Raw genomic sequence first — 70,479 nt, forward strand, 5'->3', positions numbered from 1 at the left:
ATTGGTCTATGTAATTTAACATATAAACACAAGAAAGGGAAACATGATTATCTCAAAATACATAAACAAATATGCAATTAAACTAAATATTCATATGAATTATATGTTTAAGAATGTTTCACAAGAAAGAAATAAGAAAACTTCAATTGAAAGGAATTTATCAGATCTACAGCAAATCTGATATTTAATAATAAAATATTAGTTCTCAAAGTAATGAAATAAGGACATTTATTATAAATCATTATTATTAACTATGGGACTGAAATATTAAAATGTCCTGATAAATAAGGAAATATGAAATTAAAAGGGTTATATTTTTCATTATTTTAGATGTTATGAACATCTGCATAGAAAGCCTCAAAAATATCAATGGATATTTCTACTAGAATGCATAAGATAGTTAAGATCAATGGATTCAAGCAAAACTATAAAAATCCTGTTTCTGAGTTATAAACAATTAGAAAATTTATATGTAATATTAAGTTGACACTGTGCCACTAAATATTGAGATATTTCATAAAATCTCAGTATTTAAAACAGTATGATATTGGGATAAAAGATAATAGAATAAAGTGTAAGATTCATCAACAAATCCATGTGCATATAACAATGTAAGTGTAGGAAATAGGCATCATAGAGAAAAGATGGTTTATGCAATAAAAATACTGTGACGACTATTTTGAAATAAGGAAAGAAATGCAATGAGTCTGTTATTTTTTGTATTTTGGGTTTTTTTGGGGGGTCCGGTCGTGGGGCCTGAACTCTGGGCCTGGGCGCTGTCCCTCAGCTCTTCAGCTCAAGGCTAGCGCTCTACCACTTGGAGGCTGTTATTATACACTGTATACAGAACTAAATTTCAGATATATTAAGGGCCAAAATATAAAACACATGACTAAAGTAAGAAAATACAAGTTGATTCATCAAGATCTCATGTCAAAAGAACACAGAAAGTAACAGTTAAGGGATATTTCAAATACTTAAAAAGAGTTCAGTGTAAAGTAAACATATAGTTCTATGTTGATAGGGAAAATGGCCTTCCTACTAATCAGGAAAGTATAGAATTCAACTTTGATTCTGTCAAATAGAAGTAAATTTCAGTCATTTAATACTAAGAGTTGGAATGCTATGAGGGTAATAAACACTTATGTAATGCTGGTATGTCTATAAATTAATGCAAGATCTCAAAGAGCCATATAGCAGTGATTCAGTCTTACTCTCACCTGGAAACAGAGGGCAGGATAATTCAATGAGGATGGATTTACAAAGAGACTTTAAGATGTGAGCCAAGGAGCTGTTACCACCCTCAGACAATAGGGACATGGGGAAGAAATGATGATTCTTGGAACCCTGGAACAAATCTTGTAGACACTGTCTTGAGAGAAGTGCCCTCAGTTAAGAGACACAGATAACCTAAGAAATCTTGCAGGGAAGGAGCTAGGTGAATAAATGCTCAAATGAATAACCATATCACATCTTCCATCATATACTTTGTTGAGATTCCTCATAGGATAAACTCAACCAGCAGATGAAGAGCTCATTCATGTACTTCATAAAATTGGCCTTCCAGGGTGAGAAAGTTTTAAGGGAAGCTCTGGAGGGGCAAACAGGAGATATGTGGTAGCATCAGTTTTAATACATGGAAAATAGTTGTGTTCTACAACAGTGATTCCACTACTAAATTCAGCAAAGAAGCTGTGGTTGACACAGTGCCAGGCTGTTGAGAAGACTAAGTAAAAGATAACTCAAAATTTTTGTCAACAAGGGAATAAAGTGAGGTACACATGTGATACCTTTGTTCTAGTATCATAATTGGTTTAATAAACTAAGTTATAGACAAGTGTTTCCTGGTTTTAATCTGTATCTGATGAGACATCTTTACATTTGATTATTGAAAAAGGAGAGGAAAAGGCTTATCGTATAATTTATTCTTTACTTGACCTTTTAACTGTGTTTTTGTGGATTCTGAATATATCTCTGTCGTGTAGAGAATTTAAGTATATTTAAGACTGGAGTCTAGGCTCAGGGGTAGAATATGTGCTTAGCATTCACAAGGCCCTATGCTTGATTCTAAGTATTGCAGGGATGGTGGGGAGGAAGAGAGAAAAATAGGGAATAAGTATTTAAGTTTTTAAAAAAATTATATACTGTTATAGAAAATACTAGTCTTGGCAGTTTGAGAAATCTCATTGTTTATATGTTCTGTAGTTTATTTACTTCTTAATCATGTAGCTTTCATTAGTAAGTTGATTCAAAATAGGTTTTATTACATTTGTTTAAGTAAGATACATATATATATATATATATTATTGGTATATAGTAAGTGCCCAATAAAAGTTAATTGTTTTACTGTGATTATTATGTTTATTCTCTTTTTATAGACGACAATACAGAACTTTGGGTGGCTGAGAGTTTTCTAAAGCCAGTGGCAGAGTGAAATTAGAATTCAGGCCTGTCTGGTCCCAAGTTTTCTTAACTATAAAACTCTACAACCACTTTGGAAAGTAGTATGGAGTTTCCTCAAAAGACTCCACATAGAGCTCCTCTATGACCCAGCAAACCCACTTTTGGGCATTTACCCAAATGATCACAAACAAGACCACACTAAAGCTACCAGCACAACTATGTTTATTGCAGCATTATTTACCATAGCTAAGATATGGAACCAACCCAGATGTACCTCAGTAGATGAATGGATCAAGAAAATGTGGTATATATACACAATGGAATTCTATGACTCCATCAGAAAGACATTTCCCCATTTGCTGGGAAATGGAAAGATTTGGAAAAGATTATACTAAGTGAAGTAAAGCCAGGCCCAAAGAAACATAGGTCCCATGGTTTCCCTGATTTGCAATATCTAGTATATGTCTGAGACAAGCAGAAAAGGTCAGATAAGTTGATGTTGGGTGAAATGAGCCCAAAGATAAGTATTCAAATGTTTTTGCTTTCATGTAATTGTTTCTTACATATTTATAAGATGATTTCTTTGTTGCTTTATATGTCCCTCTCCCACAGTATAATCCCTGCTTTCACTGTATTTGATGTTGGTATAATTTGTGGAGGGGAAGGGAAAAAACAAATCATTTAACTAGGGATACAGGTGGACCCATTGCAACAATGAGATGTACAAATCGTTATGTAGAAAAACGAACTTTACAACTTTGGCGGGGTGGGGGAGTTGGGAAATGGGAAGGGATGGGAAGGGGAAACAAAGGAGGAGGCAACAATGCTTGATTGCCCATGTAATTGTAACTCCTCTGTATGGTATTTTCACAATAAAAAAAAAACAACAAAAAACAACTCTATAACCATTCCTATATCAATGCATTTAATACCATAACCACCATCCTAGCTCAGAATATTGATTTTTCAGGCTGGGAAACAAGTTTTATAGGTAATAATTATTAATAATAAGCATATAGTTTATGCAAGGGCATTGCTGATTAGTGGCAGAGTTGGCTTTCTTGAGAGATAGTAGATTAGCATAGAGGACACTTACTGAGTGCAAGGGAAGGCAGGAAACACGATTAGGTATTAGGGAGGAGACGAGCTGTGACACAGTCCCAAGGAAGGCTTGGCCAGTCACTGGCACTCTGTAGTGCAATGGCTATTCTGATGTCTAAAGTTACTGAGAGTCTCTGAAGTTCAGCCTGTATAGCATGTTCATTAGTCATTCCTGGGAACAGGATATACAGCAAACTTTAGCAAAGGAAACTCTCAAAGGAGGCTGACAGGTAAGGGTTGTCTGCTCACTGCATTCTCGGTAGCTGGGAAAATGTCCTTTACTCCTACAGGAAGATTTGGGAGCCACATGACAAGTCCATTTCAAGATATCTTACTAAAATGAAATACACATTGTAGTTCTTACATGAACATAATAGTTCATGGTAATATTGCTACAAACTTGAGTTTTAGTTGTATTGTTAAAAAAAATCCAGATCTCTTTTTGTCAGTTGTGGGGCTTGAACTCGGCCTGGGCACTGTCCCTCAGCTCTGAAGCTCAAGGAGAGTGCTTTACCACTTGAGCCACAGCACCATTTCTGGTTTTCTGGTGGTTAATTGGAGATAAGAGTCTCACAGACTTTCCTGGCAACGTTGGCTTTGAACCCCAATCCTCAGATCTCAGCTTCATGAGTAGCTAGGATTACAGGCATGAGCCACCTGCACCTGGCCAGGATTTTCATTTTAATAAACCTTATTTTGGGGATAGGAAAAATAGTACAATACTGCAACTCCAAATATTGGTTTCATTGAATTAATCTTACATATATGGTAAGTTGTCCTTACAAGTGGCCTAAATCTCTTTTAAAAGATTTCACACATAAGGAACTTTGCCAATTTTTCCTTTGTTTAGACTGTTTGTGTAGGAGGGTTTTGTAGGAAGGTATGTTGAGATTGAACACTACTCACAGAGGCAAAGATAAGTAAATCTATTGCTACACTCTGTGGAAACTTAAAACAAACAGAAAATTCCATAACTATATCTCCTATGAAATAGACAGTATTTTTAAAGTTTAAATCCTTAATGCTTATTGTGTGTGTGTGTGTGTGTGTGTGTGTGTGTGTGAACATGCATGCATGTATATATGTACTACTACTTGGGCTATGCTTCCAGTCTGGCATTGTGGTGGTTACATGGAGATGAAAACTCACACTTTTATGCCCAGACTGGCTTCAAACCACATTCCTCCAATTATCAGCCTCTTGAGTCACTGGGATTATAGATGTGAGCCATGAGTACCTGGCACTTAATAGCAAAGGTATTAGTTTTTTAAAATCCCATGCAAAGTATGGTTTATATCTATATGCCACATTTTTGCAAATACTAAGCAGTCAGTAATTATTTATTACAAGTTTACCAAGATTTACAAAATATTGGCAACAACCAAGAATTAAAAATTACTCACTAAATATCTGAATGGGATACCAACAGTAAAGCCAATCAGGAAGGATTCCATTTTATCTAGGTATTAAAACCCACACTGGTTTTGTTCTAATTTCATAATTCAAAGTGGAATCCATTTCTGAAGATGTCATTATTCATTCAGTTTGAAAGATAATCTGTTTTTCAGCTGATGAGGATAACCTGGAGATGGGAAGAACAAAGGACAGCTGCTTTGTTTCACTGACAGTATTAAGGAGATTAAGGATTGAGAGAAAACGGCAGCATGCAATTATAGAAAAGGACTTCACAAAGGAGAAAAACGAGTTCAAAGTGTTAGATTCCCAAAAAGAATCATTCATTTACATGAACTGAAATATATATAAACATATAAACAATACAAAAGAGCAGCTCAGAAAAGGTGAAAAATACTATCTAATGAGGTCAGTCAGTCCAGAGATAGTGCCACTCTGTAAATGTCATTTTTCCGAAAAATATGCAGTACTGAAAACTTATTTTGGCTTGCAAAATTGATAAGACAATCTGAATTTACAGGTAGAAAAATATGATAAGGAACTATTCGGACAGCTTAGAATTAATAACATGTGTCCCACAAATCCAGTATAACATTTTTATTGGCACTTGAAATAAATGTATTACTCACTAGTGAATGTGCCAAAAAAGAAAATCCCCACCCTATTTCCACCCCCACAGAGTTACAAATGATTATTTATTAAGCAGTGACAGAGTGACTTGGAGTGCAAAACAGGAGTCATCATGGTTATCTGGATTCTTTAAGAACCCAAGAGTTGTCATCATATTATAAAACTATAAACCAGAACAACTTCCTATTTAAAAAAATCTCATTTTTGATCTGGGGACTTGAAACTGTTATGAATTCATTTTGGGGTGATAATCTTTTCAATTTTAAATACCTAGTTTCCCACATTGAATAAGTTTAATTCATTTAAAGTATGTGCCAGTTGAAATACTTTCCATAAGGAGGATTTGAAATGTTCATTTCTCTAAGCTGAATATAACTTGGTTACAACATAGGCAGTGTTTTCCTTTTGTTCAGAATATACTTTAGATGCTCTTCAAATTTTTTCACCATCTCATTATATTAATATAAAGCTTCTATAAAAATACTCAGTGAATGTTTCAGGCTTTTCAAAAAGATTCTTGCTCACTTCTGGGTTCAGCATTATGCTAGGCACAAAGCATGTATTCCAAAAGTAACGGTTTGGGGGTTCACTTTCAGGTTAGGAATAGGAGCTCCATGGGTTCACTCCCCAAAGAAACAAGCAAAGCTAGAGGAAATGATAAAAATACAACCCCTTAGTCTGTAAAATGTTCTGAGAGCAGAGACAAATGCAGAAACATCTAAGAAAACCTTTTAAAACTCTGTAAGTTTGTAGCATTTGAGGCTTTATCCTCTTTGACCCTCACCATCCCTTCTCAAAGTTAACTCAGCTGGGCAGAAGCTCTACTCTAGGTGACATAGCCAAGAAGACAGGGGTCTTAAATTCTGGTGAATATGGCTGAAAGACCAAGGCCTCCTTCCTTCCACCGAGCCCCATAAAGTGAGGATACCCATCCCTGTCAAACTGAAATAAAAATTGTTTTAAAAGACATAAACAAATCACTCACTCTGAGACAAGTATGAGTGACCAATATCAGTGCTTCTCATTCAAGTTACCCTGCGTGACATGTATCATTATAGGAGAACTTCACAGACAGAGAACAATGATCATCAATCAATATATTCACAAAATGCTTTCAGTGGGGACATTAGGTAGATAGGCTGTAGCAAAGCAAGGATATCTTTCTGTAGGTTTCAGCTGTTATATTCCAGTATTGTTAGTTGTAGGGTCAGTGAGACAAGAGGGCTGCTAAACTTAGTTACATATTTAAAGACTTATATTCAGTAGTCATAAGGATGTTAGGTCAAAGGTGAAGTCAACGGGCACTAAAGGAGCTAAAACTCTCTACCTGCAAAATCAATCTTTCATAATCAGGATGTTCTTCTTGGCCAAAGCCACTATGGTCTTCAGTCTTTAATAGTTATCTGGTTCACAAAACTTCAACTTCACCCCTCGCACACAGCAAGCTAAGAATACTGTGGCCTTTATTGTGTTCATTCACAGCTTACTCATAGGGCAGAGGTTCCATGTTTTGAGAAACGGATGACTACAGGCTTTTGCTTTACTCAACGTCAAGAGCAGTGGCTCAGATATTCTACTCAAGAAGAAAAGCAGTTCATAAGAAAAAAGGCACGCAATAGCCTAATGGTCAATTTTAACTGATAAGAAGAATCAACAAACCTTGAAACAATCAGTGGATGTAAAAAAAAAGGATAAAAATTATGTAAATCGATAAAAGAAACAAGTAATGGAATGAAGAAAAATGAATACAGCCTAAGAGGTATGTAGGACACTTAAGTGTACCAACATGGTATAATGGGAAAACTAGGAGTAAGCTTAAAATGAAAGAGAAAAAACTATTCAAAGAAATAATGGCTTAAACATCCACGTTTGGTGAAAAAGTATTAAAAAATACATATCCAGGAAGTTCAATTATTTCTATGTAGGACAAATGGAAAGAGCCATAAAGGTTACAAAAGCATTAGGAGGGCATATACAAAGTACAAGATAATAGCCCAAAGGAGATGAATGGGAACAGACTGTACTGGGGTAAGAAAATAATACCAGCTGATAACTTAAACCCATGGAAGTAAATGAAGAGAACTGGACATGGTGAATAAAAAATATAAATATACTATAAACAATCATTTTTCTGTCCTTGGTTTCTTCTCATGCCTACAATCCTTGCTACTGAGAAGGCTGAGATCTGTGGATCTTTCTTTGAAGCCAACCCTGTCAAGACATATCCAAGAGACGCTTATTTCCAATTACCCAGCAAAAAGCTGGGACTAGAGGTGTAGTCCAAGTAGCAGAACACCGGTTGTAAGTCAAAAAACTGAGTGAGAGCATGGAGCCCCAAGTTCAAGCCCTAATAACATCATATACAAACTACATATATTATTCTTTGAAATCTGGGTGAAGACCTCCATGAGCCCCATGACTTTTTTTTTTTATTTCATCAGCTGACTGGAATTCTTCCAGATTCCATGTTTGTTCTTTTTTTTTTATTGTGAAAATACAGAGGGGTTACAATTACATGGGCAAGATAATGAGTACATTTCTTATCAAGCATTGTAGCCTCCTCCTTTGTTTCTCCTTCCCATCCCTTCCCATCCTCCTCCCGCCCCCCCCCCCCCCACCAAAGTTGTGAAATTTGTTTTCAACATAACCACTCCTACATCTCATTGTTGTAATGGGTCCACCTGTATCCCTATTTAAATGGTTTTTCTCCTTCCCCTCCACAAATTATACCAACATCAAATACAGTGAAAGCAGGGGTTATACTGTGGGAGAGGGACATACAAAGCAACAAAGAAATAATCTTATAAATGTGTTAGAAACAATCACATGAAAGAAAAAAACCATTTGAATACATATCTTAGGGTTTAATTCCCTAACATCACCTTATCTGACCTTTTCTGCTTGACTCAGACATATACTAGATACTGCAAATAAGGGAAACCATGGGACCTATGTTTCTTTGGGCCTGGCTTACTTCACTTAATATAATTTTTTCCAAGCCTTTCCATTTCCTAACAAATGGGGCAATGCTATTCTTTCTGATGGAGGCATAGAATTCCATTGTGTATGTATACCACATTTTCTTGATCCATTCATCTACTGAGGGGCATCTGGGTTGGTTCCATATCTTAGCTATAGTAAATAATGCTGCAATAAACATAGTTGTGCTGGTAGCTTTAGTGTGGTCTTGTTTGTGGTCATTTGGGTAAATGCCCAAAAGTGGGATTGCTGGGTCATAGGGGAGCTCTATGTACAGTCTTTTGAGGAACCTCCATACTACTTTCCAAAGTGGTTGAACAAGTTTACACTCCCACCAACAATGAAGTAAGGTTCCCTTCTGTCGACATCCCCTCCAGCATCTGTTGTTATTAGAGTTCTGGATTATAGCCATTCTAACTGGGGTGAGGTGGTATCTCAATGTTGTTTTGATTTGCATTTCTTTTATGGCTAGGGAGTTTGAGTATTTCTTCATGTATCTATTGGCCATCCTTCTTTCCTCTTCAGAGAAGTTTCTCGTTAAGACTTTAGCCTACTTATTTATTGGGCAGTTGTTTCTTTGAGGATTTGTTGTTGGGGGATTTAATTTTTTGAGTTCCAAGTATGTTTTAGATATGAGACCCTTGTCCGTTGTATGGCTAGTGATCTCCCAATCCGTGGAGGCCCACAACTTCTGCATTCTGCATGTCTGCAAAACTAGCATCACATGGTTGACACCACAGCTCAAGTAACAGCTGGGCCCAATTGAGCCATGGCTACAGAGGCCTTTGAATGCAAGCATAGATAAATATAGGTAAACAATTCCTTAGAAAGGGCTCTTTGTGAGCACTGTACCCAGATGCCTTAAGAGAAAGCCTTTCAAATGGGATTATACTTTATACCCCAAACCTGTAATGGGTGGTATCTGTACTTTTCCAGACTACAAGTTTTAAAAATCTTTCTGCTCTACTTTTTGCTTACAATTTTCAGCAAATTTGGCTAAAAGCATCCAGTAATACCCATAGCCCAGGTGCTGTGCAGCTTTAGCAAACTAAGCCGTAACCTTTAAAATTCAGCCCCACATATTGTCCTACACCATGGATAAAATGTAGGCAAGTTATTTACCACATTCAATACAACGGCATCTAGTCCAGTTCTTGAAAGGGTGCTCATTTCCACAGAAAATCTCAGGAAGTTTTTACTGTCTAGAGTTCTTTCGGCAATCTGATCTTCTGAGCTCTCACCAGAATCTCCAATTAACGCCATGCTAAGCATTTTCCAGCCAATTTCTCCTAACTTTTCCAAATTCCTCCCACAAACCAGTCCAAAAGGGTCCAATTGATAGGTATAGTCTTAGGTTTGGATTCATTACTAATTACTTCCAATACCCATCTTCTATATCAATTAACTTATCATCACTGTGAAAAAATACCTAAGAAAAGCAACTTAAAGGGAAAAAAAGGTTGATTTTGCTCAGTTTCAGGGATATCAGTTCATAGTCGCTTGGACCATTGCTTTAGGACCTTAGCAAAGCAAATCCCCTGGCAGGGAAAAGCTGTTCACCTCACAGTGGCCAGAACAATTGAGAAAGGGGGCAAGATACAAGATAACCCTCTTAAGGATAGTAGTTGCCTCCTTGCCATTCCCATCGTTGACCAGAAAGGGTAGCCAAGAAGAGTCGTTTACATATTCGGTAAGAATCTTTGTGACAAATAAACACGCTTCTTAGAATATAAAGAATATCAGGTTTTATTTTGAATGTTATTCAGTCATCTGCTCACATTAAAGTATTATGTAATTTACTTCTTGATTGACATTAACATAAAACATAACAAACTATTGATAACTCAAACTGACAAATCACTTCCTAAAGAAAAACTGTGCTTTATGTTATCATAATTTTTCTTATAAAGTATAGGCAAAGAAATAAAGTTACTTTGTGCCAAAATGATTAAAAGCGATGGTAGGGTAGTTTGAATAAGATGAACATATAACTTAAAACAAATATTTGGGTTATTTTCTCTGGAAAGTTAGCTTGCAAATAAAAAGAAACAGCCCAAATCCGCACACAGTAATAGCGGTCCACTTTAGAACTCTACTCTTCCATGTAGATACTTCTTCCATTAATGGTATATGAGTTGGATCATTTTCACGTTCATTTTGCAGCTGATATTAAGGAAAAGAGAAAAAGAGTTAATGTATAATATATTGAAAACGAAAACACCTTAGAAAAAAGTCCTATATTAGTTCATTTAGTTTAGGTAGAAGTAATTTAGATTCTTGTGGGAGATTTAAAGAGAATACATGTCTTGAAAGATAGCTTTTTACCAGCATGCCATTATTACAAATTATTAGTTTTACATGTTTCACAGATTATCACAATTTAAAAGTGTTTTTATGTAACTGAGGTGAAGATCCTTTCATGTAGTCAGTTTAAACCTTTTATTCTAAGACCAATAATTGGTATTTCTTCTTTTCTGTATTAAATATCAATTAATGTTTTACAAAAGAAGGAGATACTCTTACAGCAAGCATACAATAGATGAAATTTAGCAAAAACTGGAAGATCAGATACTAATGTTAAAAGTTTTGTACTTAAATAGAATTGCAGAAACAAGTGTCACCCCAGCTTTAAGTATTCTTAAAAGTAACACTCTCAAAAGTCAAAGCACCCAACAGATTTTAGTTTCTCAATTCCCACAGACAGAAATTTTGTGCTAAAGAAGCCTCTCCCCAGTATATATGTAGGGGAAGGAGGGTTAAGAGAAAAAAGTAGAAAAAAGTGGCTATTTGGCTGGAACAGGAAAGGGAGAAAAAGCAGAAAGAAGATTCTTGAAAGATAAAAGAAACAAGCACATTTATAGAGTGAAATTTAGTGGAAACATTCTGTTCTGGAGTGGTGATATAAATACTTCCAACATTAGCAGGAACAACGACTTCTAAATTCTACAATGTAAATATTTAATTTTAAGTCTGCAAAATTAATTTTAAATTTATAACAGAAAATTGGACTTCAATGCCAATCTCATTAAGACTGTATTCTTGGTCTAACTTCCAAATGTCTTTATTCAGCAACAGATTCCTCTTTGACACTGATGCTCCATTTACAGAATCCTGAGCAGTCATTCCTTTTATTAACCAATTATTTAGAATGACCCTCTCTGACAACAGCTGTCACTGTGTTGGTTTGAAAGAGAATAATGTGGTGCTAAAGGCTAGCCTTGACCTCTCCCACCCTCTCTCTGTTACCCGTGTATACTTATCTGCGATAACTTGTATAAGTCTTTAAAAACCTTTAATTATTATTGGTAAACTCTGAAAATCACAAGCGTAACAAGCATGGCAGCATCCAAGCATGATTCCCAAACTTGGAATCTTTCATTCTTCCTTAAATAAAGTCTAAGACTAAACTAGAAAAGTCAATCTATTAGCTTACTAAAAAGTTAAGACTTTCTAGACCAAAGAATGTGTATTTCATTATTAGAATAAAAATGTTTTTTACAGATAATTCTTATACAGAAATATGTAAGTTCTAGGTAGAGAAAGTCATAGGACAAAAAGCCTTCCATAGCAAAGAAAGGCATAATTTTAGTATTTAATTGTATTATGTTTTAGAGTTGGTTAAGTTTCTAAAACAATGCTTCTTATTACCTTTCATTCCTTCTTCCCCTAAACTTTCAGTTCAAATTGGAGAAGTAAATATATTTTAAGAAACTTCTTACATTAGAAGTTGAGGCTTTGTAGAAAGCTTTTGTATACACAAATCCTTCTCTATTTTCTAGGATCTCAATGAAAAATATGCTAAGTAAAATCAATACTACTTTCCATCAATTCTTTTAGATGACATGGAGGCAGTGAAGACGAATGGTGCTATAATTTTCGTTTTCAGCAACTTCAGTTTCCGTATCTAGCTTGTGTAGAAAAAGTACCTGACACATAGCAGGAACTCACAAAGTCTGTTCAATGTATAAATGTCACATGCAAGGCAACTTCTAAGATGCCACCTTCACTGGAAGGGAATTATTTTTTCCAAGAATTCTGAATGCTCATTTATCCATTTAAAATTTTTTCTTCCACTGTGATTTTATACAATTTGCTTAATATTTTAAAAGACTTTTTGATTAAACATATAATAGCTAGAATTAGAAAAAATGTGAACGATCTATAAAAGTTATTCTGAGGAAAATAATTTGATTAAATATTAGTGAAAATATGAAATGAATTGTTGGTTAACACTATACAAATTTAACAACCTAAGGTTCAGGTCAGAAGTCACAAACATTTTAAAGTCCTTGGCTACACATTATTGTAACAAGTAAGCATATCCTAGTTTATTAAGTTTTCCCCTAATACATGGCACTGATGGCATATGACCATTTTACAATAACCTACTAATTAAAAGATATAATTCTTTTTATGGTCTCAGCTCATCTTGCCAAATTGAGATTGAAGGGGTTATGCCATCAGTTTCACATGAAGACATCTGTTTAGTCAACTCTAACTAGGGACTATCATTAGAGTGATATATTTTTACTTGCTAATCAAAAACAGGAAAAACACATAGTGTTTTTAGTGTGCATTTCTTTGATGATGAGTAATGTTTATTTCCAGTGTATATTTCTTCCCGTGGAAACTGTCCTTTTCCCTCTTTACTGTTTATTTTGATATTCTTGTCAAATCTGCTTCACTATCTAGCATTTTGCAAGGCATTTCCCTTAGCTCTTCCATTTTAATGTTTACATACCTTCTGAATTAAGTCTTTCAGTTTGCAGACTTCTTCACTCAAATTTTCAACGTTAGTAACAAGTTCCTCACAAACTGAAGTAAAATTTCGTGGAGAAGCCCATTCAAGTACTATCTGTCAATATTATCAAAAGGTAGTATTTTTATGAATAGAAATATTTTAAAGAGTAGAAACAACTTTTCACAACTTTTTATGCACAAAGAGTATATATTATCTTTGCACATTAGATTCATTTTTTTCTTTAGGGATAAATCCTGACACCAAACATAGGTGAGTAATTTTATGTAAATAGTTCAATCTACATGTTAAATGTATTTTTCAGTTCTAGCTACACAAATTTTTTCTTGTTGAAATTAACAGCAATAATATTTGCAGTAATAATTCAATTTGTGTTTTTTTAAATTGGTTACTCCAAAATTTTTCATAACAAATAGCTAACCCAAACCATAAGAAAACCCCTAAAAATTAAGTGTGCTTTCATTAAGTTACCATTTAAACTTTCTTTTAACAAAAATGTATTTTTTAGTAACAGTTTTGTTTCAATTTTCACTTGGGTTTCCTTATCACTTTATACTTAATTAAATCCCCCTTAAAAGCAAATGACAAATTCAAAATATAAATCAGTTTAAGTTTTGAACTGACTCATTTTCCTTTGCTTGAGGGTAAGAATACTAAGTTTTGCAAGAAATTAATCTGTAAAGTAGTATTATTAAAATTTACTTATTTATATCTACACTGAAAAACTATCATAATTTCCCCAGATCAGAACTGTTTAATGAATGATCATGAACTTATCTGAAGAGTTTGTTTTTCAGCATTCATACTTTTCTTCAGTAAATAAATTTTGTAGAATACCTTTTGGGAATTTACAGGTAACTCAGTAATGATATTTTGCACAGCGGTTATTAGGTGGCCACACTGTTTGTTTAATTTCAGAAGAAAGTTGAGAAACTCATCACCACTAAAGAAGGGAGACAAATAGAAATCACATAAAAGCAATTTGCTTCATTTTAATGGCTAATTACTAAAATCCACTCACAAAATATTTTCTTTTCCAAAAACATCTACCAGCTAGAATATAAAAGGAACTAAATATCAACTCAGTATAAAAGAAAAACACATCTCTAATCTTGAAAATCTCAAATTTTAAATGGATAAAAACACTCAATTATTATTTAAAGGAACATGAAGAAAGAAGATGAAAGAACCAATATTTGGATATTTTTCTATGTGAAGGACTTAGCTTGTATCTTTATTTAATTCTAGTTATTTGTATTTTTATTTACATCTATATTTAATTCTTTCCAATAACCTTTGATGTCACTAACATTAGTTTATAGTTAAAAACTCAGGAAGAATTAATTTACTATCACACAGTAAGGTTGGAAAGGGGAATTAAAAATACTTTATGGAGATGATACTTGAACTGAGCTGAAGTTTTCAGCTGGATAAGCTAAGACTGGAAAATTAGTAGGTACAGAAGTATGAAAGCTGAGTCCTTTAAGGTTTAACTAAAATACCAATTATGAGGAAGCAGTAAGAGATAATCCTCTATGTAAACATTTATTAAACAAATTAACTTTTTTCCTTTTGCCAGTCCTGGGCTTGAACTCAGGCCCTGGGTGCTATCCCTGAGCTTCTTCTGCTCAAGGCTAGCACTCTACCACTTGAGCCACAGCTCCACTTCCAGCCTTATTGGAGAAGAGTGTTTCATGGACTTTCCTGCCTGGGCTGGCTTCAAACAGGGATCTTCAGGTCTCAGCCTGAGTAGACAGGATTAAAGGCATGAGCCAGTGGCGCCAACTACTTTTTTCATAATCTAAATTTAATAAAGGATTTCAAATAGAAAAAGGGAAAATCAGATTTTTAGGAAAAATTTTATTTGGAGAGCAGTATAGAATAAAAAAACACAAAAAATGGAAGTAGAGAGAATTGGTAGAATAACAAAGATCCAAAATAAGAGGTGATAAAGAATAACTTGACAGTTCATAAGAAAGATAATAAGTAATTCATTAATCTCATATGAATTTTTAATTTAATGAGCTCAATGAAATTAAGATCTATTGAGAATTGTAATTAAAATATTAAGTGAAGCTGGGTGTCTGTCATCCATACCTGAAATTCTAGCTACTCAGGTGCCAGAGATCTGAGGACTGTGACTTTTAGCCAGCCCAGGCAGTAAAGTCTGTGAGACTCTTATCGCTAATTAACTGCTGCAAAGCCAGAAGGGAGCTGTGGCTCAAGTGATAGAGCATTACTCAGAGCAAAAATGCTCAAGGGGGCTGGGAAGGTGGCTCGGTGGTAGAGTGCTTGCCTTGCATGCATGAGGCCCTGGGTTCGATTCCTCAGCACCACATAAGCAAAAAGAAAAAAGCTGGAAGTGGCATTGTGGCTCAAGTGGTAGAGTGCTAGCCTTGAGCTGAAGAGCTGAGGGACAGCACCCAGGCCCAGAATTCAGGCCCCATGACCGGACCCAAAAAAAAAAAAATGCTCAGGGACAGCACCCAGGCTCTGAGTTCAAGCAATAAAAGGTATGTACTTCTAGACAGGGTATTAAGAAACATGTGTGCACATGTGTGTATATGGAATATAAACTTAACACCTTATATTGAGATGACAACAGCAAAATTAGGTTCTTAAAGAAACCAAAATGTAAAATGTTCTTGTGACATAATTTTCAGGGCCACCGAATACAGATAAGCAAGTTATGTAAAACATGACTCTATCATTCATATCATACATTATATGACTGATATTTTCTGTCACTGAATTATTAGATTAAATAATGTGTGTGTGTGTGTGTGTGTGTGTGTGTGTGTGTGCATTTAAATACGCTAAATCACCACTAAGTTCCTTGCTTTCAGAACAGTATACTTCCTACCCTAATGACATAAGGCCTGGTCATATGACTTGCTTTGGCAAGTAAAATATGACTGGAAGTGATTGTGTAACATTAGAACACGTGTTTGAAGAGCCACTGAGTATTTCTACTGCTACATTTCTTTTTTCCCTTTACTTAGGGGTACGGTACATGGCCTAGATTGGAGCTGTTCTTCTAGTCTGCTCTCTGAAAAACAAAGAGAATGGCCACTACAGCACACCCGTGATATAGTAAAAAGTTACTGAGATTTAAAAGTTATTTTTACAGAAACCTAACACAATATAAGCAGGTTAAACTAACAGGTCATATTTTGAAATTTTGAAACCAAGTATTAAGATAAAAATTTAAATATATAATAAAAGTTTTACAAATAAAGCTAGTATGTGCTCAATTGGGACCTGAAAAAAATCAAGATTCATACCATCTTAAGATATTAAAGTATTGTTTTCAGCCAGAATATTTTCTAATAGTACATATTTCTTGCACGTTTCCTATAGATGTAAATGACTGACATCATACTTCACTTGATAGTTTACATTGTGCCTTTTATACTTTGTGTTTTAAATGACACAGTTTCAAAGTAGTTTTAATAAGGGAAAAATAATTACACTGATACAATCAAAGTCAACAATTTCTCTGAAACTAAATATTTAGAGTTTCCAATTTGAGAATTTTTATCAATAATAGATATGAGAGAAATGCTTTTCATGAAATTTTTTATCTTCTTAGATTAAAGAAAATCTTTTTCTGAAAGAAATAGTTGCTAGATGAACTTCAATTTCAGAAGAGGATATCGGGTAGCATAGAGCTCAGACAAAAGATATTTGTAGAAATGGTTGAAAATTGATTATTTCTGTTCAAAATGCCTCAAATCAGTAATGGAGGTAGTTATTATAACTTTAAAATTACATTCTTTAATTCTCCAAGCATACTAATACCAAAAAGTAAGTGTAGTATGTATATACATTCTTGTAACAGATTATTTTAGAAAAATTGACACACAGAAGAAAAATAGCTTAAAATAAATCAGTAGCTAAATTGTTGAAGCCACATTACCAGAAGATTATAATCAATCAATTCAACTTTTCCTGCTGTTAGGTTTTTTATGACTTAATGACTAATTTCTTCTTTAAAGGATGACTCTGAATAAATGGTAAGTAAAACCTTTTTCCATAAAAGCATGTAAACAGTCTGTGATTTAATAACAAGGTCAAATTCCTGGAATATATGCCTTCCAGTTTTATTTTTCAAAAAATTCAGCAGTTTTAATAAGTGAAGCATTCAGGATTCTGTATAGTACTTAAGTCTGTTAAATTCCATAAAGAAATTCATAATTCACCCTGTTATTACACAAATAACTTAGAAAATTTAACTTGTAAGTCAGTCATATATAGAACATAGACTATTCTTGCACCAAAATAATAATGAAAATAAAATGAACGAAAATATTCAAGAAGGTTTGCTGATTTAAAAAAGTCTTTACAATTGACATCCTTCACAGTTCATCTAAATATTTACAACCTCTAACATTATCTTGATATAGGTATTATTTTAGACCTTTCTGTTATGAAGACATCTAAGGAATGAGAAAGAGGAAGATTCATAATCTAAACTATATAGTAAACTTTTTGAGAAATCTGAATCATCTAAAATAATCCAAGAGACTGTTCTAAATTTCAAAATAATATGTAAATCTATCTGTACCACAGTTACAAGGTTAACTTTAGATAAGAGTAGTATTGTCAGCCTCAGCAGGAAAGTCCAAGAGACTCTTAACTCAACCACCAAAAAGCCAAAAGTGGAGCTGTAGCTCACCTGGTAGAGCACTAACCTTATGCAAAAAAAGCTCAGCTCAGGGACAATGCACAAACCCTGAGTTCAAGTCCCAGGACTAGCATATACACAAACAAACCAACAAAAGAAAAAATACATGAAGAAATGCTAAACATCCCTGGACATAAAAGGAATTACGTATCAAAACAACAGATGTTACCTCAGACCAGTAAGAATGGCCATTATGAAGAACATAAACAACAAATGTTGGTGAAAATAGGGGGAAACGAGACTCTACTACTGCTACTTAACTACTGATGGGAATGTAAACTAGTGTAAGTACTATGAAAATCAGTATGGATATTTTTCAAAAACCTATTAAAAATAGAGTTACCCCACAACCTAACAATACCACTACTGGGCATTTATTAAAAGGAATGCAAGTCAGGATATATGGAGGGACCTACATCACCATGTTCACTGCAGCAGTATTCACATAGCCAAGCGATGGGAAACAGCCAAGATGCCCTAAAACTGATGAACAGATCAAGAAAATGTGTAGGTATGTTCATGTGCGCGCACGTGTGTGTAAAATTATTTAAGACATAAAGAGAATTCAGTTATGCTAAAATGCAAGAAAATAAACATCTGGAAATCAAATTAAATGAAGTCAGGTGCAATAGGTCACATGGTTTCTCTAATGTGTGAATGCTAGGCCTAAAATATGAACAAAACATCTACATGAGCACATAATATGATTTCTCTCTCTTTCTCTTCTCTCTTCTCTCTCTCTCTCTCTCTCTCTCTCTCTCTCTCTCTCTCACACACACTTTCTCTCTCTCCCACACACAAATACTGTGTGGCAGTGGCTCATGCCTGTAATCCTAGCTATTCAGGAGGCTGAAATCTGAGGATCAGGGTTCAAAGCTAGCCCTGGCAGGAAAGTCCAGGAGGCTTTTATCTCCAATAAGCCACCAGAAAACCTGAAGAAGTGCTGTAGCTCAAGTGCTAGCCTTAGGCAAAAGAGCTCAGGAACAGCACCCAGGCCCTGAGTTTACCCCCCTCTCCTCCATCCCCTCTAAACAATTAACATGTATATTTTAATTTAAAATGCCAAAAAAGAGGGGTTCAAGTTACATAAGTCAGGCAAAGATTACATTTGTATGTAGTTTAATAAAAATGAACACTGGGAAGTTGACAGATGTCTGGGGTGTAGGGGAGGGGAGAAGATAAAGTGAGTGAGAACACAGTCAAAATACTTTATGTATATGCATCAAAATGGTACACTAAAACTTGCTAAGATTGGTTTGGGAAGGGGGAGAAAGGGACTATGGAAGAGGTGGTTCCCACCAAGATACACTGTACCATAAATGGACATGTTAAAATGAAACCTCCTTGTACAATTAATTGATGCTAATAAAAAATACTAAAATGTCCTTCAGTGGGCAAGTGGTTGAACAAACTGTGCGGTATGCACATCACAGAATATTACCCATCTACAACAAGAACTATTGACTGATACATGCAACAAACTTTGATGACCCTATATGAAACAATTCAATTTCACAAGAATATATCATATACTATATAATTCCATTTAAATAATAGTCATGAATAAAATCATTATAAAGATGGAGCCCAATATTTGGTGGCAACAGGTTAGGTACTGGAAAAATATGAGTGTTGATAAAGAAGGGTAGGTGTGGGAAGCTTCTGGTATAGGATATTAGATATATTGATTGTGATCTTGGTTACATGAAACTGCATGTGATAAAAATCGCACAGCATTATACACACACACACACATAAAAATGAGTACCTATTTAACTGGTGAACTATGAATAGCTTCTGTGAATTGCCCCAGTGCCAGTTTTCTGCTTTTGATACTAACATATTAACATTCTGCAAGATAGGAACATGTGAAACTGGTTAGGATTGCATGGAACTTTATCTTCTTTGAAAGGGAATTTTTATTTATTTAGGTACCAAGGTTTCAAACCAACCTGGGTGCTGTTTCTCAGCATTTTGCTCAAGCCTGGCACTCAACCACTTGAGCCACATCTCCACTTCTGGTTCTTTGGTAGGATTGGAGATAGAATCTCACAGACTGTCCTGCTCATCTGGCTTTGAACCATATCCTCAGATCTCAGCATCATGAGTAACTAAGATCACAGAGATGAGCTACCAACACTCAGCATGTAATTATTTTACAATAAAAAGATTAATAAACTATTTACTAATATGTCCATTATATATTTATAAAAATATTTTAGAAACTGATGTTAGATTATTAGTAATCAGTGCTTGAAGAATTTATAATATTGAAAATGGAGTTCATATAATAAAATTTTTCATATAATGACTCTGGCCCTGGTGAAAATATTGCTATTCTTAAGTTTTGAATATGACATCTAAAATGATTTAAAAAGAGTAAGAGCAATACTAGGAAAAAACATAACTTAATTTAGTAAGTAACAAAAGAAAACACAAATGTTTTAATGTAAGTTTAACAAGATGCAATGTTTTTTTCTTGGTAAAATTACTTAGTGAAATTAATTTTATAAAATACAATCATTTCTGAACATAGTGTGTTCCAAAATCTTTCCTTGGGAAAATGATGGGATCAAATCAAATGATGCAGACATTTTTAAAACTAAGCTAAAAAAGAAAAATGTTATAAACAATATTAATGTAAACTAATAGCTTTACCTGATTTCCAACTTTGCCACTTCAGGTAACTCTCCAAAATTTATCTCTTCTACCTCCAGTTCTTTCAGAGCAGCCAGGATTTTCTGCTGATCTTTACTTGTAATTCCATTCTGATGAAAGTAATTTTAAGGTGTAGTGAGATTGGTAACACTTAATATTCAAAACCACTAAGACTTTGCATCTCGAAAAAAGAAATATTGGAAAAATAACAAATATACTAAACATATATTTTATTGCTGTTACAAAGCTAGTTACAGCATCAAAACATTTAGGTATACAGTTATTATTGTCAATTTTTTTGGTATATATAGTTAATAGCTGTGATGGAGTCTTGAATCGAATTATTAGATTTTAATGTATAATAGTCCAAAGTACAGTAAAATAAGTTTTTCCTTCAAAATATTTGAAATTTTATCAGTGATAAGTGAGAAATAATCCTTCAGTTTAGGATCTGATTTTTATTTTAGTGTTACACAAAATTTTCTACATTAGAGTTGGTTAAGTTGTACATTTATTTTGATTTTTAGATATATTAAAGATTTCAAGGTTCTCATGTGTTTCATGTTTCAGTTTTTTTCTTTTGTGCCAGGACTGGGGCTTGAATTCAGGAGTTCAGTACTTGGCACTCACTTTTTTTGCTCTAGGCTAGCACTCTGCCACATAAGCCACAGGTCTACTTTAAGCTTTTTAGTGGGTAAGTAGAGATAAGAATCTCCACAGACTTTCCTTCCCCAGGCTGGCTTTGAATCATGATCCTCAGATCTCAGCTACCTGAGTAGTTAAGATTATAGGTATGAGCCACTAGCACATGGCTAAGACTACTGACTCTTTTTATATTATCTCACTTACCCAAGTATCTCTAATAAATACATTATAGCTATTTTTTAATATATATTTCAAATGTAAAGCCATAGCTATTTTTGATGGCAAAATATTAAGTCCTGATAGTTTTTAGAACCTACAAAAAGCATACTATTTGGAAGATACATGTATGTGCACACATCTACAAAAATAATTGATTTATCAGCAGTCTGTCTGACAAAGCATTTGGAAATGAAGATATGACAATCTAAAAAATCTAAATCCACAACTCTGGTGTTTAAGTAACTTGATACTGTAGTAAGATTTTAGATATAGTTATTCACAGTAAAATCTGGTTAAAAACTTAGCAAAAGATCAATCACAGTCTGTAGCCCTAGGATTTTAAAAATAGAATATAAAAGGACCCACAATAAAAAAAAAACACCAAGGAATATATATGAAGGTTTTGAAACTGATACTAACCTTTGTAAATTCATCTTTTTTCATGGACAAAAGGTGTCTTAAAGTTATATCTCTTTCCTGTAGAAAACAAACAAAAAACCTCACTAGTTACAGTCCACTCTTTTTTTTTTTTTGGTCAGTCATGGTGCTTGAACTCTGGGCCTGGGCACTGTCCCTCAGCTCTTCAGCTCAAGGTTAGCACTCTACCACTTGAGCACAGCACCACTTCTGGTTTTCTGAGTTGTTTATTGGAGATAAGAGTCTCACAACCTTTCCTGCCTGGTCTGGCTTTGAACCACGATCCTCAGATCTCAGCCTCCTGAGTAGCGAGGATTACAGGTGTGAGCCACTGGTGCCCTGCACATAGTCCACGCTTAAGGCAACTTTCTATAAGTGATAGGGTTTGTTGTTATTAAACTACATTACTTGAGAGACAGCATGTATTCACTAAAAATGATAAGCATATCTAGTTTTCCAGATTCAAAAAATTATTTCCATTCATATTTTCTTACATAAAGGTAACAGTAGTTCTTTAAATTTGATATAAAGTATATAAACTGTATCAAACTGACCCATCAAAAACATGAATTTTTACTTAAGATTTCTCCAGACAGACAGGTGTAAGTTCCAAGATATAAAATCAAATTAAATTCTGAAATATCAGAACCAATGTGCTCCTGAGGGGAATGTATCTTAAGCAGTGAATTTTCTGCTTTAGCATCTTCATCTAGCTGATAACAGTCATCTAATCTAAGTCCACAATGTGTTAGAACACCCACAATGCTTGGCATATGATTTTAGCTAACCTTCATGACAACCCTATACTAGCTTTTATATTGTCTTTATAAACAAAGATATTTAAATAACAAATTCCAGATAATACTCAGAGCAAGAATCTTATACCAGGCTTCTATCATTTTACACAAAATTAGCACTGAAAAAAAAGAGCAACGGAACCAGGTGGATTCACAGACAAATTCCATAAGGCCTTTAAAGAAAAACTCACTCCAAAACTGAAATTGAAAGTGAAAGACCACTACCAAACTCATTCTATGAAGCCAGCATAACCCTCATTCCAAAACCAGGTAGAGATTCATCAAAGAAAGAGAACTATATAGATTCATCTCCTTGATAAAGATGGATGCAAAAATTCTGTATAAAATTCTGATCAAATGAATTCAACACTAACCAAAGAAATAATGCACTATGATCAAACGGAATTCAATACAGGGATTCAAAGATGTCAATTAATATAATTCAACACCTCAACAGGAGCAAGGACAAGAACCATATGATCATCTCAACAGATGCAGAAAAAGCATTTAACAAGATCCAACATCCCTTTATGATCAAAGCTCTGTAGAAGCTAGGAATTAATGGAACATTCTTCAATATAATAAAGGCTGTATATAACAAACCTACAGCCAGCATTATATTTAATGATGAAAAGTTAAAACCATTTCCTCTAAAAACATTTCCTCTTGTTCCTAAGGAACAAGACAAGAATGTCTGCTCTCTTCACTTCTCTTCAATATAGTACTGAAATTCCTTGCTAGAGCAATAAGGCAAGAGGCAAATTATAAAGGGGATCCAAATAGGGAAAGAAGAAGTAAAACTATTATTCTTTGCAGATGACATAATTCTGTATTTAAAGAACCTCACAGATTCCTCTCTCAAGTTACATGAGCTGATCTGAAACTTTGGCAAGGTAGCAGGGTATAAAATTAACCTACAAAAATCAGTAGCTTTTCTGTATGCAAACAATGAGAAGAGCAAAGCTGAAATTAGGAAATATTCTTATTTCCATTCATATTTTCTTACATAAAGGTAACAGTAGTTCTTTAAAATTTGATATAAAGTATATTTTTCGAATATTCTAAATTTCAAACTATATCAAACTGACCCATCAAAAACATGAATTTTTAAATTCTGTAATAGCCTAAAAAATGCCTGGGAATTAACTTAACCAAAGATGTGAAAGGACCTCTATGATGAAAACTTTAAAAACATAAAAAATGAAATTAAAGCAGATGTAAAGAAGTGGAAAACCTCCCATGTTCCTGGATTGGAAGGATTAACATCATGAAAATGACAATGCTGCCCAACGCTATTTACAAATCCAATGCAGTACTCATCAATATCCCAATTTTATTCTTCAATGATATAGAAGTAGCAATCCACAAATTCATATAGAATAACAGAAGAGCCGGAAGAACAAAAGCAATCCTTAGCAGGAAAAACTGCACTGGAGGATTATCAATAACAAATTTCAAACTCTATTACAAAGCCATAGTAATAAAACAGCTTGGCACTGGCACAAGAATAGGCCTGAGGAATAGTGGAATAAAACAGAAGACCCAGAAATGAACCCACAAACCTACAGTGACCTAATATTTGATAAAGAAGCCAAAAACACAGGATGGAAGACAGCCTCTTCAACAAATGTTGCTAGCAGAATTGGCTATACACATTCAGCAAACTGAAGTTAGGTCTTTATATATCACCCTGTACCAGAAACAACTCTAAATAGATCTAAGACATCAATGTAAGACCAGATAACCTGAAAACATTACAGGAGGGCATAGGGGAAACACTAAGGCTACTTGGCACAGGTCAAAACTTCCTAAGACCCAGAATCACAACAAATGAAAGAAATCCTAGATAAATAGGATTGAGTCAAACTGAATAGTTTCTGCACGGCTACATAGCTATCAAGATAAACAGCCCACAGAAGGGTAGAAGACCTTTATTAGTTATGCATTAGAAAAGGGCCTCGTATCTAACATATACATAGAGCTCAAAAAATTAAATCTCCCCAAAACAAATCCTCAAAGAAACAACAGCCCAATTAATAAATGGGCTAAAGAGAGACTTCTCTGAACAAGAATGGTCAATAGACACCTGAAGAAATGACCAACATCTCTGGCCATAAAAGAAATGCAAATCAAAACAAGATTGAGATTCTACTTCACCCCAGTCACAATGGTCATCATCAAGATAACTAACAATAACAGATGCTAGCAGGGATGTGGCCAAATGGAAATGCTACTGAACCACTGGCAGAAAGGTAAACTTATTCAACCACTCTGGAAAGCAGTATCAAGGTTTCTCAAGACTAAACATAGAGCTTTCCTATGACCCAGCAATCCCACTTCTGGACATCTATCCAACAGACCACAAACCAGGATACACTAAAGCCACCAACACAACCGTGTTCATTGCAGCAATGTTTACCTAGCCAAGATAGGGAATCAACCCAGATATCCCTCAGTGGACGAATGGATCAAGAAAATGTGGTATATATACACAATGGAATTCTATGCTTCATCAGAAAGAATGACATTGTGCCATTCCTAAGGAAATGGAAAGACTTGGAAAAAATTATACTAAGTGAAGTAAGCCTGATCTAAAGAAAGAGGGGATGCATGTTTTCTCTCATTTGTAATAACTAGAATATGCCTATAAATCTACAAGTAAACCTAATGAAGACAGTGAAAGGTAATTACACCTGGACATGATTAATTAAACAGCAATTGAAACATTCATACAGTAAGAACAAAGGAGGATATTCTTAGGAGAGGATAACAATGGCTCAATAACTATGTGCTTAAGATCATATAAAATGATGCTGACTGAAATGAACACCAAGAAATGGAAGAGGGTTTTTTTTTATTATAATGTTTGCGGTTCCTTTCCTTCTTTCCTTTTTTTTTTTTTTTTTTTGCTTATTCTCTTCTATCACTGTTTTTGATTTCTGTGCCCTTTGTCTTGTATGTAAGTTTATCTGATTTGGGGAGGGGCACAGAAATGGTAGGACAAAGGGTGAGCCAATTCATCAGTGAAACACACTAGACACTATGTTGGAAATGAACTACTGTGTACAACTTTGGAGGGATGAAAGTTGGAGAGGGAAAACCCAGAGAGAATGAGGGAGGGGATGACAATGATCAAAAGGAAATGTGCTCATTACCTGAATCATGTAACTGTAACTCCTCTGTACATCACCTTTACAATAAATTTTTTTAAAAAGGTATGCATACAGGAGAATTTATCAGTGAATCAAATCTAGCAAAATTAGAACATATGTAAATTTCTATAGTAAAAATTCCTAAATGCTTATTGTAAGTTTATAATGTGCTGTATTACAAATCTGAAAAAATGAATGTTATTTATACATTTGCTCATGAATATTTACTGTTATGTGTTAACCAGTACATAAGTATAGTTATAACGCATTGTGAGTTATATTAAATCTTACCTTTAACAATTCTGTCATATGTTCAAGTCCAAGACCATGTAAAAATATTTCCAATTCTCCAAATGCTGTATATGAACTGTGTCAACACCAATGTCAGTTTCAGAACACACATATGTAAATAACATGTACACATAGTTAGATTTCACAGAGAAAATGAGATTAAGAATGAATTAAAATAAGTCTATGTACAATTTGTAAATTTACATACCAGGAGTATTGCTGTGTCAAAAAAACAAGTAAGGTTTTTTTGTCATATAATGGGTCAAACCCAAGGCTTCATAATACTTGTTGTAAATACTATGTTACCAAGTTACTCTCAAACACAAAGCAAACACCAAAAAAAGAGAGAAAGTAGTGGTAGTAAAATTTAGTCCATCTTACCAAAAAATAAAAATATTCATCAATAAATATCATCATTAAATCTCTTTAATTGTAATAAGTAAAAACATTAAATGTGTCAGGAGGCAAACAGTTTATAGTCATGTGCTAAACAACAATTGTTCAGAGAAGATTTTTTTTTCTTTTTTCTTTTTTTTTTTGGGTCTGGTCATGGGGTCAGAACTCTGGGCCTGGGTGCTGTCCCTCAGCTCTTCAGCTCAAGGCTAGTACTCTACCACTTGAGCCACAGCGCCACTTCCGGCTTTTTTTCTTTTTGCTTATGTGGTGTTGAGGAATCGAACTCAGGGCCTCATGCATGCAAAGCAAGTGTTCTACCACGGAGCCATCTTTCCAGCCCAAGATTTTTTTCTTAAACTTTACTTTCTACACTACCATAATCTTCAATGTTCAAAAATAAAATTTGATATCTAGTAAAGGTTTAAAATTTAGTGCTGGTATAAACAAATTAATATTTTTGTAAAATTCCAGATTAACAGAGCAACTAAAATCTAGATGTTTCTGAATATTTAAAAATGCTTGTGAAAGTTAAAAACACCACATAATCTAAGTTGCCAAATTTATAACATATACATTTTTATAGAAATTTTCACTGGAACTAAAATATGTTACCTAAATATATGATCTTTTTCTTTATCAGAATCAGCTGCCAATAGCTTACAAAGCGTTTCTTCTTTAGTTAATTGTTGAAGTTTTCCTTCCAGTGGATTTAAAGTCAAAGAAAGAAAGCTGAAGATCTGAAAAAATGTTCACAAATAATTCAAATATAATTAACATTACTATATATTATCACTTACATTTAAAGAAACCTAAACAGGTGAGACAAGCTTTGACAATTTACTACCCTGAGAAAACTTTTATAAATGCTTCCTTGACCAATCAGAAAAGAGAAACATACATCCAATTCAAAATAGCAAAAATGAATGAAAGACATTAATTATAATAATTTCAATAATATATAACATAAAAGTGAAATACCACTCTAACAAATGATTTAGAAAGATAAGGAATATTTCTAAGCAGGAGGTAAGTAGTAAGCATGATTAAATGTATACACATCCCAACTGTGTACTTCAAAGTAATGTGGTAAAATTCCTTTTTCACTATCTCACTGCTTAAGAAATCAAGGCTATGTCATTTAATCTGTCAAAATAGATTTTAAGAAATGATATTTTGGGTAGGAAGGGGAAACAAAGGAGGAAGCTACAATGCTTGATAAGAAATGTACTCATTATCTTGCCCATGTAATTGTAACCCCTCTATGGTATTTTTACAATAAAAAAAAAATAAAAAAAGAGAAAAAAAATGATATCTTTTGCTATTCACATTTTTTTATTATTTAAAATTAGGTGTCATCTACCCCAAATTCAATAATGCAGTAAAGTAGTTCTTAGTTTTGAGTTTTCAAATCTTAGAAGCAAAACTTTCAACTTCCTTTTGAAGATGTTAGCAATTAGCATCTCCTTTAAAATACTTTTAGAAATGCTGATTTTATTTGGAACATGGTAGACATATTTAGCAGATGGTTGAAAATTTAGAGCGAGTTATCTTATGTTCAGTTCAAGGGGCATGGCCTAATGATTATGTGATAAACCTCCAGTTCTTTTTTTTTTTTTTTTGGTCAGTCCTGAGGCTTGAACTCTGGGCCTGAATGCTGTCCCTCAGCTATTCAGCTCAAGGTTAGTGCTCTACCACTTGAGCTACAGCGCCACTTCCCGTTTTCTGGTGGTTTATTGGAGATAGAGTTTCACAGACTTTCCTGCCCGGGCTGCCTTTGAACCATGATCCTCAGATCTCAGCCTCCTGAGTAGCTAGGATTACAGGCATGAGCCACCAGTACCTGGCCCGCCGGGTTCTTATATACTTTAAAATGAAGAAACTCAATGTTTTAAACTCGAACCTAGTAACTTAATTTTATAATTATACCATATCTAATGCTTGTTTAGAAATTATAGACCTCTGGCTAAAACTTTAATGTTCAAGCCAAAAGTTTATACCAATGGAGTATTTAATATACAATAATATTACTGAGTTTAAAAATCTGAATTACAGAAGATCATAACCCAAGTTATTATATACATTCACACAAGTAGAGGAATAAATATTGCTCAAACAATTTTTATTTTTTTGTCAGTAGTGGGGCTTGAACTCTGGGCCTTGAACTCTGGGCCTGGGGGCTGTCCTTCAGCTCTTCTGCTCAAGGCTAGTGCTCTACCACTTGAGGCACAGCGCCACTTCTGATTTTCTGGTGGTTTATTGGAGATCAGAGTCTCACGGACTTGCCTGCCCAGCTTGGCTTGGAACCACAATCCTCAGATCTCAACGTCCTGAGTAGCTAGGATTACAGGTGTGAGCCACCAGTGCTCGGCAAACAATTTAAAAATTTCATATTTACTAAAATCACAAAACAGCATTTTAATGTGTTCAAATCTTGTTCAAATGTTGACATTTTATCAGCTTTCTCAATACATGTTAACTTTTAAAAATATGAAACAATATGAAAAATTCATCTATTAAAATAGTACATTAACATGTAATTTCTAAGAACAGACTTTATTATCTTCTCATATTAAACTGCATTATTATTAATGCTTCTGACCTGGAAGAATTAATTAGCAAAATAAAGGTTTCATGATCAGTTGTGAGAAGAAAACAGATTTTAAATATGTAATAATTACCCCAAATGCTATCATTATGTTTGTGAATTCTAACAAAATAACTGTTTTATACATGATAATGTGACAAACATATTTAGTGATATATCAATTGATACCTCAAGATGTTTATTTCTTTTTGCAATCTCACTTGGTGTTCTTCCATCTTTGGTCTGTAGCATTTTATTAGCTCCAAGTTCAAGCAACTTTAAAATTACATTTTTATGACCCTGACGTGCTGCCCATGTTAAAGCCTGTGAGTGGGGAAAAAGAAAAATTTAAAGGAGTATACAGACTGATTAGAAAGATCTCTACAGCATTTATAACAGAATAAAAACAACATTAATGAGATTATTTAATCTCTTTATTTCACAATATAACGTCAACATATTTCCAAGATCGTAACTGCAAAGCAGATTGCAGTGCTCACAGATTTCATAAAACCAATGTTTTACAGAGTTAAGTGATGCTTGCAACAAAATAAACCATGTGTCACTGAAATATTTTCTTATTTGTGTTCTATAACCCAGGCTATATGTTTATTGACTAAAAGAGTCAAATAATTAAAAAAAAATCTTTCAGCTGTTAGTGTTCAAATAGTAGTATATTTCAGCCATTCTTAAATTATTACGTCTTAAGTCTCTTTTTAAAAATAATAACCAAACAAAGTGGGGTGCTGGTGGCTCATGTCTATAATTCTAGCTACTCAAGATATGAGGATAGTCTGTGAGATTCTTATCCAGTTAACCAGAAAAAGACAGAAGTAGAGCTGTGGCTCAGGCTATGAGTTCAAGCCCCAGTACAAGCACAACACAAGAAAACAAAACGAAGCCCCCCATATACCAAAAAAAAAAAAAAAAATCAAACAAAAATTCCAACTTTTTTTTTTTTTTTTTTACATGTTCTAGAAATAAAAAGGAAAGTAAAAATGTTTCTTACAGTATAACCATTTTCATCCTGGGCGTTAACTTCTGCTCCGTGAGCAACAAGGAGTACAACAACCTGAGTGTGACCATACCGAGAAGCATACATGATTGGTGTCATACGTCTCCTAGTGAGGAGAAAAGAAACATTTGTGTTAATACCACTTTTAGCAACTATTCAATTTCATGACCTTAACCATCCACAAAAATAAGAAGTAAAAGCTTTCAGTAAAGTAGGTAATTTAAGAATCCAAACTTCCAGCAAATAACTGTCAAATTACTGAATGCTTACATAGCACCCTCTAGTGAAGAAACAAACAAAATTGCTAACTTAATGCAAGCTTCTTTATGTGTTTATCTAAAAATTTACCATGATACATTGGAAATTAGTAATGAATGGCATCAAGAAGTGGATTTCTGTTTCAGGTCAGCATGCTTGTCAATTTTACTGTCTCTCCATTATTTAAGTCTACTCTATCTCTTTCCTTGTTAAGTGTGTTTAGGTTCTCATCACTTCATATATGTCTTACTGCTTGACTAGGGGTTTCCTTCACATTTGTGAACCTTATTTTGATAATTCACATTTAATAATTTCAAGATTACAAACTTCAAGATTGCAACTATAAAATTCACTATTACTTTAACATCTGCAAATATACTCCAACTCAATAATTGTCTTACATCTTTAGGTAATGAACTACAAATTTTCATTCTTCAGGGCATCCTATCTTCAGAGTATATTCTGGCTGAAATGGCTTTTCATTTTTCACTTCAAAAGGCTAATCTAATCTACCTCTGAGGATGATTTTAGAAACCAACAAAATATACCTCCAAATTCTTTGAGGTGCTACAAAATCTTAGGACAGAAATTCTCTCTTTTATGGTATCATACCTTGCTATCATGCCAAAATATATTTTGTTTAATTTATCTAGTGTTTTCCAATTTGACTGCAAATTCCTTAAGGATAATAATCATTATTTTTGTCCAACACCTAATACCCATAGTAATTTCTATAACTTATAAAGTTTACATTAAATTTTGGCAATGTTTTCTTTCATTATATAAACAGACATATTAATTACATTATTAATACACTTATATTCCTACTTAGTTTATACATACTCATTTTGCCAAGAGATTTATGTTAAAATTTCTTGCTACAGTAGCATTTTAATCAGCCGCTTCCTGAATTTTGGCTTGTGAATTTAGCAGCCATGAGATCTAGTATATAGAAATTTATGCTTGTTATACTGTGTGTGTGTGTGTGTGTGTGTGTGAGAGAGAGAGAAAAAGAGAGAGAGAGAGAGAGAGAGAGAGAGAGAGAGAGAGAGAGGAGAGAGAAGAGAGAGAGAAGAGAGAATGAAGAGAGAGAGAGGAGAGAGACAGAGGAGAGAGAATGAGTACTAGGTTTTGAACTCAAGAGTCTGGGTGCCATCTTTAAGCTGTTTTCAAGGTTAATATCCTACCACTTGAGCCATAGGTCTACTTCCAGCTTTTTTGGGCTGTCCAGGCTGGCTTCAAACTGCAATCCTCAGATCTCAGCCTCTGGAGTAGCTAGGATTACAGATATAAGACACCAGTGCCCAGCTTACTTGTTACATTTTTATTAACTCTCCTTTTATTATAGCAAATTTATTCCTTATTCCTGTTTATTCCATTTAATATTAGTAGTGTTTAAAATGGGGGTAGCTACACTGTCAGCTTAAGGCTTCAGATGTGTTTGCTTGGGGACTGTAGCAGGTCTGAGTGATGGATGCTTCGGATTTTCTGTGGAGCCAAACAACAGCGGCATTGGCATAGGAGACTGTTGTATTTGCCAGTAGAGAAGTACAAGGGTGACTCATGACCATAGCAAAAGTGCCATGAGAGGCAGCTAAGATGCCAAAGGAAGCTTTTCCATTTGCCTACAAGTAAAGGAGCCTTAAGAACCCCTGCTGAGCACTGTTAGAAGGCCCGAGTATGGCATCTGCACACTGTTTCAGCCTTTGGGCCAGGAGAGAATCTTATTGCCTTAAGCCAGGCCAACAATGAAGCCTTGAGCCTGAAGCATGCAAAGTACTCAATGTCCAGGGCCTGACCCTTGGCTCTGGGTGCTAAATGCTGAGGGACAGAGCCCTTCTACCCAGACTGAATTCAAGGGTTAAATAGCCTCTTGCACCCCCAGGGATATATCATAAATATATTATACATTTGTATGTATAATACCTGTTATATTTATTAGTGTACCTAGTGAAGCTACATTAGTGCTACATAGTGTATTCTTTATACCCGAAAATAATAAAACCTTCCTTGATAAATAAAGGTAAAAGAATTTCTGACTACTAAATCAATACTACAAACAATACTTAACAGAATCCTAATCACTGAAGAAGAAAATCAAACTCAGGAAAATAAAGAAAGAATAATCCTACTTGGGAAATGCAGGGACAAAGTATAAACAAATACAGAAATGGTGCTCATTGGACACTCTGTTGAAAATGAACTATACACGTTATGAGTGGGATGGGAGGGAAAAACTGGGAGGCAGTGAGGTAGGGCTGACATTGTCAAAAATAAAATGTATTCTTTGCCTGACTTTTTAAACTATTTAGCATTTTTAAGTAAAAAAGATAAGAATCACATGATTAACTCAATAGATACAGAAAAAGCATTTGACAAGATCTAATACCCCTTTATGATGAAGGCTCTGGGAAAACTAGGAATTCATGGAACATTCCTTAATATAATAAAAGCTGTGTATGACAAACCTACAGCCAGTATTATACTTAATGGCAAAAAGTTAAAGCCATTTCATCTAAATTCAGGAACGAGAAAAGGATGTGCATTCTCTCTACTTCTCTTCAATTTAGTATTAGAATGCCTAACTACAGCAATAAGACAAGATGCAAACATAAAGGAGATCCAAATAGGGAAAGATGAAGTAAAACTCTCCCACTTTGCAGATGACACGATCTTGTATTTAAAGAATCCCACGGAATCCACTCCCAAATTACTCAAGCTGATTCAAAACTTTGGCAATGTAGCAGGGTATAAAATTAACCCTCAAAAATCAATGGCTTTTCTGTATGCCAACAATGAGAAGAGTGGAGCTGAAATCAGGAAAGCAACTCCATTTGCAATAGCTCCACAAAAAATAAAATACCTAAGAATTAACTTAATCAAAGAAGTGAAGGCCCTCTATGATGAAAACTTTTAAAAACCTGAAAAAGGAAATCAAAACAGAACTTAGAAAGTGGAAAAACCTCCCATGCTCCTGGATTGGAAGGATCAACATCGTGAAAATGGCAATACTTCCCAAGGCTATCTACAAATTCAATGCGATACCTATCAATATTGCAACCTCATTCCTCAAGAAAATAGAAAAGGCATTCCAAAAATTCATATGGAACAATAAAAGACCCCGAATAGCAAAAGTGATCCTTAACAGAAAGAACAGTGCTAGAGGAATATCAATACCAAATTTCAAACTCTACTATAAAGCCATAGTAATAGAAAAAAGCTTGGTACTGGCACAAGAAGAGACCTCAGGACCAATGGAATAGAATTGAAAACCCAGAAATGAACCTACAGACCTATAGCTACCTAATCTTTGATAAGGGAGCTAAAAGAATAGAATGGAAGAAAGACAGCCTCTTCAGTAAATGGTGCAGACAAAATAGGTTAATCACTTGTAGAAAACTAAAGCTAGATCCTTATATATCACCCTGTACCAGAATCAACTCCAAATGGACCAAAGACCTCAGAGTCACAGCAGACACTCTGAAAACATTACAAGATGGAATAGAAGAAACCCTAGGTCTCCTTGGCACAGGCCAAAATTTTCTTAATAGAGACCCAAAAACACAACAAATCAAAGAAAGGTTAGACAAATGGGATTGCATGAAGTTGCAGAGCTTCTGCATGGCAAAGGATATAGCTAGCAAGATCAATAGAAAGCCTACTGATTAGGAGAAGATCTTCACTAGCCATACAACAGACAAGGGTCTCATATCTAAAATATACCTGGAACTCAAAAAATTAAATCCCCCAACAACAAATCTTCAAATAAACAACTGCCCAATAAATAAGTAGGCTAAAGACTTAAAGAGAAACTTCTCTGAAAAGGAAAGAAGGATGGTCAATAGACACATGAAGAAATGCTCAACCTCCCTAGCCATAAAAGAAATGAAAATCAAAACAACACTGAGATACCACCTCACCCTAGTTAGAATGGCTATAATCAAAAATTTTAATAACAACAGATGCTGGAGGGTATGTGGACAGAAGGGAACCCTACTGCATTGTTTGTGGGAGTGTAAACTTGTTCAACCACTTTGGAAAGTAGTATGGAGGTTCCTCAAAAGACTCCACATAGAGCTCCCCTATGACCCAGCAATCCCACTTTTGGGCATTTACCCAAATGATCACAAACAAGACCACACTAAAACTACCAGCACGACTATGTTTATAATAGCATTACTTATAATAGCTAAGATATGGAACCAACCCAGATGCCCCTCAGTAGATGAATAGATCAAGAAAATGTGGTATTTATACACAATGGAATTCTATGCCTCCATCAGAGAGAATGGCATTGCCCCATTTGTTAGGAAATGGAAAGGCTTGGAAAAAATTATATTAAATGAAGTAAGCCAGGCCCAAAGAAATATAGGTCCCATAGGTTCCCTTATTTGCAATAACTAGTATATATTTGAGACAAGCAGAAAAGATCAGATAAGATGATGTTAAGAGAAATGAACCCCAAGATAAGGACACAAGTGTTTCTTTTTTTCTAGCTATTGTTTCTAACGTATTTATAAGATGATTTCTTTGTTGCTTTGTATGTCCTTCCCCCATGGTATAACCCGTTTCCACTGTTTTTGATGTTGGCATAATTTGGGGAGTGGAAGGGAAAAAACAAATTGTTTAAATAGGGCTACATGTTGACCCATTTCAACAGTAAGATGTACAAAACGCTATGTCAAAAAACGAATTTTATAATTCAGGCTTGGGGTGGGGTGGGGGCAGGGGAGAATTTTGTTGCGGAGGTGGGAGAGAAGGGATGGTAGGGGAAAACCAGAGGAGGAGGCAACAATGCTTGATAAGAAATGTACTCATACTCATTACCTTGCTCATGTGATTGTAGTCCCTCTGTACAGTATTTTCACAGTAAAAAACTTATTTAAAAAAAGAAAAATAACGAAGCAAGTATCATTAAAAACAAAATAAGTGTAAAACACAACATATCTTTCAATATGCACTGATAGCTCCAGCATGTAATAGTAAAGGCCGTGCTAAGAAAAAAATTTATAGCTATGAGTTCCTATACAAAAAAAAAGAGAGAGCGAGCTTTCAAACATGAGGCACTCAGACTTCTAGGAAAACAACAAGCCAAATCGATCATTAACAGACCATAAAAAAAGCAGAAATTAGCCGGGCGCCCATGGTTTACACCTGTAATCCTAAGTACTCAGGAGGCTGATATCTGAGGAGCCCAGTTCAAAGCCAGCCTAGGCAGGAAAGTCCATGAGACTCTTATCTCTAATTAAACACCAGAAAATCGTAAGTGGTGCTGTGGCTCAAGTGGTAGAGCCCTAACCTTGGGCTGAAGAGCTGAGGGACATCATCCAGGCCCAGAGTTCAGCTCCATGACAAACCAAAAAAAAAAAAAAAAGGTAGAAATTAATGAAAAGGAGATTTAAAAAAAACTACATGAAGAAATAAAAAATTGGCTCTTAGAAGACTAATAAGCTCCTAGCTAATTTGATAAAAGATGAGGAAAGAGATGAAAATGAGAAGTGAAAAAGGAATTATCACAAGAAATAAAAATAAAATCGAAAGCATTATAGGGAAATACTTTGAACAACCTATGCTTAAATAAATGAGAAACTAGAAAAAATGAATTATACCAAGAGTATATAAACATGTAAACAGATCTATTGCAAGCAATGAGATTGAAGTAATTGGTAGTCTCCCCCACAAGAAACACCCATGCCTAGATGGATTCACTGTCTAGTTCTATCAGATCTTTGAAGAAGAACATCAATACTCCTTCAAATGCTTCCATGAAATAAAAAGGGAAGGGATACTATTGGACTCATTCTAATTATTATACAGATACACAACAAAGAGAACATTGTGTAAACATTCTCAATACAATTCTCACAAACTTAAATCAACAATACTTAAGCAGATCTTATGCTGAAGGCCAGTGTGGCTCAGACCTGTAATCTTAGTTACTCAGGAGTCTGAAATCTAAGGATTGTGGTTCAAAGATAGCCTCGGTGGAAAAGTCTGAGACTCAATTGCCAATTAACCAGCCAAATGTCAGCTGGAAGACTGTATTGAGCAATAGAGTGTCAGTCATGAGTGAAAAGCTGAGCAATAGCATAGGCCCTGAGTTAAATGCCCTAGTAATGACAGACACACACACAAAACAGATCATATGTCATGACCAAGATGGTTTTATCTCAGAGGTGCAAAAAGTGTTCAATATATATAAATCAAAAAACAGAGCATAAATAGAATCAAGAACAAAAACCACATGATCATCTCAATGCAGAAAGGGCCTTCCATAAAATTCAGCATCCTTCCATGACAACAGCTTGGGAGAAACTAGGAATACAGTAAACATATCTGAACTTAGTAAAGACTATAAATGACAGATCTTTGGCCAAGTTCGTTTTAAATGGAGATAAACTGAAATCATTTCCCCTAAGGAACTAGACAAGGGTGTCCACTTTCCCCATCATTCATATTCAATAAGTATAAGACTTCCTAGTCAGAGCAATAAGATGGGAGAAAGAAATGTGCTTCAGAAGAGGAAGAAAAAAGTCAAATTGTCCATATTTGCAGATATGATCTTAAATTTAACAGATTCAATGAACTCCACCAAAAAACTTCCAGATCTAGTCAATACCTTCAGACATATAGGAGGATAAAAAAATTAACACAAAAAACTAGGTTTTCTATAAATCAGTAAATAACAAGGTGAACAAGAATTTGGAAAAATAATGGATAATCCCATTCAAAGTAGCCTCAAAAACAATGAAATATGTAAGTATTAACTAAGGAAGTGAAAGACTTCTACTATGAAACTATAAAACCTGGAAGAAAAAAAATTAAAAGAAAATACCAGAAGGTGGAAAGACCTCCTATGATATTCAATTGCAAGAATTAACATTGTCAAAGCAATCTACATTTCCAGTGCAATTCCAATGTAATCCTTCAATGAAATAGAACAAAATCCAAAATTTATGTAAAATCGTATAAAATATCCTGAATAGCAAAAGTAATGTAATGCACAAGGAACATTGCTGGATGTATTACAATACCAGACTTCAAATTATACTACTGAGCCACAGTAAAAACAAAAAACAAAAACACTACAAAAACTTGATACCAGCATAAATCAGACCTGAGTATCAATGAAACAGAGTAGAATACCCAGGAGTAAATATAGACAGCTATAAGCCATCTAAGTTTTGACAAGGGAGCCAAAAACATAAACTGGAGAGAAAAGGCAGTCTTTTCAGCAAATAGTTTGCCTGCAGGAGAAAGAAACTTGACTCCTATTAGTAAACCTGCATAAAAATCAACTACAAATGTATCAAAGGACTCAAAGTAAGATCTAAAACTTTAAAAATATACTACAGGAAAACTCTCAAAGTTAGACGCACAGGTAATCATTTTCAGAATAAGACTCCAACTGCCTAGAATCAAAACCAAAAATTGACAGATGGTACTACATCAGATTAGAAAGTTTACACTCATGGGGCTGGGAAGGTGGCTTTGGGGGCTGGGAAGGTGGCTGAGTGGTAGAGTGCTTGCCTTGCATGCATGAGGCCATGGGTTCGATTCCTCAGCACCACATAAGCAGAAAAAAAAAGGCTGGAAATGGCGCTGTGGCTCAAGTAGTAGAGCGCTAGCTTGAGGTAAAAAGCTGAGGGACAGAGCCCAGGCCCAGAGTTCAGGCCCCATGACTGGGCCCCCCCCAAAAAAGAAAGTTTCCACTTAACAAAACAATTGCCAGAACAAAGAATGGGAATAAAGTATTTGCCAACTATTCAAATGAATATCCTTTATCCTTTAATATGAGGACCTCAAAAAACTAGCATAAGAACAAATAGTCAAATTAATAAATGGGCAAGTGAATTGAACAGTTCTCAAAAGAAATATCAATGGTTCATAAATACATGAAGTTCTCAATATATTAAACATAAAGGAATGCAAATTCTATCTCACCCCAGTCAGAATAAAAATCATCAAATTAATAACAAATGTTGGTGAGGATGCAGACAGAAATAATAGAAAGCTTAGATTCAAAAACAAGACCCAACTATGTGTTGCCTAAATGAACACAAATATAAGTCTAGAGTGAGAGGAATAGAAAAATCTTTTAAGCAAACCAAGTCTGAAAGCAGGGTCATAGATAAGAGGTCACATTTATCCATTTCTTAGTTACGTTTTCCTACTGTATATTGCTATAGTCATTTTCCTTTTCCTTTTTGATAGTACTGAGGATTAAACTCAGGGTCTCAGACTTGCTAGGCTGGCATGCTACTGTTATAAGCCATGCTTCCAACCCTGCTTATTTTGAAGATAGACTCTGGTGAACTTTTCTGTCTGCTGGCCTCAAATGGAAATCCTCCAGATCTCAGCCCTGAGTAGGTAGAATTACACTCTAAAGCCAGCAGTATCTGGCTCCTAGAGACACTTTCTACTACCATTTGCCTTACACTGCTGTATACTACTCTAGTCTAGTCATCTGTTCTACTAATTGACAAATTCTTGCAGCATGGATTTAATTCTTCCTTTTTCTAAGTGCTTAAAATATATTAAGTACTTTAATAAAACGCAGTTGAATTTACTAGTGATATTAAGGAGTTTTTTTTCATTTTCTTCAGGCCTCCTTAAAATTTTTAGTTAACAGTTGGCTTAAAAATAGGTTATGTACATTAAAGAATGTAATTAAAATGCTTTTTGTAGGGGATTATTCAGAGCCAGGTCTTATTTTTCAGTTATTTCGTTTCAACAAAACTTCCACTAGAGGGCATACAAAGAAAAGAAGAAATAAACCACTGAACTTGACAGGAATAAAAAGTACTTTCAAAATAATGCATTTCTCTGTACTAACCATAAACTGCCTTTGTATACATATTTTTATGTACATTTCTGTATTATATACTCAAGTTTTTGTCATTTACAACAATCATCTTAAAATGCAAGAGATTTTTGAAGCAAGTACGATGAAAGTTCTGGCAACAATAAAATGTTAAGAATTGGTAATTTAACCTTCAGCTAAGGAGAGTAGTTTTATTACATCAGCTCTGAGAAAAGCTAGAAATGCTGATAAAATGCAAATACATTCAAAGGCCAGTATGGCTTATATATTGCGTGGGTGTCCACCAAATTTTCTAATGTTGAAATTGCAATGTGTACTAGGACAGGAGATTGTGCAGAACTTTTAGAGATGGGGTGAGGGTTATGATCAACACGATCAAAGTATTCTCAGGGGATTTCTATTCTTTTTTTTTTTTTAATTGTAAAGGTGTTACAGTTACATGTCAGGTATTGAGTACATTGCTTTTGAACAGTGTCACTCGCTCCCTCATTTTCACCCAGTTTCCCCCCCGCTCTCCTCCTCTTTCCTCCAAGTTGACTCCTATTAATTCTTATGAGAATTGTTATATAAGTTTGAGCTGGCTGCACTTAGTCTTGCTTCCTGCTTTGAGTTGTGATTCCTCATACATTGCCATGTGCCATTTACTGGTTCTCAGTAGAACAAAATTAATGCAGAGGTGCCATAGAGTTGAACCTTCAAAACTAAGAGATAGCTAAGAGATAGCTGGGTGCTCATGCCTATAATCCTAGCTACTCAGAAGGCTGAGATCTGAGGACTGTGGTTAAAAGCTAGCCCAGGCAGGAAAGTCTGACTCCAATAAACCACCAGAAAACCGAATGTGGTACTGTGGCTCAAGTGGTAGAGCACTTGCCTTGAGTTGAAGAGCTGAGGGACAGCGCTCAGGCCCGGAGTTCAAGCCCCACGACTGACCAAAAAAAAAAAAAACAAACCAAAAAACAAAAAACAACCCTAAGAGATATATAAAACTTTTCTCCCCTATATACTCTGCCTCACATATTTTGTTACAATGACAAAATATAAAGAAAAGCCAAATCAGGAAAACCCTGAGAAGCCAAGACCCTAGGTAAAAAGGAAGTATTTGTGAATTAAATCCCATACAGTCTTGGCAATTTTATTTTTCTGGAAGATATCTGCCAGTTCCTGGGAAGCAACAGTAGAAAGTAGTACCAATAAGCATTCTCACAATTCTAGAACCATAAGTTGGAGTTCAGAGCTGACACAGCACCAAAAGCTTCAAAGATTAAAAATCTGGAAAACGGAGAATAAAAGAAACTGACCCTGCCGAGAAATGATCTGCTAAGCTTTTTGTCTTCAAAATATTTATGTTTGATAACATTATACAAATGCATGCTGAGGGTATGGGCTACAACCAAGCTAAAACCAGCTATAAAGAGGATTTTCAGGATTTCCGTAAGACTGAGGAAATATAAAACTGACATTTTATGACTCAGGTAAACTGCCCTAATTTAAGATGAGCCCATTAAAGGAATACAAGGAAAACAGACTAATCCTGAAACCCAGCCTTGAGCCATCTCAATATCTGACTAGATATTGTTCTATCAGTTGAAAGAAATTAAGTATTTTTTGGAAGCAAACAGAATTGTACAAATGTTTATAATACCCAGAACCCAATAAAAAGTTACCATTTCTCTTAGAAGACAGCATCAAGGAGCTTGACAATCACAGGCTTGTTAAGATCATGAAACAAATAAGTAATTTACAATATAAACTTCTGATTCTAAAATACCTCAAAATAATTTTCAATTTTTTTGTGCCGATCCTGGGGTTTGGGCACTATCTCTGAGCTTTTGTGCTCAAAGCTAGTTCTCTACCACTTTGAACCACAGAGCCATTTCAGCTTTTAGGTAGTTAATTGGAGAAGAGTCTCATTGACTCTCCTGCCCAGGCTGGTTTAGACTACAATCCTCAGATCTCAGCCTTTTGAGTAGCTAGGATTATAGACATGAGTTAGTGGTACCTGGTAGTTTTCTTTAAGTTTTAACAGTGAAAATTTACACAATTTTATATAAAAACATAGAATAATGTACAAAATGACAAATGAGAGAAAAAATATTCATATAGTAGTATACCCTTTTGTTTTTTTGTATTCTCACTGAAAACTTACGGTTAGTACTATACTGCTGAGAACAATGCACTAAAGTTAAGTAATTTATAAACAACATATTATATACTACTCATATAGTATATTACTCATGTGTCACATGCAGGAGTATGTATTATATGCTATTAAATAGTTTATATTATATAATACTACTATAATAGTTCCCTGAATTTGTGGGTTCTTTAGGAAATTTTATACTAGAATGAAAAAAATCCTATATTTTGAAAGCCATTATTTCAGTAATGTAGGATGATGTAATTTGTTATATGACATATTGAAGGTTTTCTTCGGCAATATTTTAGAGACAAAATCACATAATAAGCCAGGCCCAAAGAAACATAGGTCCCATGGTTTCCCTTATTTGCAATAACTAGTATATTAGGATATGTCTGAGACAAGCAGAAAAGGTCAGATAAATTGATGTTAGGTGAAATGAACCCCAAGATTCAAATGTTTTTGCTGTCATGCAATTGTTTCTAACATATATATAAGATGATTTCTTTGTTGCTTTGTATGTCCCTCCCCCACGGCATAACCCCTGCTTTCACTGTATTTGATGTTGGTATAATTTGTGGAGGAGAAGGGAAAAAACAAATTGTTTAAATGGGATATAGGTGGACCCATTGCAACAATGAGATGTACAAATCGTTATGTTGAAAAACAAACTTTAGGGTTCATTCCCCTAACATCAACTTATCTGACCTTTTCTGCTTGACTCAGACATATACTAGTTACTGCAAATAAGGGAAACCATGGGACCTATGTTTCTTTGGGCCTGGCTTACTTCACTTAATATAATTTTTTCCAAGTTTTTCCATTTCCTAACAAATGGGGCAATGTCATTCTTTCTGATGGAGGCACAGAATTCCATTGTGTATATATACCATATTTTCTTGATCCATTCATCTACTGAGGTGCATCTGGGTTGGTTCCATATCTTAGCTATGGTAAATAATGCTGCAATAAACATAGTCATGCTGGTAGCTTTAATGTGGTCTTGCTTGTGATCATTTGGGTAAATGCCCAAAAGTGGGATTGCTGGGTCATAGGGGAGCTCTATGTGGAGTCTTTTGAGGAACCTCCATACTGCTTTCCAAAGCATTCAAATTTTTTTTCTTTCATGCAATTGTTTCTAACATATTTATAAGATGATTTCTTCGTTGCTTTGTATGTCCCTCCCCCATGGTATAACCCATGCTTTCACTGTATTTGATGTTGGTATAATTTGTGGAGGGGAAGGGAAAAAACAAATCGTTTAACTAGGGATACAGGTGGACCCATTGCAACAATGAGATTAATTTTAATATATTATTCACTATTGGGCTGGGAAGGTGGCTCAGTGGTAGAGCGCTTGCCTTGCATGCATGAGGCCCTGGGTTCGATTCCTTAGTACCATATAAGCAAAAAGAAAAAACCCAGAAGTGGCGCTGTAGCTCAAAGTGGTAGAGTGCTAGCCTTGAGCTGAAGAGCTGAGGGACAGCGCCCAGGCCCAGAGTTCAGGCCTCACGACCGGACCCAAAAAATAAATTAAAAAAAAAAAAAAAGCTAAGAAAAAAAAAAAAGAAAAATGTTATATGCTTGGGCTAGGCATGCAGGTCGGAGGTGAAGCACTTGCATAGGCCCATGGTTTGATCCCTAGCACTGCAAAAATAAAACAAATCTTAACTTGGCCACTTTTAGCCATCAAACTGCTAAAATCACCAAGCCTACAAAGATGTCAAGAATATTTTTAAAATAGATGCTCCCTCATCCAGTTTACAGTGTAAAGTGGGAAAAAAACTTTGAGGACTATTTAAATCCATAAGCTCTTTGAATAATTCTACTTTTAGAAGTCTTTCTATAGAACTAGTATGCAGTAGTATTATTATCCTGTTAGTAAAAATGATTTCATAGCCTTACTCTGTAGCTAAAGCACAAAAAAAACCTTCCTTTTTTACATGACATTCGTGTTATAAAAACGAAACTAAAAAGAAAAATACTTTAAAATTACTGAGCTAATGAATGATAAAGGTGGGAATCAAAACTTGGCAATCTGGCTCATGAGACAGTGTCCTTTTATTATTATTATTTTTTTACTAGTACTAGGTCTCGAACCCAGAGCACTGCACCTGCTAGCAAGCACTTTGCCACTAAGCTATGTACCCCAGCACTATTCTTTACCAACACGTAACAGAAAAATGTAAAAACTGTACACGATCTAAATGTTATCAACACAGTAATGGTTCAATTAATTACAGTGCACTAATAAATTCTATATAACTATTAAATAGAGATATACTCATTAAGTGCTGACAATATCCCAACATCATTTTTGAATTAAAAATTCTATGTATTTGTGTGCCTATGTGTATGTATGCTAAATGACGTTTTATGATAAAAATATTAATTATTAGCTTAAAGAGGCTAGGAAAAAGGGGGAAATTTCTAGTAACTCTTTTTTCTTTCTTTCTCAGTACTAAGGTTTGAACTCAGAGCCTCATACTGGTTAGGCAGGCATTCTATCACTGAGTCACACCTTTAGCTCTAGTAATGCTTTCCTAAATTAGCTACTTAAAAAGTGTTTTGAAAGAATGTTCTTGTGGCTTCTATGTTTTCAAAAGATTATGTCAAACATTTACTTAACACTGGAAAACAAGTTAATACTGTAAACCAGTATTGCACTTAATCTACGAAGCTGCTTTAGTGACATTTATAACTAAATTTATAATCTGAGAAAGAAAGCAACATTTTTCCCAGGGTTTCTGTTGTTTATTAAAACAGACAATAACATTCAAACAGTTAATAATCACACAATGATTACATCAAAACCTTGGGCACTAGTTTATGTGTCCTAGTTTATCAATTGTAATAAAACATCTATTGAAATTAAAATGCCACATCATTTTATGAAACTCTTATTTCAAGGTTGACCAATCTCTAATAACAAATGCTGGGGACGGGGGTGGGGGTGGGGATGTGGCCAAAAGGGAACCTTCTGCATTGTTGGTGGGACTATATACTTGTTCAACCACCTTGGAAAGCAGTATGGAAGTTCCTCAAAAGACTCCACATAAGAGTTCCCCTATGACCCAGAAATCCCACATTTGGGCATCTACCCAAATGATCACAAACAAGACCATACTAAAGCTACCAGCACAACTATGTTTATTGCAGCATTATTTACCATAGCTAAGATATGGAACCAACCCAGATGCCCCTCAGTACATGAATGGATTAAGAAAATGTGGTGTATGTACATATATATATATATATATGCACCACATTTTCTTAATATATGTATATTATAAATAATATATATAATATATATTATATATACATATATACATATATAATGGAATTCTTTGCCGCCATCAGAAAGAATGACATCACCCCATTTGTTAGGAAATGGAAAGACTTGGAAAAAATTATATTAAGTGAGGTAAGCCAGGCCCAAAGAAACATAGGTCCCATGGTTTTCCTTATTTGCAATAACTAGTATATATCTAGGACAAGCAGAAAAAGTCAAAAGCTATGTACATATGACCATATAAGATGATGTTAAGTGAAATGAACCCCAAGATAGGGACACAAGTGGGCTTTTCTTTCTTGCTATTGTTTTTAATGTATTTATAATGTATTATGTGATTTTTTTGTTTCTTCCCCCATGGTATAATCCATGTTTTCATTGTATTTGATTCCAGTGCCCTGCATCTTATATATACATTTTTCTTGTATGTACATTTTGGGGAGGGGAAGGGAAATAGCAAAATGCTTAAATAAGAATACAGGTTGACCCATTGTACAAGACACTATGTTGAAAATGAACTTTACAACTTTAGCGGGTCCAGGGGTGGGGGGTGTGAGTTGGGGAGGTTGGGAGGGAAGAGATGGTAGGGGAAAAACAAAGGAAGTAATAATATTTAATAGGAAATGTACTCATTACCTTACTCATGTAACTGTAACCCTTCTGTACAGTTTTTAACAATAAAACATTTATATACATATATATGTATATGCATACATATATATACATATATGCATGTCTATATAAAGGTTGACCAATCTGAATATAACAAACTGCTTTGCCAGAAACATTGCCTGTTTAAATTTAACTGGTATTTGGATGTGTAAAACGGGTCTAGGCATTCTTTAGTAAAATACCAAGACTAGTAGAAGTGAGTTAATACCTGTTGCAGCTTAGTATAGACAAAAACCTCACTAATTTTAAGTGCTGAATGTACCAGTTCAAGAGTACACTTGTGTGTGTGTGTGATGAGGTTTGAACTTAATACCGAGCCCTTGCTGGTAGGCAATCTAACATCCCAGTCCTTTTCGTTTTTATTATTTTCAAATTCACCATCACATTTATGCCCAGGCCAACTCAGACTTTGAACTTCCTCTTTATAGTTCCTGCACAGCTGAGTAGACAAGTGCATGTTAAATGCCCAAGTTTTTAAATGGTTGAAATGGGGTCTGAAAAACATTTTTTTCCTAGCTAGCCTCAAACCATGAATATCCCAACCTCCGGGTAGTTCAGAACTTTTATCCTAGTTACTCAGAAGACTGGGGGTCAAAGGACTGCAGTTTGAAGCCAGCCTGGAAAGAAAAATCATTGAAGTTCATCTCCAAAATACCCAGAAAATAGCGGGGTTGGATGCATGCCTTAAGTGGTAAAGCACCAGGAAAGCAAGCAAGTTCCTGACTTCAAATCTCTGTCAAAGTATCTACAAATTTTGTTATTTAAATTCAAATAGTCTTCTTTTCCAGATATATCTAATGTATATGAAAATATGCTATCTAGTTCCTGGGGAGGAAGAATAGTTTAGAATGTGTGACATACTGGCTTATATTATCTTCTCCTTCATTGTGGTTTTAAGGTAGCAAGTGATTGAGAAGATAAAGCTTTCACTACTTACAGTATCTCTCTCTTTTTTGTTTGAGACATGGTCTTGCTATGTAGTATAAATTAGTTCAAAATTTGAGATCCTCTGTCTCTGTTTCCTCAGCATTATGATTACAGGTGCATACCACCAATGCTTAGCCACATCTATAATATCTTGTAGAAGTGGTTTGTAAAAAGTTGAAGAACATTAAGCAAAAAAAATCTGCATTGAATTCAGGGAGGCAAGCTAACAAGCCTGATCACTCATTCCAAACCACTAAATAAATGAATGTTCGTTTTAATTAGATGTGCTAAAAGCACATGTCCAATTTCAAGGTACAACTTAATTAGTTATAATCTAACTAGAAGTTATGCCATAAATGACAGAATACAAGTCCTGTGAGTTGAAACACTAAAAATCTACAGATAGACTAAATTCTTTATAATCTTTACTTGCTTAGTGATTATCTAGTATGGAAGTCTTTTCCTTTTTCACACTAGATCAGTTTCTTAAGTTTTGCGCTATTGATATTTTGAGGTTGGTAATTCTTGGTTTGGGAGGGCTATCTTATGAATTGTAAAATGTTAGTAGCATTCCCCTAAGTGACTAAATGCTAGTACCATATTTCAGGTGTAACAATCATTTAGACATTGCCAAATGTCTAAAATAGACAGGCAAAATCTACTTTGCTTGAGAAGTACTCAAACGAGCTCTGCTTTTTAAAAAATTATTCCAGTGAAGATCTGGAAATGACCTACAGCCCTAGAGTACCTCATAAGACTATGACTATTCACACCAAGCAAGAGATCTTAATAAATTGAATTAATAAATTATGAAAAATGATTCTACTCATGCCAGACATTTCTGTGGAACAGGCTAATTCCTACTTCTCTATTTTGAAGATTAGATAACAGACAAAAAGGGGCTTAACAGGAAGGTGGAGTGGAATATAGTGCCACATAAGTAGGTCGATGTGCAGAAACTGTAGGCAATCTGATTCATTCTAACTATTATTGACATCTCAATAGATTCTTAATATATTTAGTTTGTTTTTATGTGCCTAAACACTATTATACATACATGATTACTTAATAAATTGGCCAAAACAATTAAATTGGTATCTAATTAGGAAAGTCAAATACTTCATATATATTTTCTTACCATTTGTATAGTTGTAAAGTATTATAAGGAGAAAATATTTATGAAGTTTTACTTTGTAGCTCTCTGGTGTTCCAATCTATGACTCAACATTAAATGATAATTTATTGTCCTCTTTCACATTCCAGTTATTATTTTGGTGGATCATGGAGCTTGAATTTAGGGCCTGGGCACTGGTCCTTGCTAGCGCTCAACCACTTTGAGCCACTTAGCACAACTTCTGGTTTTATGGCCATTAACTGGAGATAATTTCCTACCATGATCCTCAGATCTCAGCCTCCTTGGTAGCTAGGATTACACGTGTAAACCACAAGCACCCGGCTTGCATTCCAAACTCGTGTAACATGCTCCAAACCATTAAATATAGAGAATCTGTAATTGTTTACACCGGGAACCACAACTTTGTGACCTATTTTCATCAATCAACAACTATTTAGCCAAGTAATATTCATCAGTTTTAAAATTAGCAGTATCAAATGATTAGCAAGGTGATAGTCAAAGGCAAATGTCTTTAAACTTTTGAACAGATAGTAAAGCTCTTACCTACAAGCAACATTTGGGTCAGCATTTCTTGAAAGTAATAGTTCTACACATTTCAAGATCTGTTCTTCTGAGCCACTAGCAGAACAGGCAGTTATCAAAATAGTCACCTTATCTATAGGGAATAAAAAGCAAGGGGAAAAAATCCTTACATATTAAGAAGCATGTTTACTTGACTTCCTTACACCCCTTCCCAGATCTCTCTCTTGGCACACTTTACAAAACAGGAGATTAGGGATAAATCCCTTTCATCTGAAAAGCACATATATTAACTTCTTTCTCCTATTTCCATTTGTTCAGGAGAACAAAAAGAAGTTGGTGAGGCATAGTAGTTCATGCTTATAATTCTATCACAGGAGGCTAAGTAAAGAGGATTTCAAGTTCAAGGCGAACCTGGGCTCCCACCTGAGTTACATGAGTTTCTGCCAGTTTAGGCTGTGCATAGGTGATCCTGTCTCAAAAATGAAAAAAAAAAACCCACAACAACCAGAATGTAATTATACCACAGACATTATTATGAGTAAATTTTGATCGATCAAAATTTTTGTAGCTGAACTCATGGTTGGAAAAGGGTATATTGTCTCTGATTTCACTTTCTCACTTATTTGACAATGCTTGAAATATGCCTTCCCCTACTGAATCTACCATAAACTGCTACTTTCATTAGTTTCTTTTCAGTTTTTTACTTGATCTCTTTGAACTCATCCTATTTCCTAACACTCTTCTTCCCTTGGCTCCTATGGCATCAGAAGAGAAGAGAGTATATTAACAACACATAAAAACACATCAATTACAAACTCAGGAATTTAAGTCTGTTCACAATAGCCGTGTTTTACATTAGTGGTGCAATACTGACATAACATAGTCTAGTCCCACTTCTGCATTAATACACTATAGTTCTCATGATCATATCATATTTAATGCATGAAACTAATACCTCCTTTATCTAATGTGCTATTGTGACATATAACAAATTTATGTGTACATATACATAATGTAACATGAAAAAAATTTAAAAAGTAAAATGTTTTACAACAAAGTATTCTTTGTTTACATGGAGGGAGAAGATGGAAGAAAAAACATAAACATTTTGAGGGTTATATATATACATATATGTGGTGCTGAATTTAAATGGCCTCACACTTGATAGGCAGGTACTCTGTTCTTGAGCCATATCCCAGGCCCTTTTTATGCTTCAGTTATTTTTCAGGTGGGGTCTCATAGTTTTGTCCTGGGCCAACCTAAACCCACTCCCCACCCCCCACCTCATGTACATCTTCCTCCATAGCAAGAACCACAGTGCTACCATGGCCAGCTTATTGACTGAAATAGGGGTCTCACTAACTTTTTGCATAAACTGTCTTCAAATCATAATCTTCCTGATCTCTATCTCCCAAGTAGAATATTTTGTTTACTTTCAAAACTCTCATTCTTTTTAATGCATGTTTATTGCTATTGTAAAGGTAGTATTCAAAACTCTCATTCTGAAGTATAGCTTTCACTGAATAATTTAAAATAAAATCGTAGAAACATCTGAGTAAGTGTGTAACTAAGACAGGAACTTTTACAGAATAGAGATGGTTTGGCAAATATAGCTAAAAATTAATATGAAAATTAATTCTAAAATAAAACCTGTGTCCGAATTACAATTAAAAATGTCAAAGTAAGGAATAATTCAATATAATAATGACACTAGATTTACACATGTACTCTTGCTCTTTAAAAGTACTTAGAGCATTACTGAATGTGAGAAAAATATGTGAGACTTTTATCATCAATACTCAGAAAAATCCAGAAGTAGCACTGTGGCTCAAGTGGTAGAGCTCTAACCTTTAGCACAAAGAGGCTCAGGGACAGTGCCCAGATCCTGCATTCAAACCTCAGGACTGGCCAAAACAAAAAAAAAAAGAAAGAAAGAAAGAAAAGAAAAGAAAATTGTTAAAGCTGTCTAGCACAGAAATTAAAAGTATATGTTATAAAGTATATATTATAAAGATAACATCTAGAATCAATCTTGAAGTTTTGTTTTGTTTTTGGGTACGGTTGTGGGGCCTGAACTCTGGGCCTGGGCGCTGTCCCTCAGCTCTTCAGATCAAGGCTAGCACTCTACCACTTGAGCCACAGCGCCACTTCTGGCTTTTTTCTTTTTGTTTATATGGTGCTAAGGAATCGAACCCAGGGCCTCAGGCTTGCAAGGCAAGTGCTCTACCACTGAGCCACCTTCCCAGCCCCAATCTTGAAGTTTTTTGAAACATAGGTTTTTAACTTCATTTTGTTCACTATTTACCTAATACAACTAGTAGAAAGGGCTTTTCAAATTGCTTTAATTTTTTCATATTGCATAATTTCTGGCTGGAAATAAAAAATCATAGTAAAGATATAATCCTTAAATCGTGCGTCTGTGATTCATGTCTATAATCCTAGTTACTCAGGAGGCTGATCTCTGAGAATCAAACCAGATCTAGCAGACAAATCTGATTCTTATCTCCAATTTGAAAAGCTGTAACTTTTTCACTGGAAGAGTGAAAAGCACGGCTTAAAGTGGTAGAATAGCAGCTGCAAAGGAAAAAGATAAGTGAGAGCTCAAAGTCCTGAGTTCAAGCACCAATACTGGCACCAAAATATAATATCTTACCCTTACTAAAGCTTGCATTAGCACCTCTGTCCAAAAGGAATCTAACTAGTTCAACATTGGCAACGCTGGCAGCATACATAAGAGGTGTCCATCCATACTGGAAGCTGGAATCTACATTAATACCTGTCAATTTAAAAACAAGTTTTAAAAATCTCTTCAACAAAGCCAAAATAAAAAACAAAAAAGACAAAAAAAATCTTACTTCCACCTCAATATGTGTGAAGTATATCCTCATAGCAACAAGTACCATGCAGTTTATTTTAGAAGAGAATTTCTTCGTAGTAATGGCTTGGGACTTCAACAGAATATTTTAACTTTAGTTTCACTATAGGCATATTCAAAGAGAATTGGTGTGAGCAATGTTTTACCATAATACTTTCTCTCTCTCTCTCTCTCTCTCTCTCTCTCTCTCTCTCTCAAAGTATCTATAGCATGACAGATTTTTACATACTATCTCCTTTTTGCTCCACAGAGATAGAATTTCTTTTAAGTTAGAATATTATCCTGATGCAGAATCATACGTCTTTAAAATATTAAAAAAAAAAAAAACAACAGAAAGGCAGTAATAAGTACATAAGAAAGGCAGGTATAAGTAGAAAAAACAATAAAAGGCAGTAGATAAAAGAGAGAGACTGAGAGACATAGGGGAAGGAAAAAGGAAGGAAAATAAAAGGATATCCAAAGATCAGAATTTAAAATTATTTTGAAGAAGGGTAATAAAAAAGTATAAGGCAAAAATTATTATCAAGTTGTACCGTACAGCTGGGTGCTGGTGGTTCACTCCTGTAAACCTAGCCACTCAGGAGGCTAAGATTAGAGGATTGTGTTTCAAAGCCATCCCAAAAGAAAGTCTCTGAGACTCATCTCCAATTAACTACCAGGAAAACGGAAGTGGCACTGTGACTCAAAGTGGTAGCATACTCACTAGTCTTGAGTCAAGACTCCCCCACCCACCAAGTTGTACCTTATAAGGAAAAGCCTTGGTTACAAAGCTTGAACTTAGAGCCTCACAATGCTGCTCAGTTTTTTTCACTCAGGCTAGCATTTTACCACATGAGCCATGCCTCCAGTTTCAGCTTTTTTGCTGGTTAGTTGGAAATCAGAGTCTCTTGGATTTGTGTGTCTCGGCTTGCTTTGAACCAAAATTCTAAAACCTCAGCATCTTGAATAGCTAGAATTTATAGGTGTGAGCTACTTATACTCAGTAAAATAGTGACTATTCAGACAGGAAGGAATGGGTAATAACTGTCAAGAAAGGACAAGAAACCAGGTGAACTAAATATATTCAAATTATTAATGGTACAAATCCTTGGAATGATATGATTTTCAAAAAACATTACTTGGTTTGGTTATATATATTGAATTAAACAAAAGGCTGTACTGATCTAAAATTGGGAAGGAACGAAGAACATCTAATATAAGAATAACTATAAAATAAGGTGATGAAACAGCCCATAAAATTAACATAAAGCCTTTTCTAAAAGGAGATCAAAATTTAAGTTTAGTCAACCATTTGAAGCTTGGTTTTAATTAACAAAATTTTAAAGCTCATTTAGAAAAGCTAAAAAATGGCAGGCAATATGAATCAAGTGTAGAGGGATAGCTGAGCAAGCAAGTTGAGCAAGCATGAGGCCAGGAGTTCAAGTACCATCAGAAAAAAGTAAGGCTGGGTACTGGTGGTTCATGCATGTATCTTAGATACTCATGAGGCTGAGATCCAGAGGCTCTGTTTTAAATAAGGCTGGACAGAAAATTCCTAGAGACTCTATTTTAAACATAACAAGCCATGCTGAATTGAACTCTACAAGTAGAGTTCCAGTGGAGCAAGCAAGCTGAATGAGAGTGCAAAGCAATGAGTTCAAGTCCAGAATTGACCACAACAATAGAAACTAATATTAAGCATAAGTATATAGGTATTGTAGAAAGATGCCTTACTTCGGTTCTCACAAATAGATTAAATATTAGAGTTGATGACTACTAAGATATTTTATGATCTTAAAAAAATTCATATGCTTTCATCTGCAGCCTTTTAAAGAGAAAATTTGGATAGCTACATTTATTTTATGTACCAACATTTTGTATCTAGAGTACCTGCAATAATTTTGAATAATTTCAGTCATATAGTCCATAGTTTACATTTATATAGGAAGGTAATTCAAAATATTACACTGAATCCTCAGAAAAGCATATGGGAGACAGAACACAATAATATTTTACATAAAGAGATTGATGCACTGGAAGTTACTGGAAGTACCTTTTGTAAGGAACCATTTTCAGTATGTAATAAAACTGGAACAAGTATGCAAGGATTTGCTCTGTACCAAAACATATGAGGAGAAGGAGGAAGAGGAGGAGGAAGAAGTTGAGATAGGATTAATCAGCCTATGATTCCTGAAGTAGATCTGAGGGACATCTGACATTGGATAATATTCCAAATGTTAGTGTACAGAGAGGATTTAAAGCAGTTATTATTCCGGATCCAACTAAGATATGTACAAATGGACACATAAGGTTGTTTCTATCAGAAACATACCACCAACCTTTTACAATTAGGAACCCTGATTAAGTTAACTGCATTCACCTGACACTATCCTTAACTCTCACCAGAATCTAGGAGCTCCTCCACTAAAGAAATATCTCCCGTGGTCAATGCTTTCTTAAATGCTTCATTTTTTTCTTCAACCGGTAATGGCCTTCTGAATTTCTAAAAAAAAAAATGCATAAAGTTAAAATAATAATAAAGCTTGGATAAGTAGGTGAGATTTTTCTTTCTTTCTTTTTTCCATTTTTCTTATTTTTTCACTGTCATTTAAAATTTCATTATTATTATTATTATAAGGGTGATGTACAGAAGGGTTACCATTTCGTCAGGTAATGAGTACATTTCTTTTTTGGACAATGTCACCCCTTCCCTAATTCCTTCTCCGTTTTTCCTTCTTGTCTCTGCCCACAAGTTGTATAGTTCATTTTCAACACAATGTCTGGTGAGTACCAAGGCTGCCTTTGTTCACCCTTCGTTTGTTTCAGTGTTAGATCCATAAAGCTCTGGAAGAGTTCACCTGTAGCTTGGCAGGTGGTAGCGGGGGACAGGCCGTCCCAGCTCCCTACCAGGTCGGGGAGGTGGCGGGAGGATGGCGTTGGCCGCGGCCTGCAGGACCAAAGGAAGGGCGCTCCCTTAGAATCAGGGGTTAGGGTCAATCCAAAGGCAATGCCCAGGGCCCACTTCACCGCCCGAAGAACTGCATCCGATGAGCGCACGCGCACGCGCACACTCACACCACCCCCTTGGGAAACAAGAGGAAACATCTGCGGGTTTGCCTCAAGGCCAAACGTCCATAGGTGGAAAGACCGGCGGAAAATTCGGGAAGAATTCAGCCCACCATACTAGGCCTCGCCTTCGAGATCGAATCCAGGCCTCTTCCCATACCTGTGATGACCGGTCCAGAGACCCAATGTCCCAGCCGTCATCTTCGCTGTCGCTGCTCTCGCGTCCGCCAGCCATTGACGGGCCCCGCAGCTCGCTAGGCGCCGCCATACCGGGCGCCGCCGTACTCCCCAGACAGCTCTCCTGACGCCTGCGCATTGTGCCCCGCGTGGGCCGCAGGAACGTGGCTTGCCCTGAGGACCGACCGACATGCGCAGAAGCAAGAGCTGCGCTCGGAGTTTACTGCGCAGGCGTGTGTGCACTTAGTTGAGCATAGATCACTTAAGATGCAGCCCCCTCCCTCCCAACCCGGTCATCAACTTTTCTTTTCCTCACTTCTTTTTCTTCCTTTTTTTTAATTTCTTTACCTGTCCTTTTTTCTTCTCTTTTCTCTTCTGTTTTCATTTGTCCCAGTCCTGGGGCTTGAACCTTTTGTGCTCAAGGCTAGTGCTCTACCACTTGAGCCACAGCTCCACTTCCAACGTGTGGTTAATTGGAGATAAACATCTCTTGGACTTTTCTGTCCTGGCGAGCTTTGACCTTATGATCCTAGGATCTCAGCCTCCTGAGTAGCTGGATTATTATAGGCCTGAGCCATTGGCACCTGGCTTCTTCAACCTTTCTTGAAGGAGTCAGTGGAGAACCACCCATCCTGCCTCGCCTGTGGGACTGGCAAAAACAGCTCACCACAACCAATTCCTTTCAGAGAATTGAAATTAAGCATTCTTCTTAAGGTAATATTCTCCCTTGGTAAGAAATGCTTCATATGTAGCAGAAGCCAAGTAAGGCTCAGCGCTCTCTCATTCCCTTTATTTCCCCCTGCCAAACCCTCTCTCACCGTAATGTGTCCTGGGAGACAGATTTAAATTTGCCAGATTACATCCGAAGACACATCACCTAAACTTTCAGAAAGCCACTGGACAAGGGGTGGGGTAGGGTGACAACAAGGAGCCAGGCAAAAATACCTCTTTAAGAATTTTTTCTTTACATTTCCCGTGATCCCAGGTCTCTCTGCCTATAGTTAGAAACTAAGTACTGTCCTGCTATGAAGTGCAGATGCTCCTGAGGGAAAAGAAGACTGGGGAGTTCCCCCAGTTCCCACTTCAGGTTTCAATGAAACCTGAAGAATTTTAGGCCCACAAGCCCAGTTCTAGATTCCACCTGTTAAGGGAAAGCCATTGTATCAGATGAAAGCCCACTAGGTGATCATGCTTGTAATCCTATCTACTTAGGAGGCTTACATTTGGAACACCTTGAGTTCAAAGCCGATTCAGGCAGAAAAAGCCTTGAGATTCCTTCTCCAAAATAACCAGCAAAAAGCCAGGCTGGAAGCTGGGTGCCAATGGTTTATGCCTGTAATCCTAGCTACATTTCTTCATGTGTCTATTGGCCATTCTAATCTCCTCTTCAGAGAAGTTTCTCTGTAAGTCTTTAGCCCATTTATTAATCGGGCAATTGTTTCTTTGAGGATTTGTTGTTGGGGGATTTAGGTCTTTGAGTTCTAAGTATATTTTTTTTTATATTTTTTAGGAGATTTTCTTTTCTTTTTTATTTATTTATTTATTTATTTTATTGTGAAAATACTTACAGAGGGGTTACAATTACATGGACAAGATAATGAGTACATTTCTTATCAAGCATTGTAGCCTCCTCCTTTGTTTCCCCTTCCCATCCCTTCCCATCCTCCCCCCACCACCCCACCCAGTCCTCCCCATCCTCCCCCCCCCACCAAAGTTGTAAAGTTCATTTTCGACATAATGACTTGTACATCTCATTGTTGGAATGGGTCCACCTGTATCCCTATTTAAACGATTTGTTTTTTCCCTTCCCCTCCACAAATTATACCGACATCAAATACAGTGAAAGCAGGGGTTATACTGTGGGGGAGGGACATACAAAGCAACAAAGAAATAATCTTATAAATGCATTAGAAACAAATGCATGAAAGACAAAAACCATTTAAATACATATCTTAGGGTTCATTTTCCTAACTTCACCTTATCTGACCTTTTCTGCTTGACTCAGACATACACTAGATACTGCAAATAAGGAAACCATGGGACCTATGTTTCTTTGGGCCTGGCTTACTTCACTTAATATAATTTTTTCCAAGCCTTTCCATTTCCTAACAAATGGGGCAATGTCACTCTTTCTGATGGAGGCATAGAATTCCATTGTGTATATATACAACATTTTCTTGATCCATTCATCTACTGAGGGGCATCTGGGTTGGTTCCATATCTTAGCTATAGTAAATAATGCTGCAATAAACATAGTCATACTGGTAGCTTTAGTGTGGTCTTGTTGAGTTCTAAGTATATTTTAGATATGACACCCTTGTCCATTGTATGGTTAGTGAAAATCTTCTCCCAATCCATGGACTTTCTATTGATCTTGCTAGCTATGTCCTTTGCCATGCAGAAGCTCTACAGTTTCATGAAATCCCAATTTTCTAATTTTTCCTTGATTTGTTGTATTTCTGGGTCTTTATTAAGAAAAATTCTGCATCTTTATTAAGAAAAGTTCTGCCTGTGCGAAGGAGCCTTAGAGTTTCTCCTATTCCTTCCTGTAATGTTTTCAGGGTGTCTGCTTTGACTTCAAGGTCTTTGATCTATGTGAATTTTTGGATTGCTTCTATTACAATGAAGAATGATACTGCATGGGCTGGGAAGGTGGCTCAGTGGTAGAGCACTTGCCTTGCATGCCTGAGGCCCTGGGTTCGATTCCTCAGCACCACATTAGCAAAAAGAAAAAAGCCGGAAGTGGCGCTGTGGCTCAAGTGGTAGAGCACTAGCCTTGAAGAGCTGAAGGACAGCAGCCAGGCCCAGAGTTCAGGCCCCACGACTGGACCCCCCCCCCAAAAAAAAAAAGAATGATGCTGTTCCATTTGTTAGGAAATGGAAAAACTTGGGAAAATTATATTAAGTGAAGTAATCCAGGCCTAAAGAAATATAGGTCCCATGATTTCCCTTATTTTCAATAAGTAGTACATGTGTAAGACAAGAGAAAAGACCAAAAGCTATGTACATATGACCGTATAAGATGATGTTAAGCGAAATGAACACCAAGATAGGGATATGAATGTCTTTTTTCTTTCTTGCTATTGTTTCTAACGTATTTATAATGTACCACTGTTTTTTGTTGTTGTTGTTGTTGTTGTTGCTTTGTATGCCCCTCCTCTCCCCCATGGTATAACCCCTGTTTTCACTGTATTTGATGTCAGTGCCCTGCATCTTGTATATATACTTCTCTAATTTGGGGCGGGGAAGGGAATAAAACAAAATGTTTAAATAAGGATACAGGCTGACCCATTGTAACAATGAGATGTACAAAACACTATGTTGAAAACGAACTTTACAACTTCAGCGGGGGTGGGGGTGTGGGGGGTGTAGTTGTGTAGGTAGGGAGGGAAGGGATGGTAGGGGAAAAACAAAGGAGGAGCCAACAATGCTCAATAGGTAATGTACTCATTACCTTGCTCATGTAACTGTAACCCCTATGTACAGCATTTTTTTTTTTTTTTTTTTTGGGTCCAGTCATGGGGCCTGAACTCTGGGTCTGGGCGCTGTCCCTCAGCTCTTCAGCTCAAGGCTAGCACTCCACCACTTGAGCCACAGCGCCACTTCTGGCTTTTTTCTTATGTGGTGCTGAGGAATCGAACCCAGGGCCTCGAGCATGCAAGGCAAGTGCTCTACCACTGAGCCACCTTCCCAGCCCATATGTACAGCATTTTTTACAATAAAAAACATACCCAGAAAAGGCCTTTGATCCATTTGGAGATGATTCTGATACAGGGTGATATATAAGGTGTTTAACCAATTTTGCCAGCACCATTTACTGAAGAGGCTGTCTTTCTTCCATTCTATTTTTGTAGCTCCCTTATCAAAGATTAGGTGGCTATAGGTCTGTGGGTTCATTTCCTGAAGTAAGTATTACCTATGATTTACAGAGTGAAAATCAGGGCACAGAGGTTTAAAGTCACTTGTGTAACATCACCCACTTTGAAGGGCAGGGGGCAATCCACATTTTACAATCTATCTAACACATGTCCCAATATTTCTCTAAAGTATTCTTTCATTCATAGAATTCTCACTACAACATTTTGAGGTTGTCTTTGTCCTCTACTCTACAGATGAGGAAACTGAAATACAGAAAGGTCATATAAACTGTCTGAGATCATGATCCTGGGGTGGTCCAAATTCACACTAAGTTATCTGGCTCCAGAATGGTGCTCTAGTTGAACTTGAGAAAGTGTGATACCTAAGAAAGCCCGAATGTCTTCTTGGAGGATACTTGTTTCTATCATTTCTTTGGCTCCGTACTTTGGGAGAGATACTCCTTTCCAAAGAGGGTTTTGTCTTCTTATTAGAAAACCAGACTCAGAATAAACTGTGATTCATTTGCAGGTAAGTCACAAGTTTATTCCCAGTCAGATAAGAAATCAGTAGTTTGGTTTTATTTGAAAAGATTTGGGAATTTCCCTGGGGTGACTTCCTGGAATAGATCAGAAAGCCACCTACCTACTTCATTAATGACTACAGTGTTCTGCTTAGTTCACTGATGACAGGGGACCGATAAAACAGAGTGTAAGGAAACTCAAATTTAGCTTTCCTTAGTTCCTGAGTTTGTTTTTTATTATCTTTCAAGCTTTGACTGAGACATTAGGGATATTAGCTAGTAAAGCTTATTTTGCCATGACAAATGATAATACTGTGTTTTGTGGAAAACTTGTCTTAAAATCAGTGTTATGGTATTTCTATAATTTGTTCTTTTTTGTATAAGAAATTTTTTGTAAACTTGAAAATAAATCATTGGGATCTTGAAATCTTACTTCTGTCTGAGATGCAGTTAATTCCATCTTGTAAAGCTAATTGTAGAACATTAAAATGGTAAAGACTATTTTTTCAATTATTAGAATTCATCCTCACAAGATAGTCAAGGGAACAACAGAATTTTTTTTTTACTTTTTATTATATATCATTAACTGCTTCCATAAATACTTTCTGGGCTCCTACTGTATTTTCTAGGTGTCAAGAAAAAAGAAGACAGGCAAGACCCTTGACCTCAGAAATGTTTATAACTTAGCAAGAGAAACAAACAAATAAATATAGAATCAAACATCAAGTAGTGATTTTTTTTTGCCCTAATGGAGTTGGGACTCAGGGCTTTGTTTTTGCTAAATAGGTACTCTACCACTTGAGCCATGCTCCTAGCTCCTATTTAGTTATTTTTTAAATAGGGCCTCAAGTTTTTTTCCAGGTGTAGTTTCAGATTGCAGACCTCTTATTTTTGCCTTTTGCTTCATTGGGATTATGAATACTTGCCAACCTACCTAGTTTGTTTAACATGGGGTCCCAATAACTCGTTTCCTAGGGAAATGTATTGCCTCAAGTAATTGTAAATTCTATGCAGAAAACAAACTGCACATTTTGTGATTATTGCTTGAAAAAAGTAAAAATTCACCAGCTCACATGTCTAGCACTTTTTCTTCTATTGGAATTTTCATTTTATTTTCACTATATAATTGAATACCTTTGTGTTAATTTATTTATGACCTGCATATATTTGTTTTATATGTTTAGATATGTCACCTTAAAACAGGCATAAATGTTTTTTTAACCTCTAGAAAAAATTTCAGAAATGTGCCCGTCATAATTTGTATTGAGAGGACAAACAAATCTTTAAAGATGCACTTCTTGTATTTTGGGAGCAAAGCAGCGGTCTCCTTGATCTGACCAGGCCTTATAGCCATGGTCACCACCACCACCACCACCTCCTCCTCCTCCTCCTCCTCCTCCTCCTCCTCCTCCTCCTCCTCCTCCTCCTCCTCCTCCTCCTCCTCCTCCTCCTCCTCCTCCTCCTCCTCCTCCTCCTCCTCCTCCTCCTCCTCCTCCTCCTCCTCCTCCTTCTCCTCCTCCTCCCCCCCTCCTCCCCTCCCCTCCTCCTCCTCCTCCTCCTCCTCCTCCTCCTCCTCTCCTCCTTCTTCCTGGTGTTTGAACTGAGGGCCTTGAGCTTGGATAGACAGGCACTGTACCATTTGAACCATTCCTCCAGCCCAAGCTTTCCTTATATGCTCATAGAAGCCAGATTGAACAAACCTGTGGGAATATTAAACTGCAATAAGCTAAAGAATAGATTGTATGAAGCTTGATAAGTTTATGTTTTGAAGTGTTATGAGCAAGAAATTGAAAGCAGTTGAACTTAAGAGGGAAACATATCTAAGGTGCAAATAGAGTTACCATTAACCATTTTTCAAGTTTAAGTCTGAGAACCACCCTGAGAATTATGAATCAGACTCATTTTTCATATAAGAGGTATGAGAATTCAATTGCTTGTTCAGAATCACTATCTTGAGGTATGGAGTTGAAGAAGTATGGCTTTTGTTCCATATCTGTCCAACAAATATTGGCTCACACTAAGCTAGTTTTTGAAGAAGACAGGAGATTATTATTCTGTAAATATATTTACTGTGCTTTAAATATCATATACCAGCATATAATCATCCCATCAAATTTCCTCTCTTTTGAAGTACTAGGATTTGAATTTAGGACATCATGCACGCTTGATTGGTGCCTTACCACTTCATCCTTGCCTCCATTCCTACTTTTAATTGGTTAATTTTGAGATGGAGTCTTCTGGACATTTCTTCCTGAGCTACCTTTGAACTATGATCCTTAGATCTCAGCTTCCTGAGTAGGTAGGATTATAAGAGTATCCACTGGCACCCAGTTAATTGTACTATTGATTTTTATTTGCTGCTTAGAGACATAGGAAACATTAAAGCCCTGTTAAACTTAACTTTACTTGGAGTGGCCTCAGGAATCAGACTATAAGACCCACTTACTATTGGAGTGATGAACAAACTGGAGAAAGGCTCTTGGAGCAGGAAATATAGAGGAAGTAGTAATAGGGAATATAGCAAGGTTAAAGGACTAAAAAGAAAAACATTTTGTTGTTAGAAAATCTCTAAAAATATCACAAAGTTGAGCAGGACTACTAAAAAGCAATTGCTCTGCTGGCCACCAGTGGCTTTAATCTTACTCAGGGGACTGAGATCAGGGGAATTGAGATTCAAGGATAGTTTGTGAGACCTCCTTCTCAACCAATAGCTGGATGCGATATTGGTCTCCTGAATCCTTGCTACACGGGAAACTCAGATTGGATGGATTGTGGTTCAAGACCCACCAGAGCAGAACAGTGTTTTTAAGATGCCAGCTCAATAGAAGAAGCTGGGTGTGGTAGTGCATGCCTGTCATCCCAGTTCAGAATAGGCATGATTATAGTCCAAGCAGACACTGATACAGGAAGTGAAACCCTGTGTTGAAAATAACCAGCATAGAAAAGGGCTGAAGGTGGTGATTGAGAGGCATTGGGAAATAGATGTTTGGATCATGAGTAAACTAACCTTACCACTGGATTAATCCATTTATATGTTCATAATTGAAGGGGCTATTAGGAAGTGGGAAATAGTTGCAAGAACTGGGCTGTTCTATCTGTCTCTCTCTCCCTTCTCTTGTTGCCTGGATGCTATGAAGTAAACAGCTTTGCCTCATGACATGCTTCCAGCTATGATGTTCAGCATTACCTCAATTCCTAAGCATTGGAACCAAGGGATTTTGGGCCAAACCCATAGCTGATTTGCTTATATATTCTGTTACAGCAATGAAAGGTGAGTAACACACTCAGTAATGGGTAAACAGTGGTTTGGGAAGCAAGGACCAGACCATAATGCAAAGGGGACAGCATCAACAAGACAAAATCTTTCTCCACTTTTAGTCCCCCTATGTTATACATTCCTTCTTCTTGTTCTTGATATTTTGCTCTTGTTTCATCCCATCCTCCCCCTTGCATGTCCTTTCTTGACTATCCTTTAAATACCTTAGAGTCTCTCCTGCCTTCAGTGTTTGGTATGTCCAGAATTCTCTCCCTATGGTTTTTCTCTTTCATGTCTCTGCTTAAGTCTTACCCTTCCAAGAAGGCCTGTTATGACCCTTTATTTAATCTTGCCATTCTTTCTCTCACCCTCTCCCATGCCCTTACTTTCTCATTTCTTTCTTTTTTCATAACCATTATCACTTTCCAATGTACTACATTATGTTACTTGTTTATTTATTAAGTTTATCCCCTATCAAACCACAGCTATAACCAGAATAGTACTCCAGCCAAACTGATAGAAGTTGATGCCAATAAAATATATCACTCTTGAGCATGTACTTCAAAGTTGGTCAAACATACAGAGCATAAATAAGTGAACACATCCTAGTCAGTTTTCCATCACTATGACAAAACAACTGTCAAAACTCAACTTAAAGAAAAATTTTTGTTTTAAACCATATTTTTAGCTACTCCATTCCATTGTTCCTTGGCTTCTTTGTTTCTAGGCCTACAGTGAGGCAGAATACCATAATGGATAGATAGCTTATCTCATGGTGTCTAGGATATGGAAAAAGCTGTTTTCTTCAGGGAAAGAACATTTATTAAACAAACCAACAAATATGAATTATATAAACCAAGAGCTAAGTTACTGTTTCCATGAAATAAAAACAGGATATTATATGCTGTGTCTGCACATAAAAAAACAGAGATCAAAAACTTATGGAAGTTAAGAATGTAGTTGCAAAATTAAGATGAAAATCACTAAAAAAGAAGGAAGATAAAGTTGATCTCTGGTTATGCTAGTGCATGAAAATACAATTGATTTTTTTATGTGGTAATCTTTTATCCTATGCTGTTTGCTATTGCTGTATTGCTTTATTATTTCTTTTTTGTTGTTGTTGTTGAACCTGGGGTTTGAACTCTGGGCTTGGGCGCCATCCTTCAGCTCTTCAGCTCAAGGCGAGCACGCTATCGCTTGAGCCACAGTGCCACTTCCAGTTTTCTAGTGGTTTATTGGAGATAAGAATCTCACAGAGTTTTCTGTCTGGGCTTGCTTTGAACTGTGATCTTCATATCTCAGCCTCCTGAGTAGCTAGGATTACAAGCGTGAGCCACCAGCGCCCGGCTGCTTTATTATTTCTAATGGGTCTGTGTGTGTGTGTGTGTGTGTGTGTGTGTGTGTGTGTGTGTGTGTGTGTGTGTGTGCATGTGTGTATGTGTATCTCTTTGGAATAGTTTTAGTTCTTCCTTTCTAGTGTGAATACTGTTGATTTCTTTTTCTTAGTTCATACTCTACACACACACACACACACACATACACAGACTATTGGTCTCTTTTTTTGAAGAACCTTATCTAAAAGCACCAACATTTGTGGATGTTCAAGTTCCTCTTTAAAAAGAGATGCAGTATTTGTGTATAATCCACACATATCTTCATCTATACTTTAAATCAACTCTACTTAGCTTGTAATACCTAGCACAAGACAAATGCTGTGGAAATAGTTTTAATGGTATGTCATTTGGGGAATTGTGACAAGAAATGAATTATTTGTACCTATGTAGTGCAGATGCAAGATGTTTTCCTGAATATTTTCAATCCAGAGTTGATTGACTGACTGGTATGGAACCCATAGACATGGAAGGCTGACTGTTCTTATAACCTACAATAAAGAGTATGAGCCAGGCGCTGGTGACTCCTACCTGTAATCCTAGCTACCCAGGAGGCTGAGATCTAAGGATCTCAGTTCAAAGCCAGCCATGTCAGCTCATACAGGAAAGTCCATGAGACTCTTATCTCCAATTAACCATCAGAAAACCAAGGGAAGTAGAGTTTTGGCTCAAAGTGGTAGAACCCTGACTTTAAGCCCATGATTCGGGAAGGAGGAGAGACACAGTGTGATTCTGAAGTGAACCTCATCACCTTTTATGAAGGTGTGGTGAAATCTATGGTCATGTGTTTAAGGAAATATGAATTTTTCTCATTTAGGTATTCATCATTCTGTATCATCCATGGATCCTTTGCCTTGTCATCCTTCCTCCTTAAAAGAAACTGAAATAGGACATTTTTTTTCCCTCAAGGATATTACTCTGCCACTTGAGCCACAGCTCTATTTCTGGCTTTTGGGTAGTTAACTGGAGATAAGATTCTCGCCAACTTTTTTGCCCAGATTGTCTTTGAACCGCAATCCTCAGATCTCAGCTTCCTGAGTGTCTAGGATTACAGGCATCACCAGCACCTGGTTTGAAAGTAGATCTTGGTAGAAGGTCCTTTACAATCATCAAAGATAACTATCTTTCTTCTGAATTTCTCAAGGCTTGTTGTTTTGAAATTCTAAAATGAAACAAGGTAGCATTGCAACTATGAAATAAGTCTATTTTTGATGTAAAATAGGTCTATTTCCATTAAAAATATAAAGCATAAGGATTCAGGTGGACCTGTTGCAACAATGAGAAGTACAAAATGTCATGTCAAAACCAGCTTTACAATGTCGGAGGGGGGGGAGGGGGGGTATGATTGGGTGGGGGGGAGGGGGGAGGCTGGGAAGGGAGGTGAAGGGTAAACAAAGGAGGAGGCTGCAATGCTTGGTAAGAAATGTATGCATTATCCTGACCATGTAATTGTAACCCCTCTGTACAGTATGTTCTCAAATAAAATAAAATAAAATTTAAAAAAAAAAAAAAAAAAGAATCTCAAAAAAAAAATAAATAAAAAAAATAAATAAAAATATAAAGCATAGTGGTAAAATCATAATCCCCCTTCACAAACAGAACAGCTTCTGAGATTTGTCTGCTATTGACCCAGAAGTTCTTTGCACAGAAATTGTAAGTTTGCTACAAAGATACATAACAAACATATTAAAACAAGAGTATACTACATATGCTTTTTGTTACTTGCTTCTTTTATTCATAAATTTTTATAACTAAACTCCTCCCCAGAAACACATTAAGTTATGAATCTATAAATAGATTAATCAAGTCTTGAGGTCAGAACCTTTATGATCCCAATCACATCCTAAAGACCTCACCTCTGACCACTACTTAGCCTTCAACACAGGAGCTTTAGGGAGATGTTAAAGATTCAAACTATAATATATGGCAGGGCAAGATTTCCTTGGATATACGTTGTTCATTTAAAGCTAACTCTCAGCATCACCTCTCCTTAACTAGATTCTGAGTTTTGTGTATGAACTCCCTACCACCCCCCTGCCTAATTATCAAATATTTTAACAAGTTTGGTTAGCTACTATCATCAAGTATCTTAACAAGTTTGGTTAGCTACTATATAGGCTCACAGGTTCAACCATTTTCCACCCATTCTAGTTACTTGTGGTAGTTCATGTGTCATCTGCTCATAAGTCCCTATTTTCTGGGCAAGGCTATGATTCTCGTGGGAATCATAGCACCCATTTTGCCACTTGGGCTTTTTTTTTTTTTTTATCAAATGCCACCTCTGAGTTTCTGGGTACTTGACAAATTACACAGATTTCTGTTAGAAATTGGCAAAGAATGTCTTTTTTGTGTACTCTCTGCTGGAAAGAAGCCAAAAAAGTATATCCTTATTTATGGAGCTTTGCCAACCATTGTGTCTTATTGAAGGAAACCCTATAACTTCATTTTAAATATTATTTCTGTCTCCTAGTCTACTTAGATTTATGTATGTATGTATGTATGTATGTATACATGCATGCATGTATGTATGTATTCTGCTGGTCCTGGGGATTGAACTCTGGGCCTGGGTCCTTTCTCTGAGCTCCTTTTGCTCAAAGCTTTCACTCTACCACTTGAGCCACAGCCTCATTTCCAGGAGTCTTAGGCATTTTCTTGCTCAAGCTTGCTTCAAAGTGTGGCCCTCAGATCTCAGCCTCCTGAGGTAGTTAGAATTACAGGTATGAGCCACTGCATATTTAGAATTTTTAATGAATCTACCTATTGAGCATGTTTATCAGCACCAGTGCAAATGCTGCATTAACACTGATATTTTTAAAAGTTCATTTCCATCTTTATTAGCACATATTAGTTGTATACAAGAGTTTCAGTGATACTTTCATATATGCATATAATATATTCTAAGAAAACACACTCCTTCTAGCACTCCTTTTGATGCCTAACCCTCTTGAAAATATTTCAACAAATTTCATTGTTCTGTTTTCATACATGTGTATGGCATACTTAGATCATACTCAGTTTTGAACCATCATAGTCCACTGTCTTTTTTTCTATTCAACCAGGAGTATTTAATTTGTTTTTCCTTAGGATAAATTTCTTCAATGGCTCACATAAATATAATTATTATATTATGATAGATTAAATTCCCATAACGAATGCATATTGTGTTCAGGTTAAGTTGCTCTTTTATTATTATTTTTTCATATGAACATATACATACATATAGCCAATTATGTATACTGCTGTCCCAAGTGCAACTTTAAGAATATATTTAAGTAGAATTAGATTCATGTAGTTTGGTAGTAAAAGTTTATATTACTAGAAACAAAATTTGAATATGCTTTAATAATAGAAAACTAGGTTTGTCAGTAAAGTATATAGTTTCTCTATTACAGAACATAATGAATTTTGCCTTGAGTATTTGGTTTCTGGGAACTAATTTACATGTACATATGGCATTTAAAATATACATATAGTAATAACATATAATCATATGTAATGTCTGACTTGGAATAAAAGATACTAAAGATGATTAAGAAACATCATCCATGTAGGTGGTGCTACATAAGACTTCATTTTCCAACCACATGTTAATACACTACCTTTGGCTGACTGAAATGTACGCCTTATCATTACAAATAACTTTTGTGTAATTGATCCACACAAAGATTCCAGTGAAGGTCTTTCTTGATTTTACTTCAAGATCAGGGAAGCAGGCAGAATTTGTAATGAATGGTGTAATTGTTGGACATTTAAGCAAACATAATTTACCTGGAAATGAATATGATTTACGTAATGGGAAATCATGCCAACCTATCAAAATGACTTCAAGATGTGATAAATAGCTATCGTTAAAAATAAAGAGGAACAAGTAGATGTAACTTATTAACCTCAAGGAAAAATACCTTTGACAGAAGTCTCTGTTTTCTCTACTGTGCCTCACAATCCTTAAACACATCCCAACCCCGCCCCCCCATATACACATATCCTAAAACAGATATAGTATAGGATTGGAGAAAAATCTTTGTTTATTTGGGAATCCAATAATAGGAAACTATGACAGTCATTTAGATTTATGCAAAACAAACAAGAGACATGCTTTAGTTGCCATTGTTGCTGTTTTTGTTTCCTTTTCCTTTTGTATTATTTGTTACTTTGTATTTGGGAGGGTAAGAAAGAACACATAAAAGGTGGAAAAAGGGGGCTGGGAAGATGGCTCAGTGGTAGAGTGTTTGCCTTGCATGCATGAGGCCCTGGGTTTGACTCCTCAGCACCACATAGACAGAAAAAGCTGGAAGTGGCACTGTGGCTCAAGTGGTTGAGTGCTAGCCTTGAGCTGAAGAGCTGAGGGACAGTGCCCAGGCCCAGAGTTCAGGCCCCATGACCACCACCAACAAAAAAAAATGGAACAAGGATGAACAAATACAACAGCGATACTCAATAGATCCTGGGTAGAAAATGAACTGGATATTTTATGGGTGAGAATGGGAGGGGAATATTGGGAGAGAGCCACAGCAGGGGAAAATGGTTCAGAAAGAATTGTACTTATTGTACCTGAGTCATGTAACTGCAACCTCTCTATATATCAACTACAGAAAAACAATGAAAAGAAAGAGGAAAAGAAGAAGGAGGAAGTGGAGAAGGAGGGAGAGGAGGAGAAAAATTATTTTTTATATGTTTGGTAGTTGACACCTTCTACAAAAAAAAGTGCTAACATGAACTTAAAAATTTTCATTTTTCATTTTTTTATTGTGAAAATACCGTACAGACGGGTTACAATTACATGGGCAAGATAATGAGTACATTTCTTATCAAGCATTGTAGCCTCCTCCTTTGTTTCCCCTTCCCATCCCTTCCCATCCTCCCCCCACCCCACCCAAACCTCCCTGCCCCCCGCCCTGCACCAAAGTTGTAAAGTTCGTTTTCGACATAACGACTTGTACTTCTCATTGTTGCAATGGGTCCACCTGTATCCCTATTTAAACGATTTGTTTTTCCCCCTCCCCTCCACAAATTATACCGACATCAAATACAGTGAAAGCAGGGGTTATACTGTGGGGGAGGGACATACAAAGCAACAAAGAAATAATCTTATAAATGTGTTAGAAACAATGGTATGAAAGAAAAAAAACATTTGAATACATATCTTAGGATGAACTTAAAATTTTTACAGATCAGGGCTGGGAAGATGGCTCAGTGGTAGAGTGCTTGCCTTGCATGCCTGAGGCCCTGGGTTCGATTCCTCAGCACCACATAAGCAAAATGAAAAAAGCCGGAAGTGGCGCTGTGGCTCAAGTGGTAGAGCTCTATCCTTGAGCTGAAGAGCTGAGGGACACCGCCCAGGCCCAGATTTCAGGCCCCACAACCGGACCCAAAAACAAAACAAAAACAAAAAAATTTTTTTTATAGATCATACACCTATTAAATCTCTGAGTTCACAATGCTGTTATGATTTGCAAATCAGCTTTGGCTCTGAAAAAGAGATTTGAAAGAGCTGATTTTTGATTTTCCTAAGTATTAGATAAAGTACAAATTAGAAAGAATCCAAACTATAACTATGGGATAAATATCTTTTCAGTCATTGAAAATTTTGAGCAGCTTAAAGTTATAATTTACATGCAAACACGCTATTACTTTAATTGTGGTAAAAAAAAAATCAGTGCATGACAATATTTGCCATTTCAACTATTTTAGTGACATTAGGTACATTTCACTTGCATTCATATTCATAATGTTATATGAATCCCACCATTATCCATTTTCAGGACTTTTCTGTCTTCCCAAATGCAAACTCTGTGCCTATTGTACAATATTTTCTTCTTAATTTTGTCAATCTTTTAATTTTTTTAATCTTGCCTATTCTTGATACAGTCTGTAAGTGGCTGTCCTTTTTGAGTTGGCTTTTGTGAGATTCTTAATGTAATTTGATGTAGCACATATAATAACTGATTGATATTCTATTTTATGTTTTTAAAAAGACATTTATTATAATCAAGGATTTTTAAAAAGTATTTTCTGGGCAATAGCAATCGCCCATTTAATCCTCCCAACAATTAATGGAGTAGACAATCCATTATCTTATTTATGGAGGAGACAATATATTATTTTATTTATAGAAAAGAACACTGGGCCTACAAAATGGAAATAATGTGCTGAGGTATGTGTTAGAATTAGCACTTGAACTAGGCCTGTTTCTAGGGTCCTGCTGCCTAGGTGATACAGTAAGTTGTTAGCTTATTGGCTTTCTTATAGAAATATTCTTCTAATTTTGATCACTGATCTTCCAGGAATATTAAATCATAAGAGAAGGTGTAGAGAATAGCATTTCAGAGTAAAAAAGGATTAAGAACTATGTATGCTGTTTCCATGTTATCAAGTAACAGATAAGAGATAAGCGATGTAGATAGAAAGAGTAAAGGGTTGGAGTTAAATCCTCAAGGCTATGTTTAATATAAACACAATCTTATTTTGACAAGATGGGATAGGAGTAGAGATTTTTCCCTTTAAAGTGTTCAAAAGAACTTGAATTTCTTCAATACTTAGGAAATATTGGTTATAGAGATTGAAAATATAGAAAATTGTAAATAAGAGTCTATTCATCTATTTTATGAAGGGAAAAATAAAGGTGTTGTGGTAGTTTAACCCAGACAATTTAGTTGCCTAAGTTCGTGAGCAACTAGACTGTCTCATCTTACATGCTGTGTATAGTCACATCAGTAAGCCACATCATTAAGATAGATTGCCTTAAAGATTATTTTAATTTTCCTGCCAACAAAGGTTAATCAAGCTGTATGCCACTAACACACTTCTATTGTCAAGGAAAACACACACTCTCATGTCACTTTTGTTAAGCAAAGTTCTTTTATATTTTAGTCTTTAGTCTTTTTCTTTTCTTCAGACTATGTTGAATAAATTCAAGGGTTTTATCACTCAGCTATTGGAAGCATAATGCATTTAATATTCAAAGCATAATGCATTTTTCCCACCTACTTTTTCTACTCAAAATGATTAGCATCCAGGACTTGAGAAGTAAAGATGCTAACCAAGTTAAGTCCACATTTTCCCTTAGCAGATTTCTAACAGGCTATAGAATAACATACCTATAAAGGACAAGATATATAAATTAGGATTAACTAAATTAAGAACTTCTTTTCACAACACCATTAGTACAGTGAAACTATGACCCATAAGTGGGAAAAAGGTATTTGTAATCTATTGATTAAGGACTATGTACAGAGTATATCCTAAAAATCAATGAAAGAGATAACAAACTAATGAGTTGAGCAAGTCTTTTGTAAATAAATACGTTTGGCTAGTCAATACCATATAAAAGTAATTAAATCATTAATCATCAAGGAATACAATTTAAAACCCAGGGATAGCGTTAATTACAATAATGGCAAAATGATAAGAAGACAAAGCAATATCTTGGGTATGGAATTAGTTG

The 70,479-nt window shown here is 35.7% G+C and overlaps 1 protein-coding gene across 1 annotated transcript; it reads right to left on the reverse strand.

The window, feature by feature from the left end:
* Positions 1-10,391: 10,391 nt before the first annotated feature.
* Positions 10,392-54,101, reverse strand: Asz1 (ankyrin repeat, SAM and basic leucine zipper domain containing 1). The gene is made up of 13 exons (XM_042696031.1): positions 53,994-54,101; positions 53,171-53,270; positions 50,567-50,689; positions 47,935-48,046; positions 30,141-30,252; positions 29,321-29,455; positions 27,160-27,284; positions 26,152-26,227; positions 21,915-21,971; positions 20,631-20,740; positions 14,123-14,228; positions 13,268-13,381; positions 10,392-10,689 (listed from the first exon to the last, which is right to left on the reverse strand). The coding sequence occupies exons 1-13, from the start codon at positions 54,099-54,101 to the stop codon at positions 10,537-10,539; spliced, it is 1,431 nt and encodes a 476-aa protein (XP_042551965.1). The 3' UTR covers positions 10,392-10,536.
* Positions 54,102-70,479: the final 16,378 nt, after the last annotated feature.

Source organism: Dipodomys spectabilis, unplaced genomic scaffold (assembly GCF_019054845.1).
Source record: "Dipodomys spectabilis isolate Male_0828 unplaced genomic scaffold, ASM1905484v1 ptg000197l, whole genome shotgun sequence".
Lineage (NCBI taxonomy): Eukaryota > Metazoa > Chordata > Mammalia > Rodentia > Heteromyidae > Dipodomys > Dipodomys spectabilis.

Coding starts and splice junctions, on each gene's coding strand:
- Asz1 (XM_042696031.1), bottom strand. CDS start 54,101: ATGGCGGCGCCTAGCGAGCTGCGGGGCCCGTCAATGGCTGGCGGACGC. Junction 48,047..50,566: donor TAATGCAAGCTTTAGTAAGG/GTAAGATATTAT, acceptor TATTCCCTATAG/ATAAGGTGACTATTTTGATA. Junction 13,382..14,122: donor TACCTGTAAATTCCCAAAAG/GTATTCTACAAA, acceptor TAATATTGACAG/ATAGTACTTGAATGGGCTTC.